At 34.1% G+C, this 72,089-nt stretch overlaps 3 protein-coding genes across 3 annotated transcripts; 1 reads left to right on the forward strand and 2 right to left on the reverse strand.

Moving 5' to 3' along the window:
- Nucleotides 1-1,991: 1,991 nt before the first annotated feature.
- On the reverse strand, nucleotides 1,992-7,336 carry LOC113391840 (E3 ubiquitin-protein ligase RNF113A). The gene is made up of 7 exons (XM_026627940.2): nucleotides 7,132-7,336; nucleotides 6,739-6,884; nucleotides 5,839-5,991; nucleotides 4,996-5,123; nucleotides 3,527-3,588; nucleotides 2,731-2,902; nucleotides 1,992-2,194 (listed from the first exon to the last, which is right to left on the reverse strand). Exons 1-7 carry the CDS (start codon nucleotides 7,328-7,330, stop codon nucleotides 2,002-2,004), a joined length of 1,053 nt encoding a protein of 350 aa, XP_026483725.2. The 5' UTR covers nucleotides 7,331-7,336; the 3' UTR covers nucleotides 1,992-2,001.
- A 13,469-nt stretch (nucleotides 7,337-20,805) lies between these two features.
- Nucleotides 20,806-38,501, forward strand: LOC113391841 (cysteine dioxygenase 1). The gene is made up of 7 exons (XM_026627943.2): nucleotides 20,806-20,980; nucleotides 28,367-28,465; nucleotides 29,534-29,683; nucleotides 34,369-34,515; nucleotides 35,824-36,089; nucleotides 36,596-36,765; nucleotides 37,065-38,501. The coding sequence occupies exons 2-7, from the start codon at nucleotides 28,374-28,376 to the stop codon at nucleotides 37,098-37,100; spliced, it is 861 nt and encodes a 286-aa protein (XP_026483728.2). The 5' UTR covers nucleotides 20,806-20,980; nucleotides 28,367-28,373; the 3' UTR covers nucleotides 37,101-38,501.
- Nucleotides 38,502-39,855: 1,354 nt separating this feature from the next.
- LOC113391897 (uncharacterized PE-PGRS family protein PE_PGRS54-like) lies at nucleotides 39,856-51,613 on the reverse strand. The gene is made up of 8 exons (XM_064219551.1): nucleotides 51,588-51,613; nucleotides 47,301-47,535; nucleotides 44,206-44,940; nucleotides 43,333-43,623; nucleotides 42,802-42,922; nucleotides 42,521-42,750; nucleotides 41,080-42,225; nucleotides 39,856-40,875 (listed from the first exon to the last, which is right to left on the reverse strand). The coding sequence occupies exons 1-8, from the start codon at nucleotides 51,596-51,598 to the stop codon at nucleotides 39,928-39,930; spliced, it is 3,717 nt and encodes a 1,238-aa protein (XP_064075621.1). The 5' UTR covers nucleotides 51,599-51,613; the 3' UTR covers nucleotides 39,856-39,927.
- Nucleotides 51,614-72,089: the final 20,476 nt, after the last annotated feature.

Raw genomic sequence — 72,089 nt, forward strand, 5'->3', positions numbered from 1 at the left:
TAGCTACTAGAAAAAGACGCCACTGTTCTCCTTCTAATTGTAAGAATATATTAATATATCTTTGTCAAAATTGTAAATAAATTAATATAAAAGTTCTAGTCATTAAAAACTATATTATTACGCAACAGATTAATGTTCGAATGATAATCCCGCCTTTTCTAAAGATCACAAACACATTTGCAATCAAATGATCATTGCACATATTAAATACATTGTTATTATGACGTGGGGTCACGTGACCCCTGACCGTCTTTCTTGGTAAGTGAAATTGTGTTGTATTTTAAATAAAGATATATTAATCATAAACTCTTAGTAGTGCACAATATAGCCGAGCCATTAGCGAATCGCATGGAACACGTAAATCTAAGGTTTGTTTATCTTTTTTCCTACTTCTATTGGAATAGGGTACAGACGAGTTTTAACAATTTATAACGACGCAATATCCCGGACATAAACCTAAACTAGTAACACGTTGTTTGTGGATGATAATCTTCGACCATGCTTCGTCGGACTCAAGTAAATTTGAGCAGTAAATACATCTCGGATTCAAATCAAATCAAATCAAAAATCTTTATTCAATATAGAAGTGTTTACACTTGCTTATTGATTGTCAAAAATCTACCACCGGTTCGGAATTTAGCACCTCGGACCTGAGAAGAACCGGCGAAAGAAACTCAGCGGGATATATATATATATATATTTTTTAACCATTATTATATACAATGATAATTATATTTTAGTTATTTGAAGCAGCCTGGAGGCGATCATTACATTCCCAAGGTGTGCAGTCAACTAAAAATTCAATGCGAATTGCTAAGATTTTTGTTAAATATCGCACATCAAACTGTTCTCGGTTAAAATAAATGATTTATAACGCAAAGCTACTCCACTTCGTAAATTATGCACCACTTTAGTTTTACTTCCAAAGTTCCGATAAAAACTTCAGTTTTTCGCCAATGAATAAAGTACCCAATTGGTCTTTATATTTCTAATACTTGTATCCTGGGTTACCTGTCATATTTGACTATCTGTAATTGTTGTGGGTATACTGTGCATGTCGTGTTGGGTAACCTCTCACTCATCTCAGTTTCTACTGTCAAACGCCAATACGTAGTATAGTTGAAGGGTCCGGTCTAACTACAGGTACAAGAGACATAACATCATAGTTACAGAGGTTGGTATTTTTGATGGTTAGTATTTTTTACAGTGACCACTTACCACTAGGTCGCCATTTTCCGGTCTTTGTAATAGTTCTCTTCACATGTATCTTCAATAGCAATGAAATAATCTCTTTTGAAATGGTTTCATCAATGAACTGGCGTTGCGGAAGGTTTTTTTTTTATTGCATTGGTTGGCGTACGAGCAGCTCATATGCCACCTGATGGTAAGTGGTCACCACCGCCCATAGACAAAGGCGCTGTAAGATGTATTAACCATTCCTTACATCAACTATGCGCCACCAACCTTGGGAACTAAGATGTTATGCCCCTTGTGCCTGTGATAACACTGGCTCACTCACCCTTCTAACCGGAACACAAAAATACTAAGTACTGTTATTTGGCGGTAGAATATCTGATGAGTGGGTGCTACCTACCCAGACGGGCTTGCACATAGCCCTACCACCAAGTTGACCTCTGGTTTCGGGAAACCCAGACCTTCCCCCCGGTCGTTAATATTATGTATATTCAGTAATACGGTTCATGATTGTCTGGAACCGTAGACTTCCTAACTTAAAGATATACTAATATTCCTATTTACCCCTCCTTTTATCACTTGTGTAAGGAGTGAGTCCATAGCCCAAGGGGTCAGGGCTATTAACGACTAAATTAGTACATATTATATAATTACATAAATATTTGATCGCATGGAGACAGTTTAAAAAGTATCTACATTGACTACACTGTTTAAATATTTAATTTTGATTATATACTACAATTACAAGTCTGTTTCAATCATCATTGAAATCAAACCAATATTATTACATAACAGAACATTTATTTATCAGTCATCACCATCGTCATCACCATCGCCATCACCATCACCATCATCATCATCCATAGCACGTGCTTTCATTTTAGCTTCGAGGTCCTTCGCCGGATTAAAGACACCACTCGTTTGGGCGTTGCAAATAAAACACCGCGTTGATTTCTTATAGTTTTGAAGCGCACATTTCTCACAAAAATAGTGTTTACATCTACAAAAAAAAAAAAAAAAACAATATTTATTCAATAACAACAAACTCCAAGCAGTATAAATTTAACAGTTTAGAAGATTGACTTGTTTAAATATACCCAAGCGACTAGTATTTCTGTAATCTAGGTAGATTAGGTAAATAAGATCAACTGATGGTAAACAGTCACCGCTGCCCTGGATGGATTTACCTATATGGGCTCGTTCAAAGCTCTACTAAGTTCCAATTAACAAAACTGAAGCTAACAAAAAGAGCCGAGATGGCCCAGTGGTTAAAACGCGTGCATCTTAACCTATGATTGCGGGTTAAAACCAGGCAAGCACCACTGAATTTTCATGTGCTTAATTTGTGTTTATAATTCATCTCGTGCTCGAGAGGAGGCCTTAGCCCAGCAGTGGGAAATTTACAAGGTGTTAAATAAAATATTTCTTTATAAATATATAATGTTATAATAAGCAATAAGAAAACATAACATATATAAAAACAGAATCAAAATATATATATAGAGGGGGGGGGGGGTCCCCTTCCAATGAACTGACCTCGTCACAATGGGATCTTCGAAGCTACCCCTACATATAAAACATTTGAACGGCAGATCATCGTCACTGTCTATTTCATAGTCGGACTCCCCTTCTTTCGGTTTGGTTTCCTCCAACTCCAATTGCCATCCGTGCTTGTAATCTGATCTGTCGTGTAAGAACTTACAAGAATCTGTAAGAAATAATTATAAACATAGTATTAGATTTACTTAGTGGTAGGACTATGTAGGTTTATTTTTAATTCATCCCTTAAGGGCATGGATAACTACGGGATGAAATATTTTATGGAAGTTATGTTAGAAATACGAAAATCGGTATTTAGATTTCAAATTACGAGTAAAATCAAACTGTTAAAGTGTTTCTGAATATTCACTTAAGAGGGCAAAGTTGGGGATGAAAGCTTGTATGATAGTTCGTAATTTTACAAGTTAACTTCTCTTAATGGGACAAAATTATGCATAACAGCGCTCTTGAAAATTCATCACCCAAGAGGATGAAATCGGGGATGAAATTTAGTATCGAATTTCGACATTATCATTGTTTGAAGTATAGAAATAACAATTTATTTTAATATTTAGAATTGCTTTAATGGTATAGAATATTCATCCCTTAAGTAGATAAAATTGGGGATGATATTTTTATGGAAGATCATCATTTTTTAAGTTAGAATTATGGAAATTGGTGTTTAGGATAATATTTGTAAAAAAAGTCTAATATTACAGTATTAACCATTAAGATATCCCTATTCCCAAACGGTGACATACCTTAAAGACTTCATTACAAAGACCGTACATACCTCCGAAACCACAGAAACCCGTCTCCTTATAATCTTTGCATATATCCGGTTGATAATCCCATCTGAAAGGTACATAAGAGTCGTTAAAATTCAGAAAAACTTACTTATAGAATAGAACAGAATTGCCGGTTCTTCTCTGTAGAATCTACTTTCAAAACCGGTGTCGCTTGACATTGAATTCAACACTGTAACATAACGTTACAAGAGTGGTTTTATGTCTACTCGAATTAAGACTATTTTAAGATTTTGATTTTATAACTTTATTAATGAGAACCACAGACTCATAATTTAAAAATAGTTTTTAATAGCATGTAATTATTTAATCACAATTAAATAATAACACCTTCTTATCTATAATAATATTCCTTTTTATTACATATGGGCTACCTGATGGTAAGTGGTCACCGCTGCCCATAGACAATGGGCCACCAAGCTTGGGAACTAAGATGTTATCTCCCTTGCGCCCGCAATAACACTGGCTCATTTACCCTTCAAACCAGACCACAACAATACTGACTACTGTTGTTTGGGAGAAGAATATCTGATGAGTGGGTGGTACCTACCCAGACGGGCTTGCATAAAGCGCAAGTAAAGAGGTAAAACTTTTAGGGGTTAATCTCTGGAACTAATAATTTAAAAGAAAAAAAAAACACATGTGGACTACAGAGCTATTTCCGAGTGATATAAATTAAATTAATTCAAATTAAATTAAATTAATTAAATATATATCATAACTTTTTCTTTATTAATAAATTGAACCTGTCCGAAGCCAGGGTGGGTCGGGTACAAACAAAATTATTATTATTATTATGACAAATGTATGTGAGAACGTTAGGTGTGATCGAGACGTACAATGAATGAGGCAGAGTATAATATTGTAATGATGACAGAGACAGCATGAGCTAATTCATTATTATTTTTTGTTCTTTCACATTTTTGTTGTTATTTTAAATATATTATGTAGGAGTGTAGTGTTTTGTTTTTTTTTTTTGTTATTTAAAATGTATAACGTAAACGCCTGTAGTGGTGTATCACACCGTACATGAATTTATTTCCTACTTTTTCTTAATAATTTGTGAATTTCGAAAATCTATAAATAAAAAAATAAAAAAAAATAAAAAATGAGAGAGAATTATGAAGGTGTAAGCGAGAGGGGGGGGGGAAGGAGACAAGATGGCGGTACGACGTATTTAAGTATAACGTACTCTTTTGTAAAATCTAAACAAAAATATACAAATTAGAACAATCACAAATTTAAACATCTACACGTGACAGACATTGCGAAATAAAATAAGATGTGAGCTCTGAGAATTTGACACGTAATTCGCGTTCTAGTTGGCAACTTCATTGTATAGTTTCAACGTCACCTGTACACGCATCATTAGAACTCTCATCATTTTTCCATAACATGCTTAAAGAAGTATAACTTCAAAAAGTTATCATTATTAGAAAGTAGGAGATGTTATCACCTGACAGTAGATCTTAAATTGGCCGGAGCCCTAATAGGACCCTTCCTCACAAAACCGGAACTTGCGTTGCCGACCGCTGTATCTTGTTTTTTATAATATTGGGCATAATTATTAATACCTCGGTATACCTAGAATAAAAAAAAATGTGTAAATTAATGATGTAAACAGTTGTAGGTATGATCCTGACCCCTTGGACTGTTGTCGTCCCCACTCCCAGCACAGTCTGCAAGCTTAAATAGTGGGGTAACCACAAATATTACTAATTAATTATTTACCATGGGCCATTGATGGTATCCTTTTAAAAAAAAAAATATATATATTTAAAATTGTTGGGCAGACTGGCTCATAGGCACTGTTACATGTATTAACTATTCTTTACAATCATCAATACACTGCTAATATCAAACAATTACACTGGCTCAATCCCTATTATCTGTGTTTACTTTGTGGTAGGGCTTTGTGCAAGCCCGTCTGGGTAGGTACCACCCACTCATCAGATACTCTACCGCCAAACAGCATTACTCTGTACTGTTGTGTTGCGGTTTGAAGGGTGAGTGAGCCAGTGTAGCTACAGGCACAAGGGACAAACATCATAGTTCCCAAGGTTAGTGGCGCATTGGGGGTGTATGGAATAGTTAATATTTTTTACAGTGCCATTGTCTATGGGCAGTGGTAACCACTTACCATCCATATGCTCCATGGCCCATACGCTCGTCCGCCAACCTATACCATAAAAAAAAAAAAAAGTGTGTGATATGAAACTTTCACAGATGGGCTTCAAAAAACCCTACAAGTAAATTGTTAGTTTTTATGTGATGCTGTAACAGTTGTACCATTAAATACCTTATCATCAGCTTGGCCTTGTAACTCTTCGTTTATTTTCTGTGATTTCTCGAATATCGCTTGAGCATCTTTGTCTTTCTCTGTGTCCATTTCATATGTAGCCGTAGCATTTTCCCGTTGTTGTAACACTGACAGTGTTGTTGTTGGTTTATGCTGAAATCATTATTATTAATACATTTATTTGTTTGTACTTATATAAATAAATAAAAGAGGTGTTATGGAAAACTGATATATTTATCAACCAACCGCTTTGGAGTAGTGATGGAGATAAGCTCTAAATCTATACATATAATAAATTGTCTGTCTGTCTGTCTGTTTGTTCCGGCTAATCTCTGGAACGGCTGGACCGATTTTAATGGGACTTTCACTGGCAGACAGCTGATGTAATAAGGAGTAACTTAGGCTACTTTTTAGAATGATATGTAAAAAAATAATAAAGTCATGCTTTTTTATTAAATTCAAACACGCACGAAGTCGCGGGCACAACTAGTATATAATATAAATAATGTTGTAGCCCTGCAGTGAGACGTTTACAAGCTGTTATTTCAAGCTGTTGACATCATCAACTGTGTTGATGCTTTACATCAGGACAATGGTTAAACACTAGCTTATTTAGGGTAAAACTAAAACCTTACCTTACCTTACCTTTGGATGCTAACACCTTAAAATTAAATAAGAGATTATTATATATCTCGGACAAATATTTGTGGAAACTTAATTAATTAATTTCATGGATTGTCTTTTATGTAATTTCATGTCATTGGTTTATAAGATATATGTTATTAAAAATATATACAATTCGAAGCTTTCTATTTTGTATTTATACGAGAATTTGTATAATTATATTTTAAAAGTTTCTATAATTGATTATTAATAAATTGTTTAACAAATTATGCTTACGGATTCTTCATCATTACTGTTAGCATCATCTAATATTATTCGTTGTTTCTTCTCTCCTCCGGTTGTTTGAACATTTGGATTTGCTTTCTGAGGCCTCTTAGTTGGTAAAACAACGGTTGGTTCATCGGAATCTGAGCTGTTTTTTTCTATAAGTTTATTAAGTAACACTATTAATGTATCTTTTTTTATGGTATACGTTATTAAATTTCGTCTGTTCTACGTCAAATACGAAACTGATTTTTTTTTTAATTTTATGTTTAGAAAAGCTCTTAGGCCTTTAGCATTAGTACTTTTTGCCAAATTTAAGAATACATTTACTGAATTACTTTTAGTACTTAATGACTAATAATTATTTATAGACTTGTTAAAGTTGAATTGTTTTGTATAGTTTACCCTCTGAACTAGAAGTTTTTCGTTTTCTGCCACCTCTTTTCTTTAAATTTCGTTTCTTAAACGTTGTCGGTACCTCAACTTCGATATCAGACATTTTTATCACAGAATATTTTGTCTTAGTTATAAACAATTCAATTATGTACCTACTTCTATTTCTGTTTGTAAATAAAATAATTTGTAAGGTTATGTTCGGATTCATGTAATGAATTATTATTATACAAGTGTTAAATCAATGTCACTGAAAATGATAAATCGATTTTGTAACATATCGATTTCTATTCGAAATAAGATTAAAGTTTTAAGGCATAGATGAAACATAATAATTTATATGTTACTTAAAAGTTTACAAGTAGATATTTTATTGAAAGCCTAGTACTTGAAATGTCACATAGGAAAATTAAAATTCTGAGTTCCCAGTTAATATCAGTACATATTTTGTTATTGAGTAGCGTAAAACTGAAAATCAGGAAGGTGAAAAAGTTAACACAATGATAGGTAATAATAGACAATAAATATTATCTTTATAGCACAAATAAAAAAAAACTACAGAAAAGAAAACTAAAAACATTATAAAAATGGTGGAATTATTGTAATGGTTACAAAGGAGTAATATCTCCCAGACAATTTAACAACTTTTATTTAGTTTACAGTGTACATTATGTTTTTGATAATAGTCTCATATTCTACAGCTACTATCCGATCTGACAATATTCAATAGTGACAGCAAACGTCAGTTACGTTAATATTTTCATGCGGCTTCTATTTACTTGGTAGAATAAAAACAGTAAAAGTGCAATTTATTTATTTGAAATAACAAATATTTAATATATTCTCTAACAATATAATTTAGCAAATATACACTTTAGGCAATAACATAATATTGGTTTACTACGTTTTATGTAGTGGCTGTAAAGCCGCAAATCCTAAGCTTCTTATATCCGGGCCGGGCTATGAAAAAGTCATTTTGTTTTTCTGTCGAGTAATATTGTCAGTGATAGCCCGATATCCGGAAATGAGTGTGTCCCCGGTGCCTCGGAAGGTCAAGAGCCAAGGTGGCCAATATACTTTAACTTATGTTATGTACCACATATGACGTTTTTATTTCTATATACAAATTAAAACATTTAAATAAACAATTCATCGATTTATGATAGTTAAAATCAAAATTAAAAAAAAGGCCTTATTTAAGTAGGCTCATAAATTTTTTAGTGGTAGGGCTTTGTACAAGCCCATCTCGGTAGGTATCATCCACTCATCCGATATTCTACCGCCAAACAACAGTGCTCAGTTTTTTTGTGTTCCGGTTTGAAGGGTGAGTGAGCCAGTGTAACTACAGGCACAATGAACATAACATCTTAGTTCCCAAGGTTGATGGCGCATTGGCCTTGTAGGGAATGGTTAATATTTTTTACAGCGCACATTGTGTATGGGCGGTGGTGACCATCACGTGACCGATTTGCTCGTCCGGCAACATACATCATACTAAAAAATATTGAAGTACCTTCGAATAGTCATGTAAATGTTGAATTAAATGAAAAGCTACCACCGGTTCGGAAATTAGATTCTACCGAGAAGAATCGATGAGAATCTCAGTAGTTATTCTTTTTCACAATTTGAATTATATAGCATGTCGGTTAATTACAATAAATTTGTATATATCCTACCTTCTAGGTATCAATAAATACCAAGGCTACGCTTTTTTATCTTCAATATGATCTTGTATTGAATATTATTTATCAATGTTTTATTTCACCGTAGCTTTAAAATTTTTAATACATAAAAAGACAATGAGTCTATTTTTATACTAACTAGTGGCAATCGATTCAATTAACTTTAATAAGTGATTTTGTGACTTTTGTAGATAAAATAATATGGGGTAAGAACTATATCTGATTCGAGCCTATTCTTATTGATTTCGTTCTTAAGACAAGCTAATGAAATTGCGTCTATTGACTGGAAACAAGCTACAATATTAATTCACAAGAATATACCGTATAAAAGGCCGAAATAGACGATCCGATCACTACGATTTTACCCCTTTGCCGATCATGCTCTAAATCACCTTAATAAAATTATATTGACGTTATGGTTTTTTAATCATATCAACGTATAATAATATTTATTTCATATTTTTATAAATATTACAAACTAGTTGTCCCCTGCGGTCGCTTCCCCTCGCTCGTGTTTTAGGGGATTGGTCATATTTTAAGTAAAAAAAAATGTCTTGTCCTAGGGATTCAAGTTTACTTCACACCAAATTTCACGAAATTTGGTTCAAAAGTGGTTTGCCCGTGAAAGAGCAATATACAGACAGAGTTACTTTGCATTTATAATATCAGTATAGATAAATATTTTGATCCCAATTCCTTCAGTGATAAAACACAAGAGTTCGCTTACTTCAGCCAGTGCCTTAACAAAGTGGCTACGCCAATATGCTTTTCTAAATTCCTTTGCGTTAAATTAACCCATATTATTTAAATACTAAGGTCATTAATCCTATCCATCCTAATCTACATTGCAACTCATAATGTTCCAAAAAATTTTCTATCCCATGGCATTTATTTTCATAATGCTGCTTAAGAGGATCATGTCCGACTCTTTCTTCAAGATATCATAGTAATTAGGGCAAAAAGTCTTTTGACAGGTCGAAGAAATGCCGTTAACCGAAATCCGTTCTCTTGGACTTTTAAATATTTATAGTATATTGGCCCGTCCTGACTTTAAAATCGGTCAACTGTTTAGGAGGGGTTTAGTTAGATACACACATACTTTTATTTATTTGGGAAACAAACAATTTTAAAAACACTGTAATATAAAACAAAAATATAACATAAAACACAAATCAATCAAGTTTCCACTTAAAGCTAATACACAAAAAAAATATATATTTACAATTAAAATTAAAACAAAAATAAAAACAGCATATAAGTACATTATCAATTTAGAAACAGTTAACATTTTAAGATATCACGAACTGCTCTTTTATATACACCAATTTTTGGGCAAAATATGTCTAATTTTTGGAAGTTATTACTATGATTTAAGCAAAAACGGTACAAAAACACATTTTTTACTTATAGAAGATTTATTATTATTAGGTATACAATAAATCACTTTCGTCAATTTAACTAATTAAAATATTCTTTATTCAAGTAAGCTCATTAAAGCACTTTTGAATCTTCATGATACAGTGTTTGAATTAAATGTAAATCTACCACCGGTTCGGAAAGTAGATTCTACCGAGAAAAATCGGCAAGAAACTCAGTAGAATACTCTTTACCACCACTTTAATTACATAGTATTAAAAAATAACAGTGTGCGGTCTTATTTATAAAAATACTTAGAGGATTTTTAGTTACACTAATATCTCTTTCAGTCATTGTTGATTTTACATTTGAAAGAAAAAGGCAGAATGATTTTTTAACTAGTCACATCTAATTCGACATTTTGGGCATCATCTGAGACAGTACCTATAGTTTCTTTTTTTATTATTTATTTAACATTTTTTTATTGCTATAATAGTATATAGAATCGGGTTTATATATCCACACATAATGGATTGGAGAGCGAGCGGAGACACATGACGTCATAAGAGTTTGTTATGACGTTTGCCGTCACGGCACACGAGTCGATCTAACCCCCGAAGTGCATCAAAAGATGTTTCACATGAATTATTAATTTCTTTGCATAATTCATCAAGAAATTAAATTCCACTTCATTTTTAATATAAGAACGTTAGAAACTTTATTCATGCGTATGCTCTATTCCAACCACAAGAGCACAAAAGTCAAATAAACATAATTTGACAGCCAATTGACGCGATATCATTGGTCGAGAGTTTGATTAATCTATGATATTCATTACGGAGTTGTGGAAAAAAAGCGTTGAACGTCGACGAAATTGTTATCGGAATTTTTGAAGTAAAATAAAATTTATATAAGTCCTTACTACTATAGGTTATAAGCCTAACAATTATTTACATCGACAATGAGGCACCAACCTTGGGAACTGAGAGTAATGTCCCTTGTGCATATAGTTACTCTGTCAATAACCCTTCAATCCGGAACACAATAATACCATACTCTATTCCAACCACAAGAGCACAAAAGCCAAATAAACAATATTAGACAGCGAATTGAAGCGATATCACTGGTCGAGAGCTCATTTTGAAAGTCGATGAAACTATTATCGGAATTTTGGAAGTATAATTAAAGTATATACAAGTACTTTAGTGTAATAGTGGTGTATTATAAATAAAGATATATTAATCTTAAACTCTTAGTAGTGCACAATATACTTGAATTATTTGCAAATCATTAAATACGTAAATCTAAGGTTTGTTTATCTTTTTTCCTACTTCCATTGGAATAGGCTAAGTCTCCATTGGAATAGAATAAGTATTGCTGCTTGGCGGTACAATATATTATGATGAAGTCCCGACTACCCCAGACAGGCACAAACCCCCTCCGAGTGCAATACAATAAGTACAATTTTAAATATATAAAGAATTTGTAAGCTAAAATTTTATGTAAATATATTCTGTAAGGTAACCGTATTCACCTATATTGGAATACAAGTGATGAATATCTAAGTGATCGACACCTTGTTAAACAATACAAGTTAAAATGTCTGTCTGTATGTGGAGATGTTTACGTGTTGGTACGCGTATTCTTAGATGAAAGCAGTGTGATTAAAATTAAAGGAAATATATTGCTTTAGATCCTAGAATTGCCGGCTCGTTGATTTTTTAATAGGTTAATCAAATAGCGTAAAATAGCGAGTTTGCTAATTTAAAAAATATACATATATGTATATATAAATTACTTTTCTAGTTAAATAAAAGATAAACTTTACAAAGTCTGCTATATTGTATTTTATCCAAAGGAATCGTATTCAAAACTTTCATTATCCTGCATAACATATTCTAAGGACAATGGTTTAATAATATTAGTCTAGTAAACGTCAAAAATATTATATATTACAAAATAATTAATCGTCATTTAAAACAAACGCATAAAAAATAAAAATTCAAAATTAATAATATTTGTACTAATATAAAATGTATTTTTAATACTTACTTATGGAGTAATGTTGATATTATATATTTATTAAATACAGATTTCGTTACTGTATCCGAACTAATAAATATATATATAATCGATTTTCGAAAGTTATTCGTGATTATGATTAACGATTTTCCCGCGTTTAATTAGGAATGGTGACTGTCACAACTGTCATTCCTGTCAATTTATACATTCCGACCTCAGAATTATAAAGTATTACAATTTTGATAAAAATTAACAATTATTAAAAAAATATCCTCATTTATTATCAGTCGGCAAATCTATTTGTTTAGAGTATTTCAATTCAGAAAGTAATTTATTTGATGTATGTGCAATGATTTCACTTACTTGAAAATCTGTTAATATAATATAAAATTAAATTATATAAACAAAGACGCGATAAAAACCAAGAGTCAGACGGTTTTGCACATACGACGTTTCAAAGATAACACGTTAAAAATAGTATACTACTTTTACGAAGACAACGCTCAGCTACAAAACGTAATAAGTTATATTAAAATAAACGTAAGGATACGTCGTTTTAAATATTTACGCTATCTTGTCCTGGTTTTAAAATGGTATACCACTTCTTTTTAAACAGAAGACAAACGACGTATGTTGCACGAAAATCTTTGCGAATATGTCATTTTTGCAATTTGTTTAATTTTTGGAAAGTTTTTAAATAATTCGCTTTCTTTACGAGTGTTTAATTTGTAATTTAACATCCTTTCGTTACGATTTCTGAATACTTCGATGTTTTCGAATAGTTTTCGAAAACAACGAAGGAATGAACGAAGGAATTTCCTGAAATTCAAAGATTTAACCGTTAAAATTGTTTGTTTTGCTGTTTTGGATCGAATGGTAAGTCTAAACCGATTGACTTATTGGCAGAAGGGGAACTGCCTGATGGTAAGTATACTTATACAGTATAGATAGGTACAGATTTCATATTATATATCTTATAGCTTCTTAATACATAAGTACACAGTAACGTAACGTAGAGGCGTTGAATTGAACTATTCTGATATCTTATAAACTTGCCACAGAACCTGTACAAAGTCAAAAAGTGATAAGCGACATTTGACTAACATTCATGATGTTTCACGAGAATAAGTATCAAAATAGCGTATCTACGTAAGTACTTTTTATAACCCTTTATGAGTGATATACAATGTGAGTTATTTTTATGGTCTGTAAATATTTACAACAGATAAAAAATATGTCATCAGGGCTTCCACTATGAAACGATAAATCTAATAATATTTTAGATTTGCGAGATATTGAGAATTCTTTTTTAAATTCGTGTTAAGAATATGTTACGTTGTGGTCGATTTTTTTTTGTTTTAAAATGGCAGACGAGCTAATAGGCCACCTGATTGGCTAAGTAAAAATAAAATAACCATTCCTTAGGTTGCTAATGCGCCACCATTTTAGGAACTGAGATGCTATTGAAACCCTTGTGACGGGCAAATGTGTCACTTGATGGTAAGTGGTCACCACTGCTCATAGACAATGACACTGTCGGAAATATTTATCATTCTTTTCATCGCCAATGCGCCACCAACCTTGGGAACTAAGATATTATGTTCCTTGTGTAATACTAGTTTTCTCACCCTTCAAATTGGAACACAGCAATATTGAATACTGTTGTTTGGCGGTAAAATATCTGATGGGTGGGTAGTACCAACCCAGACGGGCTTGCACAAAGCCCTACCACCAATTAAATTTCTTATTGACCGTCGAAAATCTACCACAGGTTCGGAAAGAATTACCTCAGACTGAGAGGAAAGTAACTCAACTGGATAATTTTCTTTTTTTCGGTCAGATATTCGTGTTTAGACTCTTTTCTTTTTAAATTAACTGGAGGCGATGGTTTATTCCCAAGGCGAGCTATAATCAATTAAATGTTATAATAACCTTTAGCAACAAACTTTCTTTGACGATCATTTTGCACCTTACAATTGAAAAGTTTTGAACGTTTTCTGGGATACTGTTTTAAAAGCATATAGTCTATACAATGCCCCACAAAAGAATCGGCTATGTGTAGTCGGGTAAAGATCTGAGAGGCCAGAGGCTGAATACCAACGGATCTTCGTGCCATTATTTAGAATACACACTAACGAGTATAAAACATTGTGCAATTATGTTTTAAGGCGTATATGTTCCCTTAATTACAGGAGACTTACAGATTTAAGTATTGACTTAATCTAAAATGAATATTACACAGTAGTTAATAAAATAATAAGGACTACATTTAAGAAAAATAATAAGTATTTAAAACGAAGTTATGAAATTTTTCATTGTAACTATATATTGAAAAATATTTTAAGGCACAGTAGTGGTAATACTATCTTTCGGGGTTGGATTTACGAAATTGGGCAACTGCTCTGGGGCAGTCACAATCGAGATTAAAAAAAAAAAGAAATTCCAACGAGTTAACAAAATTTTAAGGGAATACATGTGTAGATATAGTGAAAAGCAATTAAGGCGGACATGTTGACGTTTATTAATTACTTTTTAAAAGTGACATTTACAAAAAAAAGGAGGAATGAAAAAAAGGTCTTATATATTGAAAAACCTGACCGACAGAGAGGAAATTGTTCAAATAACTTAACTAAGGGTCTCACTCCTCGATTGGCACGGGACCTCTGGGCATTTAAATCCAGGCCAGTATTTATATTGGCAGCCTATCAAAATTCCGGAATTTTACTGACGATTGCTTTGGCAAAAAAACATAATAGCTTTTATTGAACCGGAATTTAGATCTTTTTAGAATTAGACTTTCGAATCTTACTCTGGACCATACGGTCAATGTACTGTTATTAGAGGTTAACTAAGTAGGTAGGAAAAATAATTTTGTTTTTCATAGAACAATCTCACTCGGCAGGAGGATGATGATAGAAGAATCTTAGTCAACCCATATATTTTTTTGTAAGAAAAAACAAACTTAAACTGGTTATATTAGAATTATTTTCATAACTACGTAAAATCAATGGAAACGTTATAAGCACATATATATTTTATATTAAACATTAATCATATATATATTCTCACGCAATAAATAACTGGATTGATAGTTATAAAGTTTTGTTTTGATCGTCTGTTTTTCGTTACGAGGAAAACAACAGATAAGTCGACACTCGTGTTGTGAGATATCGAAACGATTTGAGGCGTAAATATTTTCTTCAATAACATATTACAATAGTAAATCAATTTACTAAAATATGCACTACAAAAAACAAAAGACAACACTATTCGACTAAACTACATATATTTTTAATTTTACTTCCAAAGCTTCGATGAGAACTAAGTGCCTAAAACCTTATGGACCTCAACCCATGTAGTCATATCCATTCTAGGTCAAACATGTCTTACAATCTTTACCCCCTTCTCCTTGAATAACCACTCGTTCCCAAGACACCGTTACCCCGGGGCCCATGCGGGCATACGTGGACATCTCTCTGAACAAACTGTCTTTGTCTTGGAAACGAGTGTTTTATTCAAGGTGAAGGGGGTTAATTTGTATTACTAGTCGTATATAATTTCCTTTGACAAAGGATAGCGTGATCCAGAAACACGAATAAAATGATCCACGACATCTATTGATACATAATAAGGAATAAATAAATGTTTAAAAAATATACACTCCTGTAATTGAAAAAGGATAAGGACCACACGCTTTCAATACGAATATTATATTAATGATGATTATATGTTTCGGCCGATGTCAGTCACGGCAATGTCACGGGAGACTAAACAACTACGCAGGATATGTTGGACACAGGTGCATTTTCTATCCCGTCACTCTTATAATCAGATGAGACGACAAATCGGACGGCAAGTCGGATTACAATCCGACACGACAATGCGTCTCGAATTATAATAATTCTGCCCAGGGCCGGATTTAGAGGAGGGCAACCGGGGCAACTGCCTTGGGGTCTCCACAACAGAGATTCCGATGAGCTAAATAGGAGTGAAAATAGTCAAATTATAATAATGTTATTAATTACTGTTTTAAAAGTTACCGCTATAGATAAATAAATATAGCTAATTTTAATATAATTATTAGGGTCCTCCACTCCTTTGCGGCTCCAGGACTTCCAGACCTTTAAATCCGACTTTGTTTCTGCCTCTAAGCAGCGATTAGTAATTTTGTGTTCCGGTTTGAAGGTTTAGCCATTTTGTAACAGGCACAAGGGACATAATCCGTTGGAGCAGACGAATCCTAGATACCTGGGATCAGCAAACAGCGTAAAGCGAACCAGCCGGGAGACCGATGATCTGAAGATGGTGGCGGAACCTAACTGGATGCCTAGCGCGAGAACCGGAAGCTTTGGCGATCACGTGAGAAGCTTAAATCTAGCAGTGGATGATTGACAGACGAAGATGTAAGTATATTAGAATAATAATAGAAGTATTTATATATGTATATATATATATCTGTTTCCTGGTGCTAAAAGGATCAATATCAATAACCTTTAGCTTTGGTGATATATAATATATAGAATAGATACAATGAACTGTCTGTCTGTTGTTTCACATATGCCTTTTTGTCGGAATTAGTAATGTTAAACGTACTGTCTCCACTGGTGACAGGAAGGCTGGTTTATTTTTTATCCAGAGGATCGGAATTGCGATTCAAATGGGAAATGCAGCAGCAACAGCTAGCATTGCCACCATTGCACGCGGTCATGATTTGTACAGTAACTATTTTTAATTCTTATTTGTATATAGTGTAGGTCTAAATGTTAATAATTCTTATGTAAATAAAGTTTAGAAAATGCCAATATGAGGTTTACATTATATCAAAATAATATTCTTTGTCCCGTTAGTTAGTTTCAGGTCACAGGTTTGTACGTGAAAGCCACGGAAACGTTTTTTTATTTTTATTTGAATAGAACACGTTTGATTTATTAATACTTACAACTCCAGCACTGAGCGGTTATTCCCCGGCTACCCGTTACATATTTTCGTCCCTTTACAAGAAATAACTCACACAGATTGTAGGAAAGCACGAGGAAAGATGTGAAATGAAATATGTCTATAAAGTGCTTTGGCCAACATATATTCATTATTTCACGTTAAAATTAAAGGATAAAAAATGGTTATTGTGGGTTATCCCTAAGAGATATACCTATATTTTTAAGCTGTACAGCTTAATACTGTAGTACAATATTTTGATCTATCTCGTAGGGTTCAGCCAGCGTTTGCAATGCAAGCGCAAAAAAAATGTTTTTATTTACCTCACATCAATAGAAACCTCTGAAATTAATTTAAGCCCGTCCAGGTGCTGTCCACTCATTTTATATTCTATGGCCAAACAGCAATATTGAGTACTCTTGTGTTGCGGTTTGAAGGGTGAGTGAGCCAGCCCAGGGACAAGGGCCGTGAGTTTCCAAGATTGATGGCGTATTGGCGCTACAGTGCCAATACTAGTGACAACTTTTCATCAGCTGCCTATTTGCCTACCATTCAAAGTCTAAAACATAAAAATAAAAAATAAACTATTTTGTTTTGCAGCCTCTGAGAATACTCGCTTATAAATGAAACTATATAAATATGGCAGCTATAAAGATAAATACTCAATAATGGTAGGCTCGCCCCCCCGCGCTAAATATGGCGTGCATTTGTCAAAAGTTCAACGTACATAGAGAGGCGCGCTTCTTGAGTGAACAGTGATATTATGTTTTGTCCCTTTCTCTCAAATTAAATTTGATTTAAACGTCATTTCATTAAGAAGAACACTTCTAATGATATTACTTAAAATAGGTCGTTATTGGAAAATTGTCTATTATTTATACGAATCACAGTAACATTGATCACTTTGATAAAAACAGTGATAATCATTGTATGTGCACGAGACGTAAGGGTAAGCTTATAACGCCAAGATTCCGACTCCGCAAAGTCTATAAATCATTCTCGGGGCAAGGTATCCGTTTCTATAATAAAATTCTGCAGACATTTTTAACTTTGCCGTTTCATAGATTCAAGTCATTTGTAAAAAATAGATTAGTAAAGAAGGCATATTATTCGATACAAGATTATATAGATGATAAAAAAGCGTGGAGTTAATGCTTGTTGACTTCCAGGCAGGAGACATGACATACATATATATAATTGTATTTAACTAACATGACTGTATTTTTAGATGTTGAAAAAGAGTAACTACCGAGTTTCTTGCCGGTTCTTCTCGGTAGAATCTACATGCCGAACCGGTGGTAGCTTTACTTAATACAGTGCATGTAAAAGCCTACTTGAATAAAGTATATTTTGATTTTGATTTTGAATAACAATTATATCTAAATGCTTGAATTATTCTATCTAACAAATACAATCGATAACATTATGTGTAGGGAGCTTGTTTTAAAATAATTGGAATTAATTAAAAAAAAAAAAATACTAAAATGTCTCGGTATCAATTTATGTAGATTTATATATATATATATGTTATATTATATATATAGATTCGTAATTTTATTCTTAAACGGAAACATTCAACGGTTTAAATGAAATTTGTTTGATCTTAACCGCCAAGGTCATTTTTTTGTTACAGTTATCCGATCTATTTCGAAGCGAATTTTCGCAGGGATGCACGTAATTTGGAATTGTTTTAAAAGGTATTTCTTTCTTTTTAGATAAAGTCTTGCCGTTTCTTCTCTCTAGAGGCAGTTATACGGTGGTAGCGTTTAAATATTAACGTTTCAAAAACGCTTTATTGTAAAGTATACTTGGAAATATTTACAATATTACAGAGTTTAGATACATTTGATTTTTTATTTAAAAAACGTGATAGCTCGATTAATATACGTGATATAAATATAATTGTGTTCAAGAATAATGTAGTTTATTATCAATGAAAATAAATTAGGACAGGCTGTTTGACTGGTTTTTAAAATGCATTTTATATTATTTAGTAGAGGTTAAGGAACCCAGTAAAAGTTTTTCTTTTTTAAATTTAGTACATATTTGCTGAAAAATATCAAAATAAAAATTCCATATTTAAATAGCGCGCGAAAACGCTACTTTGACAAAATGGCGCTGCAATGGGGTCGGTGACGTCACTTGCCTGTATTTTAATCTGTGGCACATATAATCTACATACAGTAGGCAAACGAGGTTAATAAGCAATTGACGTCACCATAAGCCCGACCAATCAGGAGCGTTTTGTGTCACGTGCCAAACGTTTAAAAAAATGCATTTTTATTTATGGATTTTTGAATAAATTAATTATTATTTTCAACTTTCGTTGATAAATAACCATTTTTAAACTCACAATATATACTGATTACAATCATTGACACTTTATTTTTCGCATTGTCAAATAGTCTATTGGAGTGTTCGTTCCAAAATTTACGCCCTAAGTTCGTTATAATATTGTTATTGATATAGCATGTCGCTTCATCGAGTCGCTAAGTCTTTCTCAATTCGTCGTTTAATCTGATATCGTTTTCTATGATTGCATCTTTAAAGTAATAGAGCTAACAGTAAAGACAACTCGGAATTGATTATGTTATTTAATGTTCAATATGCGGATAGCTCGTTACGAATATTCGCTGCGGGCAGGACATATGTAATGGCAAAGGTAGAATAGAATAGAGCCATCCCTCCCTAATTAAAGACAATTTAAACTTTTTTAAATTATAAACATATAAATCTCACTTATCGACAATCACACTTAAAAACTGTATCATTTGAAAATTTTAAATTTGTCAATTTATAAAAATAACGAATACAGATATTTTAACATATTTGTTTTTTTAATATTTTTCATTCATTCATTTGCACAAATATCCAAATCCATAATGCCACAAGGCATCTTACAGACAAGACGAAGTTAACAAGAACATTATTATATAAATCAATTAAAAAAAACTGTTTTAATTTATTTATCTGTATATCTACATACAAACTTTATAAAACTATAACTATATAACTTATTATGTTCTTGTTGGAAGTATTCGTATTATTCCATTAACACCTTTGTGGGTGAGGTCACTCCTACAAGCAAAATTATCTTGAAGGTATTTAAATGCAATGTTTAAATTGATATTCGTATACTAATTATTGTACTTAAAAAAACATGTCAATAATAATAGATCGTTTATAAATAAGGTTTATTCGTAAAAATATCTAATACGTCATTGTAAACAAACTTATTAGGAACGATAGAAACAATATTTATTATCTGTGAAATGCGTATGCGTAGAAAACGGGATGATGACAGCAAATGTTGGAATAAAATGGAAATGACACGCGTGCATTGAACGAGATGAATACCGGACATTAGTGCGATTCTGTACGAATTCACTTTGAATCGCACTCGTGAAAGTTGATGACCTACGATGACACGCCATTTTGTATCCTAGAAATGTATTTATTATAAACAAAGTCAAGTTATCTGCGGTAATATGTATTTTTTATTTTTTTTATTACTTAAAGGAAAAAAAAATACAGGTAAAGAAATCTATTCGTCGAATCGTTTTTTAGGATAAATATTTTAGTGTCATTTCTAGTTTCTCTTATTCTATGATAAAAAAAGTTATCGCTATCCCTTTCTATCGACTACAGTTTACGGATGTATCGTAAAATAAAAGTAATTGCGCGGGAAAATAACTGTCATTTGACATTTAACAGCGCGCCAAGATAGACCTTTCGTTTTTTTTTTTAAAGTATTCTACCAAGGATCCAAGTTACCGTGTACATAGTTTGTGATTAAAGAGTTCGTATATCTAAAATAGTAATACATTGTTGGTGATCGTGCTTGTACGTGTCGAGAAAGTTCGCCGGTGAGTATTATTTAATGCAATGGATGCAAGAACCTTTGGAACAGGTTTTTTATAGTGATAATATCGGTGTTCATGTTCAATTCGCGTAATAAATATTAACTGCAAACAGATCAACGGACATTCGCGATAATATATACATCGTTAAAATTAATTAATTCTGAAACATATTACGTTGATATAAAATTACTAGAACGAAAAAGATATTCCTTTGCCTAAAAAATTTAAAATGTAAATTGTCTTTGAAAATGTTTAGATATAACTATTTCTCTCGGGACTCATATAGTTGACGATATAAATTTTTTACTCTGCGATTTGTTGATTTTATAAATTTTAAAAAGCGAAAATTTTAGAAACTTCCAGACCATCTTTGACATTTCGTTTTATGATAACGTTTGACCTTACTTACCCTACTTTTATTACGTATCTATGAACGATTGTTACACATACTTGAGATGAATTCCATCTCTGTTTATTGTACGGAACACTAGCTAACATTATAAATTAAAAAGTCTGTTTGTTGCGTTAAACATCTTGACTAATCAACACGATTATTTTGCATACAACGCATTGCATACGGTTGGGGCTTTAGGGGCTACAGAAAAGTTTTATTCATAAACACTAGTTCTCGCCCACGGCTTTGCTCTCGTTTTAGGAATTGGTTATTAAGTTCGGTTCAGTGTTTTGACCTTGAAAGAGCAACAGACGGACAGAAAGACAAAGTTACTTTCGCATTTGTAATGTTTTGTAAATTATATTTTAATAATTCGCATTCATGCGAAACCGGGGAGGATTGCTAGTTTGAAATAATCTTGTAAAGTGACGATTCACAAGCTCGTAACAGCGTACTCGTATTAAGCATAATATTTTGACGTTGATATCTATTTAGATCAAAGATTATCTAAATATTGATAGGGATTCTTTTACATAAAATTTAATATATAACTAAAATTATTGCTGTCTTTTTCTCGCGTATGGAGTTAAAAAAGGACACGACATTCGTCGTATTTAATATATTTTAGGCTGTACATCAAGCAACAATACAAGTATGTTTTAATGAATACATAAATTCATATAAAAAAAAAGAAAATGTGACAAAATTTAATACATACCTGAAACTATTAATATAAATATGATGTTTTATGAAATTTTTTAAAATAAATCAAAAATAAACGTACGAAAACCGCCTTTCATTATTTATAAAAAAAAAAAAATCTATGTACTATACAGGTAGGATACTATCCATCACACCTTAACTATACATATATAGGAACAAAATGCGTAATTAATTAATTTATTTATTTTCATTAGAACAACCAACAGTAGATACAATATTACATCGAAATAAAAAAAAAATACATTTCAAAATTATCTATGCAAAATTTCTACTTCTTACAGGTAGTCTCACCGTGGACTGTCATATTGCACAATACGTATTAAAAGTATAAAATATATATAAGCAATAATTAGAGATGAGAAGTTATAATACATTTTTTTTTAAACTATTATATAATAAATAATAATTAATAAAACCAATAGAATATTCCATAAAATTCGAAATGAGCAGAAATAAAATTCTTTATTTTTCGATTGAACTGAGGGCGACTATCGTGACGTATGTCTGAATATTTTACTTATATACTGGTTATATAGTATTATATATCTTAGACGGCATAAGGTGAGATAGGCCAATGGTTGGAACACGGGAATCGTAACCAAATATACCAGATTGAAATCCGGACGAGCGTCTATGAATCATGTGTTGAATTTCTGTTCATCAAATATATATTTTTAATTAATTAAAATTCACTTATTAAATATAGCGTTCACTTACTTATTGATTGTCAAAATAAAAACTACCACCGGTTCGCAGAAGAAAATACTCTGATCTGAGAAAAACCGGCGAAAGAAACTCAACGTGATTTTCTTGAAATTTTTAGATTATTTAAATAATTCTATTAAATATCGAAAATAAATAGTCAGGAGTTCGTTTCATTCCCAAGGTGTATCAATCATGAACTCACTAATTGTAAAATAACCTTTTCAACACAAGCGTTGAGTGAAGACATCGTAAAACTCCATGACATTTAAATTTGCAACATTTATATCTAACCAGCGTTAAAACAGTTGCTGTATCTACTGAGATATATAAACAGCATATATTTCGTTGCTAAGATGCAGCAGAATGAGATGGGCGCAAGGGGGGGGGGGGGTGGTAGCGTTGCCCCAAGTTTCACAAAGCTACAATAAATGGTTATATTAACTTGAACTTAATTAATGGTAGGGCAAACATAATATATATCTGCAATATATGTGACTATTCACTCGCAACATACTGCCATAAATAGTATGTTATAATGATTCCGAAGTAATGAAACATTGCGTATGACGGAAATAGCCGCATTCTACGATATCCTTTCTAAATTTTAGGGTTCCGCGGTCTTATTAACTTCTTACTTGGTGGGGCTTTGCGCAAGATCGTCTAGGTACCCATATTCTACCACCAAAATACCGAAATACTTAGTACTGTTGTGTTCTGGAGAAGGGTATGTCAGTGTGTCTGAAGGCGCAAGAAACATAACATCATAGTTTCCGGCGTTGGTGGCGCATGGATGATGTAAGTGATGATAAATTTTTCCTAGAGCGCCATTGTCTATGGGCGATGTTGACAATTTATTCGCCCGTCCGACTGTGTACACCATAAAGAACTACTTGATCTAAATTTTCTCAACAAAAGCTGAACTTAGGTAAAGGTAAAGTCCCAATAGTTACATATAAAATATATTTTATTTATTTACTTTGATATCATACGATAAAGCCTACCGCAACAGTGACGTCGTATCTTCGAGATTGACGTATTTACATTAAATTATCCGGGTGATTTTCTTATCTGAATATATTAAACTCTAACCCCTAATGGAAGGTTTACAAGAGCATTTGATTGCTGGTCAAAGGCCTTAAATGATCAAGGAATCGGAAGTAACAAGGCTATATTATATATAATACTGACAGACTTGTTTGGTGATAGGGCTTTATGCAAGCCCACCTGAGTACCTAACTCATTACATATTTTTTTTTACATTAGCAGCCTGTAAATTTCCTACTGCTGGACTAAGGCGTCCTCTCCTTTTGCGGAGAAGGTTTGGAGCATATTCCACCTTGCTCCAATCCGGGTTGGTGGAATACACATGTGGCAGAATTTCGTTGAAATTAGACACATGCAGGTTTCCTCACGATGTTTTCCTTCACCGCCGAGCACGAGATGAATTATAAACACAAATTAAGCACATGAAAATTCAGTGGTGCCTGTCTGGGTTTGAACCCGAAATCATCGTTTAAGATGCACGCGTTCTAACCACTGGGCCATCTCGGCTGGGTAGGTACACACCCATCATATGCCAAGCAGCAATAATTATTGTTATGTTCCGGTTCGAAGGGTGCGTTGCCAGCGTAAGTACAGGCACAAGAGACATCTTAGTTAAGATTGGTGGGGTATTGATTATGTAAGGAATGACAAATGACGCTAATATCAAGTGGTATCCACTTAACATGAGGTTGCCCATTATCGCAAAAGCCTACTGAAGACATAAAAAGAAGTTTCTACTTGTCGATGAATCTAAAGCTGCCTTGGAATTTAGGGTCCGTCCTCACCAAGACGGTAGTACAATTTATTTGAAACTGTTCACATTTAAACGGTTTGGAAACGAAGAACATATCAGAGTTTTTTACCATTGTGAAGAGCCGTCTAAAAGTCCAGATCTGATATAATGTGAACGGATCAGCCTAGACGGCACTGATGTGCCTGCCTCCTACCCTATGGTTCTTACAAAATACCTCTTAAACGTAATTTCCACTTTTGTACTCGTGCAAAATGAAGGTCTGGTGCTTTGATATCGCCTGTCGAAAATAAATTTAAAGAATAAGAAGTAAAAAGTTAAGTATAGAAATGTTGCGCGAAATATGTATGATTAATCCTGATAATTAATACTTCTCCTTAAATACGACCCAGCATCGTTGCCTTGCATCGCGCACGAAACCCAAACTGATCGGATCCGGCCGTGTGAAAACGCACGATCGCCGACTTCTATTTTTCAGTTTGAAGGGTGAGTGAACCAGTGTAACTACAGGCACAAGGGAGTGAAAAGAAATCTAATTTCCAAAATATCTCTACATGCCAGTGCACGAAATCCACGAATATTTCATATTTTCTTTAAAGTACATATTCTAAAAGTATGTACTCTAAAGTATTTAAATCGTATTATAGAATATAATATATCCTAAAATTATCTTGAAAGTCTTAAAATTGATTTATTTTTAAAACGCTGCTATTAAGGGCCCCTTATCTCAGGGCCTGGTGGCCACCACCGATCTCAACGATAGTTCCGCGACTGTGGATAACACTTAAGTTACAAACAAAACATACAAGTGTTTGCACAACTTTTACTAAACTTTTTCTTTGCTATTTACTTAATGTCACGCAAGTTTTCGATATTAGTGCACAAAGGGCCCGTATTTTGAAGATTCTTTTTAATATATCCATCGTTACTAGAGATATTATTCTCAACGTATTTAACCGCTGTTTTTATGGCATATGTCTCTACATATACCATAAAGAACGGCATGCATCTGGCCTGTTCACCAAAACGGGTAAACAGGCCATCAGGTGGAATGTTATCATTACCCATAGAGATTAGAGTTGTAAAATTAACCATTCCTTACATCGCAAAAGCGCCACCAGATTTTGGGCATTGAGATTTGTCCTCCTGACGCACCGGCTCACTGACCCTTCAAATCAGAACACTTCAATACTAAGTATATTGACGCTTGGCTTGTGTACGTTTGACAGATCGGCATTCTTACGATCTGGAATACCGACGCAGGTGCGAACTCGTTCGTAAAATAACATAAAATATCATCGAAAAAAATTGATCTACGATTAAACGAACTGCTATGTAATGTAGTTTTACATTACATATTTCGTTTATTAGATGTACATACATCTTGTTACTATATAATGTACTCAAAGACAATGTCAAAAGTCAAAACACTATTCAATAATATATAGAATCATTACAATTACTTATCAACTATCAAGAAAAATCTATCACCGAATCATTCTTCAACCGCTTCTCAGATCTGAGCCTAAGAAGAACAGGCGACGATAAGCGGGACTTTTTTATGGTATAGACCGACGAGCAAATGGGCCACCTGATGTTAAGTAGTCACCACCGTTCATGGACATTTGCGCTGTAAGAAATATTAACCATTCCTTTCATCGCCAATGCGCTTACAAACTATTTCGTCATTGTAACTATTCGTTGCTGAGTCAAATGTTTTTTTTTTAAAAAATCGTTTAGTAACTTTTGTCTTTAATAGGATATTATAAAACTAATGACTTCTTAGATGATAACACACTTTGGGAAGAGACCGATCGCCATCATGCCGTTTCAAATAATATGGAAAATTACATTGTAAATACATTTGTTAAAAGAAACACAATAATCCCAATATCGTGGTAGGGCTTTGTGCAAGCGCGTCTGGGTATGTACCAAACCCTACACGATCTAACTTAGTATTGTTGTGTTCCGGTTTGATGTGAATATGCACGAAACAAATAAGATCATGTATCTTAAATCTTTAGTTCAAATTTTGATTACTGCTCTGCAAAATCTTCCTGAAAATATAATATATAATATATCTTTATATTTAACAACGTTAATGAGAATCGATCAACCGTTATCGAAGACTTAATCTCAAATCAATATCAATTCAAAAACAAATTTAAAATGAACTTCATTTAAGCCGACTCTTACAAGCACTTTAAAATCGTTAATTTAATAAATAATATCACACAACCACCGGTTCAGAATGTTGATTCTACCGAGAAGAATCGAGAAACTCGGTAGTTACTATTTTACACGTAATGATCATATAAAATTAGGTATATTTATGTATATATATAATATTAACACCAAGCACTTATATTTTTTATATAATCCTGTATGTCATCTGTGCACTGACAGTGAACTGGCAGATATCGTCACGTGAGCAAAACCGTCATGCCCTTCAAGCGACACGACGTTCCCCTCTCTATCTTTTTGTCTCTGTCTCTTTCCATGGTATACGGTTTCATATAAAATTATTTAAACTTTTTTTTTTTTGTTGGTTTCACACGGAATTTTAATAAAAAAATATTTTATTGGGTCTCTTATTTAGAGCAACTTCGTTGCAACTAATCCCAAAACACCTCTTGTTTTTTCTTTAAAATGAATTTAAATTTAACCGTATACATTTTACAGCGTTAAATATTGTTGTAATTTTTTTCAATAAACGAAAGCATGACAGTCACGACGATAGTCGAAATCTCAAACGAGTGAAACTGCGAAGCGCAATTACTTATAAAATATAGATGTCAAACGCAGATCCGCTTGCGTTTTAGGAGTTGGTCGACGGGCGTTACGGATAAAAAAGTAGCCTATGTCCTTTCTCGGTGTTCATGGTTCATAGCAGATTCCATCAAATTCAGTTCAGTGGTTTGGTTAAAGAACAACAGAGAAACAGATGAAGTTACTAACGCATTTATTATTTTATATATAAAGTAACTGTGCCCGCGACTTCGTGCGCGTTTGAATTGAAAGTTATTGTTCAGTTCGCAGATTTTACTATAACTTATTAGTTTTGTATTAGGCAGCTTTTGTGATATTAAGCCGTAGGTGGGAGCAGGGCCGGATCTACCATACGGCTTTTTCGGCTTCAGCCCAGGGCCCCTTGGATTCAAGGGGGCCCCAGCCAAGTCAAGTCAAAGTAAAAAATAGATGATAGTGCGAAAGAATCCATACATTTATTAAATTAAACAGATCGTATGGTTTGCAGCCCTGCGAGTCCTGCAATTAATCAAATCCATTCAATTACGTTCTGCGTTCAGATATGTCTTAGGTGGGCCCCTTAAGTAGTGTTAGCCCAGGTCCCCCTAAACTTACGGTCCGGAAACCCGACGTGACGGCAGCGCGAGAGCTGTGCGCGGTACTGGACATTGCAGCGTGACTTTATTATTATTTTATATATAATTCTAAAATAAAAGTAGCCGAAGTCACTTACATTACATCAGCTATCTGCCAGTGAAATTCCCGTCTAAATCGGTCCAGCCATTCCAGAGATTAGCCGGAACAGACAGACGGACAAAAATTGTAAAGAATGTTATTTTGGTATATGTAAAAATAAATTAGTAAAAACATTTAGTAAAAAGCGGTTATTTTAATATTACAAACAGACACTCCAATTTTATTTGATAAATTGATAAATAATCAGTCAATAAATCAAAGTTAAAAATGTCTACGTGTCTTCATTTATGAGTATATATATTGTTTAGTATTAATTTGCTTGTTTCAGATAAAATATGGATTTCGAGAGCGCTAATTGTAAGCATCGTGTGTCCGAATGCACGGACATCGAACAGCTCTCCGTTGAACGACCTCTGAAAATTGGACGGTATACATTACGTCATTTTTTTTACAATATTATGTATGTTCCAGATGAAAACCCGTATTCCATCGGATAAGATTAATAAGACTAGTATATATACTAGCTGCACGAAGTTATTACTTCGAACACACTTTCTGAACGCAACCCGTAAACGTCAAACATGTCATTGAATTTCATGGATTTATCGTCGAAATATCTCGTTTATACGAGTTTTGCGGATGTATGTTGTCGACTGAAAAATCATTTTTCTTTTTAAATGTTTCGATTGGGTCTATTTTAGACCTGGATGAAATTGTTAATATAGAGATGTATCCGTGGTCAAGTAGTGTGTACACCGGTTTTCATGGGTACGCCACTCCGAGGTCCCGGGTTCGATTCGCCGACGAATCGATGTAGAAAAAGTTCATTAGTTTTATATGTTGTCTTGGGTTTGGGTGTTTGTGGTACCGTCGTTACTTCTGATTTTCCATAACACAAGTGCTTTAGTTACTTACGTTGGGAACAGAGTAATGTATGTGATGTTGTCCAATATTTATTTATTTACGTATATATGTATTATGATGATGGTGGATAATTCTCATTGCTGACTTGTCGGCTATTTATAATAGTTAGGTGAACTTGCAAATGGGCCACCATAGATCCCCCATCCTCACACCTTGGGAACTAAGATGTTATGTCCCTGTCCCTTCAAACGAGATCACAATACTAAATATTGCTGTTTGACAGTGGAATGTCTGACAAATCTAGTACCTACTCTGACTGGTTTGCACAAATCCCTACATCCAACGTATTATAGTGGACCAAGAGTACTTGTACTCATAATCTGATTGGACGGCATTCTGACCTGACTGGACAAAGTTCTGACACAAGACTATTTGATTTACGTGCTTCCCGAGGTCCGGGATGCGAACATTCCAACGATGTGTTATGAGCTTAACATTTGTTTATCTTTTTGTGTATCTGCCTGTGTCATCATATCTCATAAACGGATATATCAATTTTCGCATATATTAAATAAATTTAAAATGATTTATGACACAGAAACAAAATAATAGTTTTCTTTTCATTTTATAGAGAAATCGATGGCTTGGAAAACCTCGTCTCCGAGTTACACAGGGTGTTCTCCCAGGATCACGTCAATATACAGGAGGTGCAGAACATGATGTCTGGTTATAAGTCTAATCCGAAGCACTGGAGGAAGTACGCAAAGTTTGATCGTTTCCGGTAAGTCGATAACTTTTAATTTTTCGTCAATTAACTTCTTTTTATAAGTAGTTTTTGTCCGTGACTTTTCTTGTAGCTTATATTCTTCCTTGGAGTTCAAGCTTCCTTCATACCAATTTTCATCTAAATCGGTTCAGATTGGCAAATGTGCAATTGTTTTGAAATTACAAGTGAATCGAACAGAATTTTGTATCGATATATGGATGGAAGGCCTCCCGATACTCGGGTCAAAAAGGTTGCTCTCAGAAAGTTAATATTGCATCACTATCGACAATATTATAAACAATAACAATTTACATCACTTAAATCAATTTTTGTTTTTTTTTATGAGATAACTTTATCAAAAAATTTGTTTATTGGCAACGTTGCTAACCTAAAATGTTATATATGCAAAGGTTTAAGATCATTGATTTAACGTGAACGTTTATACAAATATTTATATTATGGAGGTTTTTTTATATGATTCTTTGTCGTGACATGCCACCAGGACGTCAACTGTCATGACAATTTGTACATATACCTAACCTATTCCAATGGCAGTAGGAAAAAATATAAACCAAAGATTTACGGATTTCATGCGATATGCTCAGCTATATTGCGCACTACTGAGAGTTTATCATTAATATATCTTTATTTGTAATACAACACTATTGCCCTTAACCACTTATTTCCACTTTAATTTTACTTACAAAATTCCGATAACAGTTTCGTCGACGTTCAAAACGCCATTTTTTTCCAAAACCATAGTGAATATCATAGATTAAACACGCTCTCGACCAAAAACATCGCGTCAATTTGCTGTCAAATGTTGTTTATTTGACTTTTCTCCTGTTATGGTTGGAATAGAGTATACACTTGGATACTTGGACTTTGAGATTTGTGTAAGAGTAGAGATCGATCCAGTTTGAGGTGTGAAGTGTTACTATACAAGGGACACAACATCCTAGTTCCCCAGGTCGCTGACTCCTTTTAACAATTATCCCATTTGCCATACTGTCTACCGATTTTAAATAACATAAAAATACAGAGATATTCCATAATGTCCTTTTACAAAAATGTATTGTGTTCTCTGAACATATTTTTTTTCTCCCACATGAAGTCGGGGGGAGGGGGGTATATGGGACTCGCTGGTGCCCAGAACGCCTAGTGCACTCTAGTACACCGGAATACCCCACAAAATAACAGCGGTATCCTCTCAGGTTTTTCGGTGGGCGCCACAGGATCTCTTTCGCATGATACCGTGACGTTGCTCTCTGAGCCCGTTGTAAGATAATTGACCAACAAAATGTTCATGTTCGTAGTTTAGTTTCTTGTATCGATCATACGCAACGTCAAAATTTCTAGAAATATAATTTACATAGTCGACAGTCAATACTTTTATTATATAAAAGTCGAAACTTAAAGCGGTTACTTATATATAAATACAAGTAGTCGCCTGCGGTTTCACTCGCGTGTTAGAGCTGCTCGTCAGGTCTTCCTTGGGGTTCAAGTTCGATACTAAATTTCATCAAATTCAGCTAAGTGGTTTGACCGAGAAATAGCAACAGACAGACAGAGTTACTTTCGCATTTATAGTAATAAATCTTTATCGTGAAATAATAATTTAAAAACATACGACAAATATTCATATCTATATTTAATATATAACGTATGGAACATTCTAGATAATTTTATTGTTTGACTGATTGGTCGATGGTTGACCCTATTGACAACAATTTGTAAACGTTTGAAATGTTTTTTTTGTTGTTTTAATGTGATGTCTGTTGCGATCTCTGTTTTTTATTTACAAGCTATGTTACCCGACTTCGCATGCGTACAATAAGGCTGTATAGCCTATTCCAATGGAAATAGGAAAAATGATAAACAAAGCGTAGATTTACGTATTTAATATTTAATGTTGAAAAAGAGTAACTACTGAGTTTCTCGCCGGTTCTTCACGGAAGTATCTACATTCCGAGCCGGCGATAACTTCACTAAATATAGTTTGTAAAATGACGATTCAATATTTCTTATAAAAGTCTACTTGAATAAAGTATACTTTGATTTTGATTTAATACAAGAAGGTTGAATATCTAAGTAAAAAAAACATAAAAAGAAAATTTCTGTGACTTTTTTCCGGATAGTCGACATAATAAAATATGCATGATTTCTTTGTCGCGCCGCCATAAAATGGACTTCTCTGCCACCACACGTGTTCTCTTACAACCTTGGTTCCTTCAAACGAGGAATGAAGAGGCATCTTGCGTCTTGGCGAGCGTGGCTAGTGCATTTCATTCTACCTGACTGTACTGTCTTCGCGTTTGGACTCCACCACCATCAGGTGGAGTGGAGTCATAGCCTACCCGGTAGTGACATGAGTTACATACATCTTCTTCATGCTGGGGAAAAGGCGTAAATGCATATTTCCAGCGAAAAATAAGCTCAGTTACGCCATTAGTGTAAAATATGGACAGTATTTTTATCAAAAAAAAAAAATCGAGACAAATGCGTCATACGTCCACGAGTCCACGAACTATAATTTAATCTTATCTTCGAGAATTTCGTCAAAACATTGTCATGTGCAAATATTTAGCGCCTGTTTATAATATTGCGTATTAATAATAGAGCCGTCATTACCAAGCTTTACCCGATATTTGATGAGAAACGGGAGGATTCCCATGGAATTTCAAAAATTAATAGCCTTTCTGTTGATTGGTCATAGTCAACCGTTACGTTCAGTAGTTCACATGAGCTTCATACCCCATATAATATATATATATAGTCTATGCTAATATTATAAATGCGAAAGTAACTCTGTCTGTCTGTAGTATTCGACGAAAATCGGTACGAACCAAGAACTCCAAAAAAGGCTTCTAACTACTGACGATCAAGCCTTTAAACGCAAGCGAAGCCACGAACAACAGCTGTGTATTTTATTCCAATTGATGTCAATTGATTTTTTAAACTTTTTATCATTTATTGTATACTAGTGGGTCTCCCGCGAAACTTCGCGTTTATTCAAAAGAGTTTTTAGGAATTTAGTTGTAAACTGCAAGTCACTCGTCTAAATTTGGCGCCAAAATTATGACACTTTTAAATGAAAATTTTAATTTTTAGTTCAGTTCAGATTTTTTTTTAAATTTCGTTTACGGATTTCATTTTTTTTCTTTTCTTATACATCCATAGCGCTGCTCTTTAACATGCCAGTTATTTTTTTCAAAATAAATTATTCGTTAATTCGTGACAATTTGGTAAAATGCCATCAAGAATCCTCTTCAATTTTCTTGCACATCTTCGGCCGGAGGTCTTCGAAATGAGACCATAAACGTTTTTATTTATGTGCAGCCGTCCCATAAACACTGAGACAAAAATCAGCTTACGCTATTAATATATAAAATTCTACCATCAAACGACAATACTTAGTACAGTGGTTTCAAGGTCGAGTTTTATTACAGGCACAAGAGATAAAACATCTTAGTTCCTAAGGGATGGCGCGTTTAGTATGGAATTGTTAATATTTCTTACAGTGGCAATATGGGTGCTCACTTACCATGAGGTGGTCTATTTGCCAGTCTGCCTAACTATTTTAATTTAAATTAAAATGTATGTAATGATAAGGTTGGGATATTTCCAAAAACTGTACAGCTATAACAAATATTGACTATTATTATGTTATCAGTTGTTGTTATCAGGCTGGAGATGTGAAGGTTCAAGGTTCAAACCCATAAAAGGGCAAGAAAAAGCTGTTAATTTAGTAGAAGTCCATAGTTAATTGGTACTTTTTATAATCATTAAATATCTTTACTTAAAAAAACAATATTGGGCTCAAATGTCTAAACTAGAGAATCCAATTGGATTTGAGGGGTTAAGGTCGTTTTTGTTTTAATTATGTATATATATATATATATATATATATATATACACTTTTAAATAATACATAAAACTAAGTAAATTTTAACTAATTTATTATTTTTAAAAATAATTCTATCAAGAGATGCTAATCAAAATCAAAATATACTTTATTCCAGTATGCTTTTACAAGCACTTTTGAATAGTCATTTAACCAACTATTTTAAGTAAAGCTACCACCGGTTCGGAATGTAGATTCTACCGAGAAGAACCGGTAACTCGGTAGTTACTCTTTTTCAACATCTAAAAATACAGTCATGTTAGTTGAATACAATTATATATGTATGTTATGTCTCCTGCCTGGAAGTCAACAAGCATTAACTCCACGCTTTTTTATCATCAATATAATCTTGTATCGAATAATATGCCTTCTTTACCAATGTATTTTTTACAAATGACTTGAATCTATGAAACGGCAAAGTTAAAAATGTCTGCGGAATTTTATTATAGAAACGGATACCTTGCCCCAAGTAGGATTTATTGACTTTGCGGGGTCGGAAACTTGGCGTTATAATGACCTTCATGAAATTGATAACAAACTGCGCGTAGGTTAATCCCCGGAATCGTGGCGTGGGGGATCCTAACGCACACAACTGTATGTTAAAAACTGAAAACAAAATTATTTTCCATACAAATTCTATAGAAAACTATATTATGCTACGTAATATGTTGTTAAATCACATATTAATGAGGCGCTGCTGTGGGGGGGGGGGGGGGGATGATAAATAATCAGTTCCTCGTCTGATCCCATTTAGTTAATACCAAATAGGATGTTAATACCTCATCTCAATTTACAGATACACTCGTAATCTCGTGGATGCTGGGAATGGAGCGTTCAATATAATGATATTGTGCTGGGGCCCCGGCCACGCGTCCGCTATACACGATCATGCGGATTCTCATTGTTTCATGAAACTGCTCAGTGGTAACCTGGACGAAGTTAGGTAAGAATACATATGTACTTTTGAAGTTATTTTTTGGCCACGAATGGGCCACCTGATGATAAATGGTCACCACCGCTCATAGACAATGGCGCTGTAAGAAACATTAACCATTCCTTACATCACCAATGCGCCACCAACCTTGGGAACTAAGATGTTATGTCCCTTGTGCCTGTAGACACTGGCTCACCATTCAAATTGGAACACAACAATACTGAGTACTGCTGTTTGGCGGTTGAATATCTGATGGTACCTACCCAGACGGTTTTGCACAAAGTCCTACCACCAAGTAATTATACTACAAGTTATATTATGTTATATCTTATTGTATGTCTTTTACGCGCGACAGGGATATGAAATGTACACGATGAAGTTGCTCGCTTAACCGCCAATTAAGTTTCGAGTTGCTCGAAATAGACAACTTCACGCCTATCTTGTTTTACAATGTTCTTTTTTAATTACAAATTTAAATTGTTTTCAATAGTAATAATCTTTTCATTACTAATAAGTAGATTATTATTATTTTATTCTGCATGCGATTAAAAATATTTTTAACTGCGACGAAAATATGAAATTTCTAACGCGCGTACATACGTATAAGCAAAGATTTCTTAGTAAATAAAAATGAATGTAAATTTGTTCTCAATACATTCCTACCATACAATACGAAAAAAAAAAATATGTCGAGAAGAAAAAAAAATTCTCGTCGAATGTTTGTAACCCCTCGCGACATATTTATTGCAAATATATTATTAACATTGAGTAGGTGGGTCTGGAGGATATTCTATCATAGTTTAAATCAATAAAAAATATATATTGGAAATTACCTAAAATAATATAAAATATTATGCTATATTAACTTTAATACAAAGGCGATAATTGGAATTGATTGTGTTAATTTGGTCGGCGAGACTTAACATAGAGTTGTTATAAATAAAAAATATGGTGTGTCGTTTATTTTTATAATTAAGTTAGTGATTGACAATCTTATTGTATTTGAGCGGCAGTATCTTTACGATTTTTGCCTCATCTCTAATTTAAAAAACTATTTTTTTTTTAAATTAAGACTCATGCACATTTGAATTTAAATTTCATAATATTACATTAAATTAAATTCCCGCTCGTAAACATTATATCAAGAATAACTGTCAAGTAACTCAGTAGTTACTGTTTTGCGACAGTTGTAGTATTTTTTATTATCTATATAATCTTAAGCAGTTATACTCACTACATACGTCTTAATTTATCAATGTTTTTTTTTCAACATGACATTTAAAATGTCTATCATAAACAATAACATATTTTTTTCAGATACGACTGGCCGAAAAACATCGAACCGGAAGTGATAAAAAGGATTAAAAAGAGACAATCGAGACGCTGCTGCTCTGAAAGTAATGATATAAATGAAAATTTAGCACAATTAAATATAAATTGTGACGAGACCTGTCCTAATTACCGCCAAAATAACTGTCAAGAAAATGAAAATGGCGATTCAGAAAATGGCGAATACGATACGAATAGTATGGTCGAAATCGGTCGAACACGTTTAGAAGTTGACGATGTTTGTTATATAAATGGTTTGTACATTATTTATAATTAGATTATCTATATTAATATTATATAGAGGTAATATTTGTTTGTTTGTATGTACGAGAATAATCTCCGAAACAAATACACCAATTCTTAGAACTGTTTAACTGGTGCAAAGCTACAAAATATCTGCTATAGGTAAAAAAAATATATTTATATAAAAACATTTTCTTTATTAATAAATAGCACCAATGCGAAGCCAGGGCGAGTCGTTAGTTTTTAATAAAAATATGGATTTTTTCGAACTATTTTAAAACAATATATGATAAAAAAAACGGGCGCACCCATGGGTTCAATAGATATAAAAATGGCTTGAACCATACATTACTGTGGTACTAAATATTCGTTAGAATTTCATACGACAGATTCAGGTTTCACCACGATTCATTCACAGAATTCGAAAACTAAGCACAGAAAACTTCATTTAGCAATCTTTGTTTTAGATTCACTCTTAAAATTTATACTAATCAATGTATTCATTCATACATTTCAGATGCCCTCGGCCTCCACAGGATGGAGAATCCATCACACGTGGATGGCGCCGTATCTTTACATCTGTACTGCCCCCCCTTCGACAGTTGTAGGGTGTTCGATTCTCGTACGGGGAAAGCGACGAATGTCAATGTTACTTTCTGGTCGATGTATGGAAAGAAAATACGAAGGGTAAGCATAATATAATATTGACTTTGAATATAATATTGTTTAAGGGATGAATTCGCCTTGACGTATTTCGAATGTGTACCTCGTGACTTGTTTAATTTTTTGTGCCCCTGTGCTAAGTGGGGTTTTTGTGGGACTCACTAGAACTTACTAAAACTCTCTCCGTCTGTTTGAGCACCAAGGGACAGCTTGCGCTACCGTAACACTCCGACGCCTTATGACTTGATTATAAAATTTAAATACCATTTTTTTGTGTTTATCGAGACAGTATTCTATAAATGTTTTATTTTTCGTTTTTACAGGTCATAGAGGCAAATCCCGCTGACAGCCAAGAGTGAATGGTAAATCCTTGGTGATTTAATATTTGCTAAAAATGTTTCAAGCAGATATGTTATGTGTACAGTAGAGTTATACTGGAAGAACGAACTCCGAACTCACTCCTAAATACGATGGAAAAAAAGTCGAGTCAAAGTTCAAATGCTTATTCGATGTGTTAAGAAGTATTTATTTTAATAAGTGTAATTGTATTGGCAACAATTACTGTCAGTGACCTACTACTGTTTCGGAAATAAGCACTTAAGAGCTGAGATGAACCGGCAGAAGATAGTTTTATTTTTGTTATTTCAGCGGGATTTCCGTATATTTATATATGTTTGAAATGAGCTGATTTTTCCGCAACACAAAAGTTGTATTTATATCGGCTTCATTTCCCCAAAGCTTGGAACTTACCCAATGCGTTCAGCTTTGGTTCAGCTTAGCATCAAGCATATCTATGAAATTGTGCAAAAAAAGTTGTAATTTCAGTAAGTTTCAACCCTTATCCGAACTATTGGCTTGAGTTTTTAACATTTGGAATAATAAACTTGATACATTTCGTCTCTTTACTATGTAAAAGTAAGTTACTAAACCAATGTACTATTTGCTAGATATATTAATTGATGATTGATTTATAATGAAAATCAAAGAAGTTCTATCAGTACATAATACTATCTTGTGCTTGTCATCTAAAACATAGGGTGGGTCATTTATGCAAATGAGAAAGAAAAACGGTCCAAGAATAGATCCTTGAGAGACCCCAAAAATGTTTTCAGTAAATTATGTAATAATTATTATATTTAAAGGCAATTTTAATGTATAAAATTATCCTATCAAAAAGGGGTTTTGGACATTTCACGACGATCGAAATTAGTTCTTTCAGAATAGCACTGTTGTTTCGATATAGAGTACTACATATACAAATCGTATAATACTCGTATTTAAAACTGGACTACAGAAATAGTAGTTAAATATCATTGCTCATTAGGTAATAATTATTTTAATACATTACTAACGAGACTTCTCGTGAACAAGACTACACCAAATAAAAATAAAGAACATGGTAAATATCCCGTTTTAAATACTGTTAGTAATAAAAATAACCATGTCAATTTAAAATCTTATATTTTAATACATTGTTTTAAAACCTTTTTTTAGATTGGAATTCAAAAATAAGTTATATATATATATACTAATAATATAAAGCAGAAGATTGTTTGACTGTTTTAACGCACTTAACTTAATATCTATCGATCTGATTTAAAATAATCTTAGATGAAAATTTATTAAGAAAGTTTGTAACATCAAACTGTGACCCATGGGGCTGAAAGAGTTACATTAAACGTGGATCAGGTGCACCATTTAGTTTATGATTATATCCGTCATATTATCTATGTTTGTTATTTAGATATTAAATATATTTTTATGAGAGTTTTTTTTTTATTTTATCATTCGTTTGTCTATTTTTAAGTTATGCGTTATCTCTGATCCAACAAACAACCTTTACATGGTGGCAGGGCTTTGTGCAAGCCCAGCTGGGTGGGTATCATTCAGACATAAGATATTCTACCGCCAAACAGTAATGCTTAGTATTGTTGTGTTCCGGTTAAGAAACAACATCTTAGTTGTCAAGGTTGGTGGTGCATTGGCGATGTGAATGGTTAATGTTTTTACGGCGCCATTGTCTATGGAAGGTGGTGTCCATTTACAACCAGGTGGAAAATTTGCCCGCAAAAGAAAACCAACTATGTCAAGCCTCCACTTCTTCATGTTTTTTTTTTGCTATTTGTAAAACATATGCTATAAATATTATTGTATACGTAATTAATGTACGTATATATTTCAACTTATGAATACTAGATGGCGTTATGTCAAATTGTAGACAATTCTAAATCGCGATGGCAAGATTCGCTAATTGTTTGCATATAGCACTTTGGAAAGATTCGAATAAATATGGTTACCAGGGGCACCTAATAGTTATATTAGTAAAACATTAGTGTGGTCGAGCATCCTTAGGATCGACTTGAGCTAGTTGTTTAGTTATAACTTTTTCTAATCGTATAGCAATCCATATTATTAAATCCAAAGGGCTTATTTGCGGTCCTATCGTTCTTTTTTTTAATGATTTTTTTTTAATGGCACCCCTGTATGTTATGTTCAATGCTGTTTTCAATTCTTTTAGTACCATAGACAGCGGCAATTTGTTACGGTGGTAGCTGATTAATAAAAAAAAGGTGATGTGGACCATTTTAGCGTTTAACTAATTTATAACTTGCATTAAATTTACTAATAAAAACAATAAATGACTTAATTAGCTGATAAATATTTTTGTTTATCAAATGCCTCATATAAGTCTGCAATAGTTGTTTAAAGTTTTTGAATATTATGGCGATTTTGGGGCTTAAAGATAGATTGTAATTATACTATTGACTGTTATTTCTTATTATAAAGACGGACAGTTATGAGCCTAATATTTTAAAAAGTCAATTTCAGTTATGGTCTTTAAGAATATCAACATGAAACTATATTATAAATCTATGTGCTATTCTAGGCTATACTTTAAGATCCATTCAGCCATGATTGAGTATTAATAATATTCGAAGATTATACGAACAAAAACAAAGTAAATTTAATTAATGCTTTATTAATGAAGACATTTTAAAAATAAATACATTATAAATAAAATTCTTGACGAAAATCTGTCTCAGGTTAAAGTTAAAAAAAAAATGTTAAATTAGATGTTTTTTTTTTTTAATTAAACACGTAATGTTTGATTATAAATAAAAGATCGATATAATTGAAATCACCCAAGATACGAAGTTTTTGTCGCTAATTAAATCTATCACATCTTTAAAACATATCAAAAGTAATTTCTGCGATTTCCTTTCGTTTACTCAGCTGGATGAGCCGATCTACTTTTTCCCAGGGCAGGAATACTTTGAGTCCGTCTCTTAGAGCGGTAGTTTGGACTATTTCTCTCACACAGTTAACGTTACACATGAAGTCACAAGTTTGAGTGTTTGGGTTAAAGTGTAAGCCTTCAGAACAAATGCCTAAGACTTGTTGATTGCCTTCACAACGCCAGAATTTGTCACAGTCCGTTTCATGTGCCCAGTGTGATACGTGACATTCATCTTTGCATTTTTCTGATTCAGGTTGAGTACCTCCGCCGCCGCCTCCACCGCCGCCGCCTCCACCGCCTCCACCTCCACCACCGCCGGCTCCACCATCGCCTCCATCACCTCCACTTCCACCATCGCCTCCATCGCCTCCATCTCCACCATCGCCTCCACCTCCACCGCCGCCGCCTCCACCCCCTCCACCTCCACCACCGCCGGCTCCACCATCGCCTCCATCTCCGCCATCGCCTCCATCTCCACCATCGCCTCCATCTCCACCATCGCCTCCACCTCCACCGCCGCCGCCTCCACCCCCTCCACCTCCACCACCACCGGCTCCACCATCGCCTCCATCTCCGCCATCGCCTCCATCTCCACCATCGCCTCCATCTCCACCCTCGCCTCCACCTCCACCGCCGCCGCCTCCACCGCCTCCACCTCCACCGCCGCCGCCTCCACCGCCTCCACCTCCACCACCGCCGGCTCCACCATCTCCACCATCGCCTCCATCGCCTCCATCTCCACCATCGCCTCCACCTCCACCGCCGCCGCCTCCACCTCCACCACCGCCAGCTCCACCATCTCCACCATCGCCTCCATCGCCTCCGCCTCCGCCTCCACCTCCGCCTCCGCCGCCACTGCCGGCTTCGCATCCAGCCTCTTCCGGCCATGTGCAATGCTAAAAGATACTTTAGTTGTAATAACACACAGAACATTGTTTTTATATAATACATGTAATTTATAAATGAAATCTTACACAATTATGACATTTGAAATAAGCATGAGCTTTTTCTGTATGTTTTATTAAATTTCAAATATTCATTGGCTAAACACATTTTTCGCTATATAAGTAATTCAAATATATGTTTATAAATTAACGTACCTGAAGAGTGGGGCTGAAATGCGTTCCCCGGGCACAACGGGTCTCTACTTTATTCCCATGTACACAATAGTAGAACTTCGAGCAATCCGTTTCATGTGGCAATAGTAAATCAATACTGAAGTCGGCGGGACAACCGTTGGGTAGAGTACCGCCTCCACCGCCGCCGCCTCCACCGCCTCCACCTCCACCGCCTCCACCGCCTCCACCTCCACCACCGCCGGCTCCTCCATCTCCACCATCGCCTCCATCGCCTCCATCACCTCCGCCTCCGCCGCCTCCGCCGCCGCCTCCACCACCTCCACTTCCTCCATCTCCACCATCGCCTCCATCACCTCCATCACCTCCGCCTCCACCACCGCCAGCTCCACCATCTCCACCATCGCCTCCATCGCCTCCATCTCCACCATCGCCTCCACCTCCACCGCCGCCACCTTCACCTCCTCCACCTCCACCACCGCCGGCTCCGCCATCTCCACCATCGCCTCCATCACTTCCATCACCTCCGCCTCCACCGCCTCCGCCGCCGCCTCCACCACCTCCACTTCCTCCATCTCCACCATCTCCACCATCGCCTCCATCGCCTCCATCTCCACCATCGCCTCCACCTCCACCGCCGCCGCCTCCACCGCCGCCGCCTCCACCGCCTCCACCTCCGCCTCCGCCTCCACCACCTCCACCACCGCCAGCTCCACCATCTCCACCATCGCCTCCATCACCACCATCTCCACCATCGCCTCCACCTACACCGCCGCCGCCTCCACCGCCTCCACCTCCACCACCGCCAGTTCCACCATCTCCACCATCGCCTCCATCGCCTCCATCTCCACCGCCGCCGCCTCCACCTCCTCCACCTCCACCACCGCCGGCTCCACCATCTCCACCATCGCCTCCATCGCCTCCATCACCTCCGCCTCCGCCTCCACCTCCTCCACCTCCACCACCGCCGGCTCCACCATCTCCACCATCGCCTCCATCTCCACCGCCGCCGCCTCCACCTCCTCCACCTCCACCACCGCCGGCTCCACCATCTCCACCATCGCCTCCATCGCCTCCATCTCCACCATCACCACCGCCTCCGCCTCCGCCTCCACCACCTCCGCCTCCACCATTTCCTTCACAGCCAACATTTGCTGGCCAATCGCATACCTAAAGAACAAGTTTATTCATGGATTTCGTTGTCGATGTTATTTATTGTTAATTTATTTAATATTATTTCTACATTTGTCGAGAAATAAACTCCTTACAATACAGAACAACAACCTATTTTGCATTCAATTTTCCATTACAATTTGTTTTCAATGAATAGTAATTTTGCATATTATTGAATGAGGTAAAGATACTATTTAGAACAATTACCGCAAAAAAAGAAATACTCAAGTTAGTTAATTTATTAGTTTGTACTAGCAAAATAATTAATAAGAATATTTACTAATTAATTTACCTGGATAGCTGGATTGAAATGCGTTCCTGGTGCACAGTTACTTTCTACTTTATTTCCATGAACACATTGGTAGAACTTGGCGCAGTCGCTTTCATGTGGCAATAGTTTATGGATATGAAAGTCGGCGGGACAGCCATTTGGTAGTGTAACTCCTTCACCGCCTCCACCTCCACCACCTCCACCTCCACCACCTCCGCCATCACCACCTCCTCCACCGCCTCCGCCTCCGCCTCCGTCACCTCCGCCTCCGCCTCCACCGCCTCCACTTCCTCCATCTCCACCATCGCCTCCATCACCTCCATCACCTCCGCCGCCGCCTCCTCCACCTCCACCGCCTCCGCCTCCACCACCTCCGCCTCCACCATTTCCTTCACAGCCAACATTTGCTGGCCAATCGCATACCTAAAGAACAAATTTATTCATAGATTTCGTTGTCGATGTTGTTTATTGTTAATTTATTGAATATTATTTCTACATTTGTCGAGAAATAAACTCCTTACAATACAGAAACATAATAAAAAAACATAGAGCCGAGATGGCCCAGTGGTTAGAACGCGTGCATCTGAACCGATGATTTCGGGTTCAAACCCAGGCAGGCACCACTGAATTTTCATGTGCTTAATTTGTGTTTACAATACAGAACAACAACCTATTTTGCATTCAATTTTCCATTACAATTTGTTTTCAATGAATAGTAATTTTGCATATTATTGAATGAGGTAAAGATACTATTTAGAACAATTACCGCAAAATAATATTTATTAGTTTGTACTAGCAAAATAATTAATAAGAATATTTACTAATTAATGTACCTGGATAGCTGGATTGAAATGCGTTCCTGGTGCACAGTTACTCTCTACTTTATTTCCATGAACACATTGGTAGAACTTGGCGCAGTCGCTTTCGTGTGGCAATAGTTTGTGGATATGAAAGTCGGCGGGACAGCCATTTGGTAGTGTAACTCCTTCACCGCCTCCACCTCCACCACCTCCACCTCCACCACCTCCGCCATCACCACCTCCTCCACCGCCTCCGCCTCCACCACCTCCACCGCCGCCACCGCCTCCTCCTGCGCAATCTACGTTATGCGGCCAATCGCATACCTGTAAAACAAAACTTATTATACAATTCTGTGGTGGTTGTACCATCGTATACCTATCTCGTGTTCATTTTATTACGAGATATAAGAGTACTGTACCAACTTTTTAATGGTAACGTGACGTAAACCTTACATCGAACGTCGTCTCAAATGTAATATTTTTATGAATAAGTGTGATTCGAGTGTGTGTGCACGTATGTACTCTCTATTCCCTCAGTCTCATAACTAGATGGGAGGAGAAATCTGACAAGACCGGAAAGATACAAGTGCAGGGCCAACAGGCTTACGTGATTTCCAAAGCAGTGTAAACACTCCCAAACTCCAGATTCCGGATTGCTATTGGGAATTTCGAGAAACAAAATGCCAATGCCTTTTTTGATGGCCATAGCTCTATGGCTATAAGCCTTATAGTTAGACACTTAATCAACTAATAATAATCGCAGAAATATTGAATGTCAACAATTTTTCTTGTAATTAGTTATTCCTTTGAAGGCCAAATTATTTATTTTGTTATATTTATTGTGTTGTACAGTATGTTTTTATAAAATTTAATAAAACTGGTGATCAGTAAAGAAGTGATACTTACTTGAATCTTATAATTGAAGTATGTGCCTGGTGCGCATTGTCTTTCAACTTTTTCGCCAAAGACGCAGTAGTAAAACTTATCGCAGTCCGTCTCATGTGGTAATAGCTTGTGAACATCGAACTCAGCGGGACAACCATTGGGTAAAGTAATGCCGGGGCTTGAAGTTGTCGATGTTGTTGTAGTTGGTGCTGCAGTAGTTGTTGTTGTAGTTGGTGCTGCAGTAGTTGTTGGGGTAGTTGGTGCTGCAGTAGTTGTTGTGGTAGTTGGTGCTGCAGTAGTTGTTGTTGTAGTTGGTGCTGCAGTAGTTGTTGGGGTAGTTGGTGCTGCAGTAGTTGTTGGGGTAGTTGGTGCTGCAGTAGTTGTTGTTGTAGTTGGTGCTGCAGTAGTTGTTGTGGTAGTTGGTGCTGCAGTAGTTGTTGTGGTAGTTGGCGCTGCAGTAGTTGTTGTGGTAGTTGGTGCTGCAGTAGTTGTTGTGGTAGTTGGTGCTGCAGTAGTTGTTGTGGTAGTTGGTGCTGCAGTAGTTGTTGTGGTAGTTGGTGCTGCAGTAGTTGTTGTTGTAGTTGGTGCTGCAGTTGTTGTTGTTGTAGTTGGTGCTGCAGTAGTTGTTGTGGTAGTTGGTGCTGCAGTAGTTGTCGTGGTAGTTGGTGCTGCAGTAGTTGTTGTACTTGTTACTACAGTTGTTGATGTCGGACGTCCTGGTAGATTACAGTTTGCTTGTAGGGGATGCACGCAAACCTATAAAAAATGTGAAAAGAATGAAGAAATATTCAACAACTAGTAAGTGTAGTTAAGGTTTGCTTTAATTAAAAAAATATATATAAAACCGACATTGAAAACCATTTTATATTATTATACATTTATCATCGAGCAAGTTGTATAATTCATCGAAATGTATATCGTAATTATAATCATTTTAAATTAATTTTTTTGTATGCATCAAACATTGCTATCGTATAGCTAAAGAAATATAGGGGTAGATGCCAATCACATAGGACTAATTTCTGCGGCACTAAACATCTAAGATCTAAACAACCCAATATTTGTGAAGTACAATTGTTTTTTGGCAAATCACTTGAAATATGCACTTTGAATACTCGAAAGTAAATTGATGATGAATAAGATTGAGATTGTGACCTAACTCAACCGGTTCATAGTCCGGTTCTTCTCGATAGAATCTACATTACATTAAAAATTGATCGAAAAACGCAGATTTCAAATTGTTTTTGCTGTTGATGCCACGTTGTTTGTATGTAAATCATTGAGAAACCAGAAATAATTTGGAAAAAAATGTTATTCTATAATTATAAGTCTTTACTCTATTTTAGAGTTAGATCTTAAATCTCATGGAGTGGTGATGACTCCTAAATCTATCTAAGCTTTGCGCAACAGGATAATTTTAATCATGTTTATTTTTAATTCGTCATCGAAATAGAAAGATACGTTTTGGAATAGAGATACGCATGGAACTCTTGGCAGAGTTGAAAATAACGTTGATCTTTGCGAGATTTTATTACTTGTTTGTTAAAATAATTATATCAGTTGGATATAATAACACTCTAGTATTGTTACTATATCTAACTAAGCCAAAACCTCCCTTGTTGAGTTGCCAGACTCTGCTGCTGCTTCTTCGCTCAATAATTGAATTTCGGTTCGGAAAGTTCGGAATGTTGAATTTTACCGAGGACAACTGGCAAGAAACTCAGTAGTTTAAATGAAATTGAATCATTATTTATCCTGTATGGAAATCAATGAAAAACTTCACAATTCTTTAACAATCAACATTTTCTTGACATTTGGTTTTAATTTAACTATCGAAGCGAACACAGGTAGAATGAATTGATTTTAATAAAGATGGAAGCCTAAATAATAAATAAATAAATAAATAAATATTGGACAACATCACATACATTACTCTGATCCCAATGTAAGTAGCTAAAGCACTTGTGTTATGGAAATCAGAAGTAACGACGGTACCACATACACCCAGACCCAAGACAACATAGAAAACTAATTAACTTTTTTCTACATCGACTCGGCCGGGAATCGAACCCGGGACCTCAGAGTGGCGTACCCATGAAAACCGGTGTACACACTACTCGACCACGGAGGTCGTCAAAATATATGATATTGATGATATTATTTAGGACAGTAAGCCAATTAAAATAAAAATCATCCAAAAGATTTAAGATTGAATATAGCCCTAACAGTTTGATGAATGACTACAGTTCCTACGTCTGCAGCATTATTCCAAAGTAATATACATCAGGATGTTATACTATGAGAATATCCAAAAAAACTAAGCAGTATCAAGGTGTAAATAATATCATAACACTATCATTAAAATTAAAATTAATTCATTTAATATCTTAACATTACACATACTTACTAACAGACAGAGTTAAAACATTTATTGGCCCTGAGAAACCCACCCCGGGAGTAACAGGCATTAAAGACATTGAACTGTTTTTTGTTAAGCTATTGCCCAAAACAACATTTACTTGCGTTCTCTTCCATTTCAAAATTTGATTGATTTTTTTCCTCGTCATCCTTTACTCTATAACCATCGAAACGAATAAACTCTTCTTGTGATATAACAAAATATTTAATTTTATAAATTGGGATTGTGTTTATATATGGTCTTTAAGCGACGAACGAATGTTTAATACATTTAATTGTGTTTTTGAAATCAATCCATTAATAAAATTTAACGCATCATGGTACAATGATCCAGAGATGTACATAGCGATCAATACTGACCTATGGGCTACTGTTGTACCTACTCCTAGTACAAGCTCAAGGCTTAATTGGAGGGGTAAATAGGAAGATTTGTAATCCCTAAAAAGGGCCATAACCTAAAAAAGACGCTTAGAGGAAAATTTCTAGTTTAATGCAATGAACGTAAAAAAAGATTTTTTACAAGCGTTTATTCGATTATCGATGTTTGTTTGTTTAGACCAAATGTAGCTGAGTTAAAGCAGCTTCCTCTTAAATCATTTGGAGTTGAATTTGAACATGTTTGACAATGCAAAATTATTAATCAATCATAGCCTAATTCTGCACCCAAGAACTCTATGTGGTTAGATTTGTTAACATACCTGTTTCTCGTAGGAGAATTCCGTTCCAGGAGCACAGTCTCTAGGTGTTTCGTATCTAAGTCCATATTCACAGTAGTAAAACTTTGTGCAATCGTATTCGTGAGGTAGCAAATGATGTATTTGACTTGGGGGGCATCTCTCGTCAATTACTAAATCATAAGCGTCGACACCGCGTTCTTCGTCGAAATCCTTGGGTCTGCCGTAGACGAGAGCTACGACGCCCAGAATGAGAAAGCTTACTGTAATAATAAAAAATAGGAAATATTAGTTTCTTTGTTTCTTACGCTTTAACTACTCGATTTATTTATTTTGAAATATTTTCATATACGTTGTCAGAGTTATAGAGGAAGATTTAGGGTACCTGATAGAATAGAATAGAAATAGAAAGCCTTTTATTCCTCGCATAAATTAAAGTTAATTATAATTATATTATTAGGTAATAAAGTGCATAAATGCCTGAGGCCATGAGCCGAGATGGCCCAGTGGTTAGAACGCGTTCATCTTAACCGATGATGTTCAAACCCAGGCAGGCACCACTGAATTTTCATGTGCTTAATTTGTGTTTATAATTCATCTCGTGCTCGGCGGTGAAGGAAAACATCGTGAGGTAACTTACATGTGTCTAATTGCAACGAAATTCTGCCACATGTATATTCAACGCATTGGTGCAACGTGGTGGAATATGCTCCAAACTCTCCTCAAAGGGAGAGGAGGCCTTAGCCCAGCAATCAGAAATTTACAGGTTACCAATACTTGAATAAATAATCTAGTTATGGTTATAATGTTATTGGATTGATAAATTATATAATATAAGATTTAAAAATAATATTTTAAAAGGTTCCAATAATTTATCATGCAAGCATGCAAGAACCTCACTTAAGTGAGGGGTGGAGGTTAGGCTCCTCGAGACTATTCCATTTGTTTGAATATTCGGCATTTGTCAATCAATTTTACCATCTATTTTAATAATATCGTTGTCCCAACGAGTTATATGCCTTCCTCTCTTTCTAGGGTACCTAATAACAGCCTTAAACTTGGCGAAACCTCGATCGGAAACCAGTAGTACAATAATCGCAAATATTTAATATTAAAATATAATTTAAAAAACATTTAATTATCATAAACAAATGTAAATTCAACATGGGCACATGTCCGTATCAGATTCATCGACACGATACAGATCTAAGAAACACACAAATTATTAAAATACATCTGGTCATTACAGAATGTTATCTATACGAATACCTAATCAAACGGTAAAATCTGTCAAGTATTAATTAAATATATCATTGATTTCATATAAAATCACAAGAACAAACTTGCCGGATCTTATCTTATATTAATCTAGAGTTCGTAACATTCGTATATCTATATAGCATGAAATAAAGTCGCTTTCCGCTCTGTACGCTTATCTTTTAAACTACGCGATTGATTTTAATGCGGTTTTCGTCAATAAGTGATTCAAGAGAAAGATTTTTATACATGAATATTATGGTATCGAAATTCAAATTTCCTAGCCGGAAAAGTTTGTTCTTTAATTTAAAAGCTGAATATAGACCCTTATGGTCCCGTGAAGCGGGGATGGCGAGCTAGTTTTTTAATAAAGTATATTTTCAAACTTAAACAAATAAGACTCCGTCTGCTTGCCTCCACTTGTGGCTGTTATGTTTGCAACAGTAGATCTTTACAATTTCAATTTATAAATACTTATTTAGACCATCAATATGAATTGATAATTTCTATATTCTATTTAAATTAACAGTGATTTTTATTTATTATAATACCTATCTATTGTGAAGTCACAATTGCGTATCAAATAATTGTTTATTTGATTAATCATTATTTTGTTGTTTTAATGATCAATATTTTTGATAACATATATATTATATGTTGTTTCGTACATTAAAAACGTTCAGTAGATAATATTGATAAACAATATACATTTTACGTATGTAAAACGATCATTGTTACATTATTATTGATAAAAATAATAATTATATAATTACAACTGTATTAACAGAGTAAAGGCAGAACTGAAATAATACTATAGTATTTTTATTGTCCGTTCTAAATGTTCTTAAATCTTTGTCAATTCAATGCAAATTCTCGTTACTAGCTTGGAGCTTTAGAGTTAATAATTCTGTGCCTTATGCTGTTTCTGTACATGAAGTTCTGGATCTCATCTGGTTGTAACAGATTTCATATTCTATCGGATTGAGATTAAGGAATGAAGTGCACTTATTTTTTCGTTACACTTATTAACATCATTATTCTTTGGACATTGTCCGCCATTTTTTATAATAAATGTAGGCGAACGGGTAAACGGGCTACCATTGTAAGTGGGTGGTGACCCCTTACACCACATATGTTATTATTCCTTACACCGCAAATGCTACAACAACCTTTGCGTCTAAGATATTATGGTAATTGTATCTGTAGTTACACTTAAAACCGTAATACAACAATACTACGTATTATTATTCTACCAAATATTTGATGAATGGGTGGTACCTACCCAGAAATACAATCGTACAAAGCTCTACCACCAAATAAGCCGAAATTGTTCAGTTAGAAATTATATATATTTAAAGACACGTAACCTAAAGATAAAGCTAAGTGATTAATTAATTATTATTGCCCGTTCTAATTGTTTTAAAGTCACTTTTGTATCTATAATCATTATGAAGCTAAAGATTTTGTTTGTTTGGCTAATCTCAGGAACTATTAGCTCGATTTGAAAAATTATTTCCGTGTTTGATAGTGAATTTATCAAAGAAGGTTTTAGACTAAATACTACTATGACTAATAGGAGCGGAGTATTCACGAAAAATGTGGCAAAAACGGAGGATTTTTTTTTCCTTTTGAGCGTTTCCCTTTGGGTACGTTGCGTAAACGGTTGAAGTTTCACAAAAATCATGTATGACAGAATTGATCCCCTTCAAAGGTATTAAAAAATGTCTGATATCTATCTTTTAAGGTTGGCTCACTATATAACCTTTTTTTATAGTAATCAATTGTGTTCTTAAGTAAATTATTTGCGTAAATTATTTTATAAACATAATTTAATCCTTATCCAAATTTCTACAATATTCATTAAATACATAATTTGATTTCAATCTATCTTAAAGATATCATAGTTTTGAAATAGCTCCGCAACAAAATAACTACCAAGGTCTACTAAATTAAAGTTACCCACATAATAAGGTTATAATACTTTTACCTAAAATTCTGAAGTTTCACTCTTACTGATAACAGCGTCATGTACCTAAAACAGCTCCTTTTCAATATCTACACGAACGAAGTCGCGTTCACTCCAATTTAACACATTAACACAACTAAACCATTAAAAATTGTATTTATATTTATTTTTAAGTCATTTGCATTAAAACCAAACTTTAAAACAACTCATTAGAATAATAAGAAGCATTGTTTATAAAAATATCAAACAATATTGGACCCAGACAGGAGTCTTGTGGAACTCCAGGTGTTGCCACAAATATTTTGACACAAATCCCAGGGGGTTCTCTTTGGTTTCTCTATGGTGAAAATAGGTGTCCAAAAGTTTCAGAAAGTTCCCATCAAACCCATAGCTAAGAAGTTTATTTTTTAGAACACTGATCAAGGAGGTCAAATGAACAAAAAAAATTTAACAAAGAATAAGTGATTTCAAATTTAAATAGGACTAAATTGGACGCCTCCATAAAAATAAATTCCAAATTGGTTCTTTAGCGATAAATTTTTGAGAAGAACCTGCTCCTCTTTGAAGATGTTTCTTTGTTTAAAGTCGGTTCAAAATAAGTACATATGCCATTTCTGCATTTTTGATTATATCAAGATCTACAAATTATTTATACAAAGTTTGTTGAGACATATTTTGTTATAGTTGGGACAGCATTTGTTTTAAAAGCTGAACTGAGTCTGAACCGTTAAAAATTAATAGACAGACTTAATCGCATTTATGATATTAGTATAGACTGAAAAATATTTATTAATAGTAATTACTAGATAAATTAGAATTTCCTTTTGGGTGGTGGAGCATTGTATCCAATTGGGGTAGATACCTAAATTTTCTATTGCCAAACAGTAATGCTTAGTACTGTTGAGTTCCAGTTTAAAGGGCAAAGTTGAAAGACGCATCTTAGATCTCAAGTTTAACGGCGCATTAAAAAGGGATGTTTAACATTTGTAATAGTACCAAAGTCTATGGGCAGTGGCTACCATCAGGTAGGCCAGTCCCAATCCACTTACAATAAACATATCATAAAAACATATTACATAAATTCTTACATACCTTTCATTTAAAATGTGTCTGCTCTGACGCTTAGTTATACACACACCTCTTAGTCTGGATCAGTCACGATCTACTGTTTTGAATTCAATCCAAACTTATTATATATAATTCCAAAACGATGTAAGATATAACTGATAACTATGATAGCTACTTCCAATCAAATTTTATCAAAAAATGTTAGACTAAGATAAATTAAATATTAGTAAAGCTATTAAAATTTATCTATCGATCTGTGGATTAAGATTTTTCCTTCCAAGAATTACATATTAAATAAATCCATTGTTGTATATAAATTAAAATAAAAGATTATTTTATAAATAATTATAATAAATTCTAAAAATAACTTATCCCATCTCCTCAAAGGGAGAGAAGCCCTTAGCCCAGCAGTGGGAAATTTACAGGCTGTTAATGTAAAAAAAAATGTAAAACGTATTCAAGTGTATAATTAATTTATTGTTTAAAGTTAACGAATAATTAAATTAATAGTACCATCGGTTCATAATGTAAATTCTACCGAAAATAATCTACAAGATACTCAGTAGTTATTTTTCTCGAAATAGGTATCTAGTCAATTTATATTAAATAAAAATATATATTTAATTCTGTTTTATTGTGTATTGTTATCTATTAATATTAGATTTGAATTTATAATTAGGCAAAGTTAAAAATATCTGCGTAAACATATAACACGAAAATGAAACGGTAAAGACTGTATTCAAAACAAAATAAGTCTTAGTTTACAAAAAGAAAACAATTTAAATATCTGCGTTAGCGTTTCTTTAAATGAACCTTTCACAATAAAATTAAGATTTTTACTTTATGCTGTTTGCTACAGGTAAAAAAACAGGAAGGTCATTGATACAAACCAAAAATAAAAAAGGACCTAAAATGAATCCTTGTGTAACAAAGATTCTTATAATCATACTCATTCTAATACAGATTGAGGAGACTTTATTCCATAAATATTATATCCATACATGCCCATTTCTTTGGGGTCAGTTTTAAAATATTATATCAAATACACAATTATTTAAATATAATTATATGGTGGAAGCAATAGCGAATAACACGTAAATTATATATATAATAGTTAGAAATTTTGCAGTGGATCGTTTTTTGAGCGAGGTATAAATTTTTTTAATAAAAATGTTGGAACATTTGCACTTACTATTAAGACAAGTGATAACAAACTATTATATTAACAGTCTTGTGAAGGTTTCGCAAAATTATTAAAAAATATAAAAAACTAATTTTTGAAGTTATATAAAATATTTTACCCAAAAATTTTGCTTAACATTAACAAATAATGAATTAGAATATTTTTACAGTACTATGTATTATAAATACTTATGTATATATGTGTTTATACATATATCAATATTCATCATCCTCCTGCCCTTATCCCAATTTTACTTGGGGTCGGCGCAGCATGTCTTCTTCTTCTATACTTCTCTGTCGGACGTCACCAATATTTTATGTTTTCGACATACATATATCAACATTTAACTCTTAGCTTTCGAAGCAACCAAAGGAAAAAAACTATTACCTAAACACCAAAAAAAGATACACGGAATCTCAAAAATATTTAGTCCTACCTATCTCTGGGTATGTTCTACCCACTCATCAGATCGCCTGCAATAATTACTATAGTTGTCTTCCGGTTTGAAGGACGCGTGAGACAGTGTTGTTACAGGCATAAGAGGCATAATATTTCTTCCCAATGTTGGTGGCGCATCAATAAATAGTATAAAACAAAGTCGCTTCCCGCTGTCTGTCTGTCCCTGTGTATGCTTAGATCTTTAAAATTACACAACGGAGTTTGATGCGGTTTTTTTAAATAGATAGAGGGTTTTAAAAGGAAGGTTTATATATATAATACACGCATAATATAGTAGAAAAACACTCATAATTTTAAAGGTTTCTAATGTGATGTACTAAATAAACACTTTTTTTTGTGCTTACAGTGCTAAAAAACGAGATAGATAAAAATAATGTACTATAGTATTGTAGACCTTAATAAGGTCTAAAAAAATTTTTCATTCCCTATCAAACCATGAATTCACTAATCGTATAATATTTTTTTGCATACAGCTTCCATACCATTTTTTTTTCTAATTTGACAACAGAAGCATTTTGAATGCTCTATGTAGATCCTGTTGTAAAATCGAATATATTGCTCGACAAAAAAATACTCGTCTGCAAGGAGTCAGTAACGACTTGTTTAACGTCATGTTTGTTTCTTACAAGAAAGGACTCGTCAGTTATGTTATATAAGGAATAAAAAAGGCTTAAAAATTGGTCCTCGAGTTACTCCAATACCAAGTTAGATCCTTTTTGCTTTAATGTCAATATTCTGAATTCTATTGTTAAAAAGTCAAAAGCTCGAGCGCACGTCCTCTAATTCTAAAGTAAAATAGATTCCTGACCAAGCTTATGTTGAACACAATCAAAGGCTTTGGAAAAGACACAGAATCCTGCGGCTTCTCCAGTCTTTATAGATATTCTTTATTAGTACGATATCTACGTCTCATGTCAAGTGACTCTTCGTAAATCCACATTATTTGTCAAAGTATACCTATATTAGGTCCTTACATACGAAATTAGCGTTTTGTCGTACTGACCATTTTGATCTGAAATATCTCCTCTTTGGTTAAGACTTCCAAATTCAAATTTATAAATTCATTTAGCTGGTACATTTGAGTTTTGAAAATAGTCATTCCTTTGTTTTATTCCTCATTATTTTTCCTTTGGCGTCGCTTATTACCGCATAATGGAAAACATGAAATATTGGTATATTTACGAGTACGAGTTCTACCGTGGCACCAGTGCTGCAGAAACAGCTCGAAGGATTAATGATGTGTCCGGCGCTGGTGTCGCAAAAGAAAACACGGTACGCTTTTGGTTCCAACGTTTTCGTTCTGGAAATTTCGACTTTAGAACCAACCCCGTGGACAGCCGGAAACCAAAGTGGAAAATCAACTCCGATGCGGCAGTCCAAACCGCCTCCAAAGAGTTTATTGATTCTCGCACTCATGTTTATTCTAGTAATCATTGAACCACCTATGAGATGGCAAAAGTGCATATATAACAACGGTGCATACTTTGATTAAATAAATATGATTGACAAAAAAAAAATTGACTTTATATTCCTTCCGTAAAAAACGCCAATTTTATATGGGCTATACCTAATATATAGATTTATTTTTTTTCAAATATATTGACGACCAATTTTAAATGTTGGAATGACATTCAGATCATGTAACATATCACGTTGAACACCACTATTAATTGCAAGATAAGGTATATAAGCAATCACATCAATAATTGAATATCACCTCTACAGAAATACACCACAGATAAGAAGTTCTCTTATTATCGAATGACTTAATCGTACGTATAATGTTGTTGGTATCTTTAATGTTAAAATTTAAGTTTGTTTTACATTCTCTAACATTGTTCAATGATCAAACAACCATTGAAAAGAAGTAAGTAACTGTGGACTATTACCTGTTGGCTATTTACCTGGCGGAATGGAAATCAAGGCAATTTTTAGGGTTTGTTTTAAAGGTACGTTGCGGTATATAGTTCCCATTTGAAGTCAACATTAACACTCTAAGAAATTTTATATAGTATGCAATAATGTAATCTTAGAACTTCCTTGAAGTTGTTTTAAATACAATAGGAATACTTACGGTAGCGTCATAATATATTTACAACAAAATCATATCGTAACGATATCCGTAACGACTTGACAACTTGTTACACAATGATTTCGACATAACAAAGTTTGCACAACATTTGAACGTAGTGCATAATTTTATCTACAGCTAAATTTTAAACTTACGTTAAAATAAATTAGGCATATTACTGTACAGTTATATAAATGATAAAAGAGCTTGGTGTTGATTTTCGTTGATGGTCATATTCTATTGTTTTTGTTCGAACTAGTGAGTTTCTTGCAGGTTGTCCTCGGTAGAATCAACATTCCGAACCGGTAGTTTGATATTAAGATTAATTTGATAAAATTACGATTCAAAAGTGCTTGCAAGAGATTACATAAAGACAGAGATACTACTTGTGCCTACCTCTTCAAAGCAGAACACAATCATACTAAGTATTGCTGCCTAGTAGGTAGGTAACGGTTAACTAGGAGGAACTTGCACAAACCTCCATTATTATGATGAACAATGGAAATTTAATTAATATTTTTGAATTAGTGATTTTGAGGCGATATATTGATTAAATCTCTCTTTGTTTCTTGGCAAAACATAATCTATAATCGTTTTAAATGACGATATTACTTTTTATAATTAAACGATTCGTATCAATTAAATTTCTGTAGAAATCGTTCGATGGTAAATTTTTAATGGAATTTGCCACTTTCTTCACTTCTAAATTGTACACCGACTTAGTCTTTGCTCAATAGCGGTATAATTTAATTGTATTATTATTTTAATTGTAATTGTATAATTAAACTAATAAATAAATCGATTCAACTTAAACCAAATGTGAATATTTCTTAACATGCTAAGGAGATGAGAATGCTGAGAGGAATGTGTGGTGTTACGCGATGGATAGAGTAAGGAATGAGTACATAAGAGGAAGTTTGAAAGTGGCACCGGTAACCGAGAAGCTATCTGGAAACTGGCTGTCTTGGTATGGGCATGTTATGCGGAGGAATGAGGACCATGTTGTGAGAAAGGTTTTGAGAATGGATGTGGATGGATATAGAGGTAGGGGACGACCCAAGAAACGATGGATGGATTGTGTGAAAGACGATATGGTTAGAAAGAATGTTACTTATGAGATGACGTCCGACAGAGAAGTATGGAAGAAGAAGACATGTTGCGTAGACCCCAAGAAAAAATTGGGATAAGGGCAGGAGGATGATGACGTTCTGACGTAGAGCGATATATGATCCCGAATAATTTCGGGATTGCCTGATCGACGAGTCCTCGTGAGCAGAATTAAGTTTTCAAAATTAATTGTAAATTAATATTAATTATTCAATATCTGAACTTAACATTGTTCAGTATTGTCTCAAGTTTAGTTTTATTAAAGTAATTATGAAAACTTTGGTTTGTTAAAGTCCTACGGCTGTAGAATCAATGTACAAACTTTTCTTTAATTTTATTTTTTAAAAAATAATCAATTTGGTCGTAATTTTAAAATGCTGTTTAATTCGCACCAACGACGCGAATACTTTTAATTCCAACCTATATTCTTGGACCTTGGACTGAGTAAAGTTTGCAAATGTCAAGTATTATTGCTTTTCTATCATGATCTCTATTCCATTTAAATTTTTTGCACGATTCTCTTCAAAACATCTTAAAAGATCTACACACTCGAAGGCACAACCATCTTCGTTATTTTTTGAATATGAGCCGAGATGACCCAGTGGTTAGAACGCGTGCATTTTAACCGATGATTTCGCATTCAAACCCAGGCAGCCACCACTAAATTTTCATGTGCTTAATTTGTGTTTATAAATCATCTCATGCTCGGCGGTGAAGGAAAACATCACGAGGAAACCTGCATGTGTCTAATTTCAACGAAATTCTGCCATATGTGTATTCCAATGCGTGTTGCATTGGAGCAGCGTGGTGGAATCTAAGATAATCTCTAAGATATCTTGTAAACACGAACGTCATTCACTCATATTGACGCGAGCCGATAATTATTTAATGTGGAAGGCAAAGTTTCGTGGATGGATGAAGATTCGTGGTGGAGTGCGCCAATTTTATTATTTTATATCAAATCAAATCAAAATATTCTCAATTTTGAATCATGTTAGTGTTGGATTCAATTTAAAGCTATCACTGGAACGGAATGTAGATTGTATTGAGAAGAACCGGCAAGAAGCTCAGTAGTTACTCATTTCTGCCATTTTAATTACAGATGAAATATATATCCTGCCTAGAAATCAACAAATATTACGTACACGCTTTAATATAAACTTTTATTCATAAATATGCATTTGTCAGATTAAGTACGAAATAAATAAATATTTAGACAATTACAAACAAGGCTTACACTGTGTATTGTATGTTTTAATCAATTCTGTAATAACAATAATTTAATTTAAGTTATTTTTGAATTGTGTTGATAACATTGATATTAAATAAGAGGGTACTTTGACTTTTCTGTTCATTATTGTGAGTCACGTGATTTGTAGAGAGGCTTATATAAGTGATGGAAGCTGGTAGCTTTACTTTAAATAGTTTGTTAAAGGATTCAAAAGTGCTTGTAAAAGCCTACTTGTATAAAGTATATTTTGATTAAGGTAATTGGTTTTATTGTAATTATTAATTGATACAATATTACGTTTACTACAGCTATTATAATGGCTAAATAAATATCTGTGTTTCATATATAATCTTTTATTGTTTTATAACCTTAAAATATAATAAAATAATATAAATTATTCTTAAAATATCCTGACATAATGTATTAAGTCTCTATAAAAAATCTAACACATTGTTTATCAATATATTTTGACATGAGCTCTAAATTTTTTAATAGGTCAAGTTATGAATGACGTTTGAATTGTATTATAGAAACGAATACCGTGCCTAAGCAAGGATCTATTGATTCTGCGAAGTCGAAAACTAGAAGTTATTACTTTACCTTTCCTCCTCGTGTCTATGCTGATTGTCACCGTTTATTTCAAAAATAAAACTGTGAATATACATTATATTGTTGTAAACTTACTTTGAAGCAATTGTAAATAGGTATACTCAAATTAAAAACATCCCGAAGGAAGCTTCGATCTCCAAGATTATAAATAGACCAGATAGTTATTTTTTTAAGGGTGAAAACAGTTTAAATATCTGCAATGTTACCCCAAAGCAAAACGCCGTAAGATGTAATACTATGAAACTAACCAAAATATACTAATCAAGCAGTATCAACATTAGTTAGTTGTCTAACTGTTCTAACCGCGTATGTTGCTGAGTTGTCTCTCTCTCAGGGAGGATAATGAGGATTCCACTGAAACTTTGAATCTAAAGTGATTCTTAGACACACTGTAGTATGAGTTATATTTAGATCACTATTGTTTATAGTTAAAATTTTGCTTCCTTACATTGGGTAAGGCAGTACAGTATGCATTTTGACTTTTTCGTGTAATGGTTATATCGTTCCTGATTCTGTTGCTCACAAGAATAATTCTATATACAGGTTTATTGGTATTTCGACATATTCCCGTTAGGAGGTGATACGGGGTGACTATTTGCGATAATTTTAACCTCCATATGTATGATACGAAATTGAACCATTTTTGAGTTATCATGTTTTTTATTTTTTGATATTCATTATTTTTTTTGCTATATTGATTGATATTATTGTTTGATATTTTTCCACAAAATTGCCTTAAAAAAGTAGTTATGAAACTTGTCCTGTAGATTATTTTAAAAACATAACCGTTTTCTTAGCTTTCCAAAAAGCTTTCTTAGCTTCAAAAAAATAAAAAAAATATTGGGATAATATAGTTTTCCGTCTCGCATTTTTAAATTAGAACCGATAATTGTTGTTTTAATATTGACAAATAACCTGTGTTTATTCGTTTTTATAAATCAGAAGAAAAAAATTGATTTTAATCGATACATTTTTTTAAATAAATATTTGAAGTTGCACTTTTGACTTATTTTAAAAAAAAATCTAAAAAACGTGATAACTCAATAATGATTCACTTTTGTATCATGCACATGGGGGTTAAAATAATCGCAAATAGTCACCCCTATCACCTCCTAACAGGAATACGTCGAATCACCAATAACCCTGTAAATAATTTATAGTATTTTTATCGGTTACTATATGATCCCAATAATATTCCGATCCAATTTCGACTGAATAGCAACTGGATAGTCGTGGAAGTAGACTAGGAAAACGAATATACGATTGTAACAATTTGTTAGAAGAATTTACGCCTTGTACTGGTGACATTATAATTAAATTTTGCAAAAAAAATTAGGCAACAATACTTTACTTTACTAAATCAAAATTTTGATGTCTTTTCAAAGAAACATTTTTGATCAATTAAAATTTAATGGTAATAATAACACGGGAAATACTTTTCAGTCCTTAAGGGACGACTGCTTTGTTCTGCTTATAAACTATTGGAATCATCTTGAAATGTCAACTTAATAAAATCAGACGAATTGTTAGCAACCCAGTTATAGAATACAGTGTCCTACAAGGTAGCGTTTTAGGATTTATTTTGATTTTGATTTACATCATTGACATATTCTTCTCTTTCCTTCTACTTTAGCTCTCTGAGGAGAGTTCCGCCAAGCCACGAGCGGAACGCACCTCGAGAGGGGTCGTGGATACGTTATATTTCGATCCCACAGCCTTTCCGATCCTTGACAAAGACAGATTTTTACCTGAAGAAAAAAAATAGTCTTAGTATGGCTAGTAGACTCAAACTAAAACTATGGGGGAAGGGTGCCCTAGGCAGCTATAAAACTGCTGGATAATCCAGTCCTAGTTGTTTCTTGTTCTTCCATTGATAAACAATTTGCGGATTGCGGAAGTTAATTGACAATTGTCGATTTTTTAGTTACAACATTAATTTAACGTATAATAATTGTGTTATCATTTTAATTTAGGCTTGCAATTTATTTGATCTTATCTATGAATCTTATCTTAGAATCTATTCTAGAAATCCTTATCTCTGAGCGTGGATTGAGATTTAATAATAAATTGATAATCTGTATGTTAGATTTGCATGAGTTTTTATGATATAGATAGGACAGGCTAATGGGCCACCTGTTGGAAATTGTTACCACTGACAGTAAACATTGTTGCTGTAAGAAATATTAACCATTCCCTACATTGCCAATGCGCCACCATCCTTGGGGGCTAAGATGTTATGTCAATTGTGCTTATAGTTACACTAAGTATTGCTGTTTGGCGCTAAAATATATGATGGTACCACGATCCATTTCCCATGTGGTGGTACTGTCCGCTTCCTATATATATACAACGAGACGCGGTTACTTTGGTTGTTGATTTGGATAATTAATGAATCGAGTAGTTGGCAATAATGTTTGATGGCTGATTTACTTTTAAGAGCGGGTCACCCCGAATGGAGTTGTAAGTGTCATGGCAACGCGAGCCGTTATGTTTTGACAAGCGCCTCGAATGCGACGGTTGCTTGCAAACCCATTTGCTCTTAATCGAGATTAATCATTGTGATCCTTTGATATTTTTGTGGTGTACGATTATTGAATCAATTAATACAGTGAGTAGACGATATTAAATACGTTTTATTTTGTGAATATGTCCATTTCACGCCTACATAGTTTTCCAAATGTCGGATCAATCCCGGAACCCAACTGTTCGGTAGTTGTTCCTGCTCCTCCGACATATATACAGGGTTATTGGTAATTCGACGTATTCCCGTTAGGAGGTGATAGGGGTGACTATTTGCGATAATTTTAACCCCCATATGCATGATGCAAAAGTGAACCATTTTTGAGTTATCGCGTTTGTTAGATTTTTTCGAAATAAGTCAAAAATGCAACTTCAAAAATTTATTTAAAAAATAGTATCAATTAAAATCTACTTTTTTCTTCTGATTTATAAAAACGATTAAACACTGGATATTTTTCAATATTTAAACAATAATTATCGGTCCAAATTTAAGAATGCGAGACTGAAAACGATACTATTTCAATATTTTTTTTATTTTTTTTTCCATCAAATATGCCTAAAACAAAAAAAAATCATAATGAAACTTGTTCTGCAGATTATTTTAAAAACATAATCGTTTACTTAGCTTTCCGAAAATGTATAAAAACTAGGAATTTATTTCAAAGCAACTGAAACAAAATGATCAGAAAGGACGCTGGTGGAAATTCGTATTCGAACATGACCGAATTCGTACTAAAGGTCGTTCTTTAAAATTCCTACAAAATTGATTTAAAATAATAACCAATCTATAAATGACTTACTTATTTACTTAACTTTCTTACTTAATACAAATTTAAAATAAAATTTTGATACATAAACAGTTCAGTAGCTAAGTTACAATTAAGATATTTTGTATTATCATTTTAATCCTGTGCACGTTATTTACGAAGAGGATGCTGAAAGAAGAGTTGCTTTCTGTAGATTCATGCTTAATGAGGATTTAGAAGATGCATCTTTTTTGAAAAAAATCATCTGGACCGACGAATTCAAATTTGATCGAGATGGTATTACTAACTACCACAATAAACATTATTGGAGTGAAAAAGTGAGGATGCGACATAAATATATATATATATATATATATATTTATTTATTTAATTTAACAACATCCACGGGCTCACAGTTGCCCGTGCCTTTTTAAACATTCTATTTTAATACATTTTGGCGTTTTATATTTTATATTTTTACTGAGCACAGCAAGAGTAGTATCATATATTTTACCGCCTACCTATATATTTAAAAGAAATGGACCAATGAATCGCTTTACTTTAATGTCAAAGTTGTATATTTTTACATACATGTACATGTATTAAGCAGGCGTCCAAGTGCAAGCGGATAAATCAAATCAAAATATACTTTATTCAAGTAGGATTTTACAAGCACTTCTGAATCCTCATTATACGTAACTATTGTTGTGTAATGTAGATTACATTGCCAATCGGCGGTGGCATTACATTTAACTCTAACGAAAATAACTGAGAAGAAAAGTAGTATTCTGGCAATCGCACGACCACAAAAAATATTTTTAAGAGATCTTCTGGGGCGCCAGACTTGACTTGTTCTTGCGCCCTCATCGCGTGACTCTAGGCTCTGATCATACCTTTATACATACACAGCCCTATCTTAATCCAGGGTGAAGGGAACTCCTGACTGATTTTAGCTGCGATGTTTATTCCCAAAGAAGCCTAGCCCATTACGCTGGGTAAGTGCCACGAGTATGAGCCCAAATACAACTGCACTCTGTATTTCCTCACTCTCCTAATCCAATAGGACTGAAAATCCGAAACTACCAGAAGCAGTAGGTGAAGGACCAGGCTGTACATGCTTTCTAATGTCCCATGCATGCATGCAGTGTGCACACTGACAATTTTGGACTCCACGATGGTATTGAGAATTTTCGACAGAAAACTCATATAGTTTTATTATTCGGATCGGAGACTCGGTGTCTGCTGGAACGACCTCCCGTTTGTAGGTTCTGAGTTTACTGTAACACGTGTCAGAACACCCACCTCGTGCAGGTTCTCTCACGATGTTCTTCTTCACGACCAAGGACGAGATGAATCATAATCAGAAGTTCAGTCATCATCAAGTCATAGGATACGATTCACGTCTTGTAACCTCTTGGTAAATAACGGCTCTTAAAGACACAACACGAGTGACGTATATAAACCTAAAAACTTACGGTTTCTTTATAAATGTATAAGGGTAGTTAGTTAAACGACTGCGTGTCTTCTTTCAATTGTAAAATTCATGATGAGTGAAATAGAGAAATTGTTTTTTAATTAAACACCATCAATGTTAAATATAAAATCCGTTAGAAATCAAGATAATTTTATAATTGCTAGACAGCTCTATCTATTGATAGACGTTAGAACTCACATCTGAATCATAGGTTCAAAGATACCATAAATATATACTTATATATTGTAATCAAATCTGCTATTATCTAATTTAATATTGTTTAATAATTAATAAATTATACACAGATAAACATTTTCAAAATATAATTAAAAATAACATTCGTTTTTTAAACAAACCTCAACCGTCAGTTTTGTAACTAGAAGCCAATAGGTGGCGCTGATCGCCACATAACAAATTCTTACAGATATTTATTTATTTTTTAAGATACTTTATGATAAAATTACACGTTAAGCGTAATTGATTTAATTGAAAAAGCCGTTGGTTGTAATAGTTGAATCTAGATATGTTTTATCTAGTATCTGTTAGATAAATGTTACAGATAATAATTAATGTCTAACGTTAGATTTAAGAATGTATACTATAATATTTATTATCTGTATTATGATACAATAATAAATCACGACGTTTCGTTTCATTTCGAATTTAGAAAATTTCAAATTTATAACGAGTCACGGCTATTCGCCAACAGATGACACTGGTTGCAGTAAATAAGTTTATTTCAGCTATAAAATAATTTATAGTATAATAATTTCTTTTCAGTTTTTATAAGGTGACATTAAAAGTATTGCTAGTATAAAAAATAATAATGCACGAAATAATATGTTTATTTTTTTCTTTCTAATATATAAATTGCAATAAATACATGATTTTTTTTTTTTACAAAACACGCTTCAATATCGGTGTTTTTTTGTTTTAAAATTTAACAATATAATAAGCCCTGATGCTCACTTATAAATCATAATTAATGATTTTCAAAATAATTTAAATATCAGATGATGTACAGGACCATATTATTCCTCGTAACTTTAAGAAGATACTGAAATCATACTTTTTAAGTAAGTTATGATAGTTTATACAAATGTTTAACTGACATTAATGTTCTGTAGATAACGAACTTGGATTTAACTCTATGTTAGCATTTATTACAAACCTGGGTGGTTTTCTGATGTTAGCTGTATGTATTTTGTTTTGTAAGCTTTTGTGTATAAATAAATAATAATAATAATCATAATAATAATAGTCACCATCCCTCATGACGAGAATCTCGTGAAGGCTGAGAAGGATAAGCAAATAAAATATCTTGACTTAGCTCACGAGGTTGTCGACATGTGGGATGTGGATACAGCAGTTATTGTGCCGATAGTCGTTTCAGCGAATGGCCTAATGGCCAAGAGCCTCGACCAACACCTTAAGAGGCTCTCGTTAGGCAGCTGGGTCAAGGGCCTGATGCAGAAGGCAGTACTCCTCGGCACGGCGCGTATTGTGAGGAAGTTCCTCTCTCTGGGGCCCTGACCACTGGTGGCTTGGACCTTGTTCCCGCCACTGGTTGGCCTCTGTATTTTATATTTTTAAATATATTTTGTATTTTATATTTAAAAATCTATTATGCATGAGTGTAAATAAATAAAGAGAATAATAATCAAATTCTGTCGTGCTGTTAAAGTGTTTTCAGCGAATAACTGGAGCAGCTGGTGGAATAAACTCAAAGTCTGTTCAAAAAGGCAGGCGATAATTCCTTACTGGACACATTACTATAGATTCAAATCTCCAGTGAAATTTTCATGTGCAAATATTTCTTAAAATTTAAATCACATATTATGAAAACTTTTGTTTAATAAAGTTTTTTCGCTGGAACGCGTCTCAGCCCTCACAACATCCGAGGAGTTGGAGGAGATGTTTAACATGTACACATCAATCATCCATGAATCCTGCGAAAGCACGATTCCCAAAATGAAGGCGTGGAAAGGCGATCCTAGGCCACCATGGTGGTCCGCCATCCTAAACATAATCAGCCTGTAAATTTCCCACTGCTGGGCTAAGGCCTCCTCTCCCGTTGAGGAGAAGGTATGGAGCATATTCCACCACGCTGCTCCAATGCGGGTTCATCCTAGAAGATCTAAAAAAGGATGTGCTTAGGAAAAAACGCCGAATCCGGAATGCCGCACCCTGCCGAAGGCATTTCGTGATCCAAGAGTACGTACAGGCAAGGGAAAACTACAAAGGGCGAGAGAAGCTGTCACTCAAAGTTGGAAAGAGTTTTGTTCGTCCCAGGACCGCGAAAGTGTCTGGGACGGTGTATACAGGCTAATAAGGAAAACGTCGAAAAGGAGCCAAGACTAGTATCATATATACATTTGAATGAATTAACAAATTTAAAATGTATCACGATCGTTTTATGAATTGAATATATATTTTTTATACGACAAACGAATTGATCGTACGAAAAACAAAAGAAAGATCACGTGTTCCAATAACTAGGCGAGTATTATTATACTGTCAAATACAATTAAACTTTACACAAAAAAAATACAAAAAAAATTTGAAATAAAAGTATTCATTAAAATATTTTATCATTAATACTAAAGTTTTCTGTAAATAAAAAACTATTTAATGCTTGTTGACTTCCAGGCAGGAGACATGACATACATATATAATTGTATTTAACTGACATGACTGTATTTTTAGATGTTGAAAAAGATTAACTACTGAGTTTCTTGCCGGTTCTTCTCGGTAGAATCTACATTCGGAACCGGTGGTAGCTCTACTTTAAATAGTTTGTTAAATGACGATTCAAAAGTGCTTGTAAAGGCCTACTTGAATAAAGTATATTTTGATTTTAATTTTTTTTTATTTTGAGTTATTATAAAAATACGCTAACACTCGATAAAAGATTATAATTGAATCAAATCAAATCAAAATACTCTTCATTGTACACCAATAAACACATACATTAGTCACGTTCTAGAAAGATCCACAAGGGATGCCCTTACCGCTAAAACAGCGATCTTAATAATTGAATTGTTTTTAATTACCTATGTAACTCAATTGTCGGAAAACAAATTCCTTAGATTCTTGCCATTTTCGCGGTAGAATTTATATCGAACCGGTGTTAGCTTCTAATTTAATTTAATCTTGTATTAAATTTATTATAATTTAATATATCTATATTTTAGACGTCAAATATATCTTTAGTTGGTATAAGTTCTTAACGTATTGTATTGGTATATTTAGGCGGACGGACAAATGAGCCACCTGATTGTGATCTGATGATCTGATGGTAAGTGGTCACCATTGCTCATGCTTTCGACTAAAATCTGCTTTTTCTGTTATCTTAAATGGACAAAAAACTACCTTTCGTAAGTGGTATATGGTTTTTTCAATCCTAACTATATATGTGTAGTAATTATCACAGTACCAATATTCTAACCGCCAAACAGCAGTAATCAGTATTGTTGTGTTCCGGTTGGGAGGCTGAGTGAGCCATTACCAGACACGAGGGATGTAACATCTCAGTTCCCAAGTTTCGGCAGCGCTTTGGCGATGTAAGGTATCGGCAAAGTTTAAAATATTTGCTAGTATAGGAAACTAAACATCCCATTATTGGGCTAAGGTCTCCGTTCCTAAGTTAATAGGTTATTTCTCCAAGGCTAGTCGGTGGACGCACGCAGTAGATTTAAAAACTCCGTAAGCATAACGATTGCCACAGATACATTTTCAAATTTAGTTAAGCGTGCTCGGTTTTGAAGAAGAATTATCTTTCAAGCATCACATCTTCTAACCGCTGAGTACTCATATGTTGACTTTGTAAATAAATGAACAAAAAATTATACGTATTATTTCAACGCAACGTAAGTTTTACTTGTTGTCAGAACTTTGTGCAAGCCCGTCCGGGTAGGTTACCTGTCAGATATTCTACCAAACAGCAAAACTTAGTATTGCTGTGTTCCGGTTTGAACGGTGAGTGAGCCAGTGTAACTACAGGCACAAGGGACATAAAATCTTAGCTCCTAAGGTTGGTGGCGCATTGGTGTAATTTAAGAAATGGTTATTATTTCTTACAACGTCAATGTTGGGCGGTGGTGACCACTTACCATCAAGTGGCCCATTTGCCGTAAATTTGTAAATATAACCAATTGTTGAAACGTTTCAGATGCAAAATTGTTTCGTATATAGTTGACCTAGAAACTTTACTTTTATAATGTCTATTAGTTTTTATTTATAAATATTCTAATCATTAATATCCCCCCTCCCCCCTTAATTATGAATCCAAGGATGTAAACAAACGTTAACAGATGTAAACAAATAATCTATTGTGATTCAAGACGGGGCGAAGGCAGAGTACCGGAATAATATTTTAATCCAATCCGAGACAGATGTTTAAAGACGAATCTCATTATAATCTTAGGGTAAATTTTGTTATTTTTGACTCTGCTATTATATTTGTTATTTAATTTAAATTAAAAAAAGGTGTTTCAATATACGATTGCAATTATTTTATGATGAAGATAAAGTATAAATGTAATGTTTATTAGTTGAAAATATTAAAAGTGACAATTAGGTCACCGGACTGTAAGTGGTGACCACTGCTCAAGGACATTGTTACTGTGAGAGATATTAATCAATCCTCATAACGCCAATGCACCACCAAACTTTGGCACTAAGATGATATGTCTCTTAGTTCTACTCCTAGTTTTAAACGTTTACAGGCCCAATGTAGCCACATCCGGTTTTGATCTATTTTAAAATACAAATTAGTTTAATCAAAACCGGATGTTGAAAACAAATGTAAAGTGTAACAATTATTGAAATTAAATTAATTCTACTGATAATACTTTAAATAGATTAAAATAAAATCACATTAAAATAAATATGCTAACCTTATGGATGTATGTTTGTTCCTTTATAACGCCGGAACGAATCTGAATGAAATTTGTCACCGATATATATTAAATATATATGGATATATGGAATATCACACAGGGTACTTTTATATATCAGTATGAGAGAAAGGGGTCCTATCATTTGAGTACACAGCATATTTAAATAAATTAAATACTCATTAAAGGTATTGTTCATTACTTTGCTCGGTTGGAAGTAGTTTTGACCGAAGCAGGCAGTCCTGAGAGTAATTACTATCATAAACAATGCTCCAGGAGCATAATTACAGGAGCCTGTTGCGAGTAAAGTGACGCATCGAAACATTCCTTTGTTAACAATATTTGTCGATACAAGTACTATTATAATATCAAAACACTTGATATCAACATCATATCCGATTGGACTAATGTTACATCATTGAAATAATTATCATTGTTTAATCAAAACTTGGAACGATTATAAAATATATAAAGGCAATCTATTTTCGACCGCCTGAAGTAAGTAAATCGCGAAAAGTAGAATTGTCAACTATATACTCGAAGTCAAGGGACAAAACGTAGTCGTCCCTTGAGCGTAAGCCTAAGGTACAGAAAGTATACCACGCTTTAGTTCCTACATATCTAATCTGCGTTTCTGATGTCAATGGCCTCTTTGTCAATTACAGACACAGGTATTCTCCAAGAAGAAAAGCCATCAGTACAGAACACAAAAGTGTGTGCGCAAACACAATTACAAGCTTTATTCCGTCACTCTCCCAATCCTATGGAACTGTAAATTCGATACAATCAGAAAAAGTTTTTTGAGTCACAATTTTCGAGTCACGGCAGTACACTTACCGCTGATAATATTTACAGGCTTCTAATGAGAATTTTTCCACACAGTTACGAATTAACTTTATATTGAATCCAGGATCGTATCTGAGGGATTTGGTTCAAAGTGTTTACTTAATGCCTATTCAACTAGATAGCGCGTTCTTTCTGACCGTTTCTACTTCTTTCAAATCATTCTATATAACTTATTTTAATACTTAGATTGAGCAACGGTTTTATAAAATTTATGTATGTATGAATAACTTCTTAATATGTCAATGTGCTCCGAACCATGATAAGATGTAATAATATTTCAGATATTAATATTGTTTTTTATTTATATTAAGTTATTATTTTTATTTTATTTTACTATGATATAGGTAGGCAGGCTAGCAAATGAGGCATCTGATTGTAAGTCACCACCGCCCATAGACAAAGGCGCTGCAAGATATATTAACCATTCCTTACATCGCCAATGCGCCACCAACCTTGGGAACTAAGATGTTATGTCCCTTTTGCCAGTAGTAACACTGGCACAACAATACTGAGTACCACTGTTTGGAGTTAGAATACCATAGTTTACATAGCCACCACCACCAGGTTAAAGTTTTATAATAAATATTAAAAAATAGTAATCAAATATCTTCATATACTAAAAGTCTTCTGTACTTGTGTATGTATCTGAACTCCTTATAAACTATTGGAACGATTTCGATGTAATTTTTGTATATTTGATTTTGAGCTCGTATAATTTATATAAGACTTGGTAGATGGCGCTGTGATCGGGAAGTTAATACATTTAATTAATTTATTAAACCATAGGAGCTTACAGTATTTTTTTGTTGCTTAGTAATGTGAACGTGTCAGATATAGGCGCACTTGCCTTAGAATGAGACAGATTTCTGTTCTAAGAGGGGCTGGATTTCACAGCGTTATTATAATTTTAAAATCTATACATATAGATTTAGAAAAATACTAAACATTTTATTTTGTAATTATTCGTTTTCATTGTATTTAGGACAACAATATTATTCCTGGCTGTAAACAAATTTTATTTATATGATATCATTTTTTTTATTGACATACCTCAATGGGGGGGGGGGGGAACGCTCATCAATATACTACCTTAGATATTTGTTATATTAAAAGTAGTAGTTATTATATTCTGCTACTTTAACAGTCAAATTTTGATCATCATCATATCTTTTAGATAATAATTTAACAATTATAACTTTAAATATTTGATTATTAATATTTTAAAAATATTTCATTAAATATAAATTAAAATAAATAATTATGAATGACATCACCTATGTATTTATTAATCGATCAATTTCAACGTTTCGCGTGAACAGGACTTTGAGAGGCTCTAGTGTCAATAAGTGCAATGAATTCGAAACGAAATTCAGATAAAATTTAATTATTTTTAAAGCTTTGTAAGTTTCCTTTAAGCTGTGATAAAATTTATAGAAATTAGTTATCAAGGGAGTACTTTTGAGTATATTCTTACAATCGAAGTCCTATTGGTATTTAAAATTTATTTTTTTAGTAATGGCATTTGATAATCTCGCCTGACAAATTGCCTCATATACTAGACACCGTCTGAGGGGGGCAGGGGTTAGTTTGAGGTGGTGAAAAACATATAATCCCGCTGTTTAATACTGTACCAGAATGGGCAAAAGCCTCCTTTCTCAATTGAGGAGACGATCTTGGAGCTTACTCCGCCAGGTTCCAATGTGCTGTTGGATTACACGTCGCAGATTCTCATACACTACAGGATACATTACGATGTTCCGAATAAAGATACCAATTAAGCATTTAGCGCATTAAAACAGTGTTTGTATCCCGGGTCTAAACTCAAAATCATAGGTTAAGACGCACGCCATGTAACCACTGGGTCTTGAAAACAAATACAACGCCTTCACCTCGATCGAAGAATAAAACTTTGAATTTGACCAAATATTAAACACGCATGTACTTACGGTAACGTAAGTGTTGTAACATTTATCGAAACGAAATTTGTCGTTAATACCACGAAACGGAGACAAATAGAGAACAAATAGTTTTGTTTTTTTTTTATTTCAGACCCTCATGTAGTATTTTTTTGCGTAGAGCGAGCACTTTTTCGGCCCTACCCTTATTTACAAACACACATTATTTATATTCGCTCCACAATCGACGATGTTCACGCTAAATGGAATTTAAAAGCTTCAACAATTCACATCGCTGCTTTTTGGATGGTTTCATGCGGGACACTTTTTTGCAACAAAAATATTGTATACAAATATCATTGAAATCAAAAGACTCTTTTTTATGGTATAGGTTCGCGGACGAGAAAATGGGTCACCAGATGGTAAGTGGTCCCCGCCGCCCATAGACAATGACGCTGTAAGAAATAATAACCATTCCTTACATCGCCAATGCGCTTCCAACCTTGGGAACAAAGATGTTATGTCCCTTGTGCCTGTTACACTTGCTCACCATTCAAACCGGAACACAACAATACTGAGTACTGCTGATTGGCGGTAGAATATCTGATGAGTGCGTGAAACCTACCCAGACGGGCTTGCAGAAAGCCCTACCACCAATGATGCACTGCCTAGATATTCGCTACGGGATAAATATAGTGTGGAATATACAATACATCGATGACTGCTTACTGATGACACACAGACACTCTTTCATCAGAACCCGTCGGCGCAACGAGTTAACATTGACGACCTCCGTGGTTCGATTCCCGTCCAAGTCGATATAGAAAAAGTTCATTAGTTTTCTATGTTGTCTTGGGTCTGGGTGTTTGTGGTACCGTCGTTACTTCTGATGTTCCATATAACAAGTACTTTAGCTACTTACATTGTGATCAGAGTATTGTATGTGATGTTGTCCAATATTTATTTATTTAACACACTCTGTCCGGCCTCACAGGAGGCGCCCTGTGACTCTGTAGAGATCACTATAGAAAAAGCTACTGTCAATTCGAGAAAAAATAAATAAATAGATCAATTAAAACTAACAGCGGAAATAACACCCATATTTTCAATCACCATTTGATTGCCGATATTACTTCGGTGTAAAAATGAGTGTTATTTATTGACATTTAACATAGTCGTCCAGTGCAACTGTGTAATATACTAGTTGTCGCCCGCAGCATCGCTCGCGTTTTAAGGGGTTGGTTGTCATGTGCTATGCAAAAAAAGTAGCCTATGTCCTTCCCTGGACTTCATGTTTGCTTCATACCTAATTTCATCAATTTCGGTTCATCGGTTTGGCAGTGAAAGAGCGACATACAGACAGACAGACAGACAGAGTTACTTTCACATATATAATATTAGTATAGATAAGAGTTTACCTATTTTACTGGACAAGGTAGATACAATAACCAATAATAGATACTGAACAATACTAAGAATTGCT

The sequence above is a fragment of the Vanessa tameamea genome, chromosome 28, assembly GCF_037043105.1.
Source record: "Vanessa tameamea isolate UH-Manoa-2023 chromosome 28, ilVanTame1 primary haplotype, whole genome shotgun sequence".
Lineage (NCBI taxonomy): Eukaryota > Metazoa > Arthropoda > Insecta > Lepidoptera > Nymphalidae > Vanessa > Vanessa tameamea.

Bases quoted from the DNA above. Each gene is read 5' to 3' on its own strand.
- LOC113391840 (XM_026627940.2), bottom strand. From the start codon at position 7,330: ATGAATCCGAACATAACCTTACAAATTATTTTATTTACAAACAGAAAT. The intron at 2,903-3,526 runs GTATGTACGGTC...TATTTCTTACAG, and splicing joins GGGTTTCTGTGGTTTCGGAG to ATTCTTGTAAGTTCTTACAC. The intron at 2,195-2,730 runs GTCAGTTCATTG...TTTTTTTTGTAG, and splicing joins GAAGATCCCATTGTGACGAG to ATGTAAACACTATTTTTGTG.
- LOC113391841 (XM_026627943.2), top strand. From the start codon at position 28,374: ATGGATTTCGAGAGCGCTAATTGTAAGCATCGTGTGTCCGAATGCACG. The intron at 34,516-35,823 runs GTAAGAATACAT...TATTTTTTTCAG, and splicing joins GGTAACCTGGACGAAGTTAG to ATACGACTGGCCGAAAAACA. The intron at 36,766-37,064 runs GTAAGCATAATA...TCGTTTTTACAG, and splicing joins ATGGAAAGAAAATACGAAGG to GTCATAGAGGCAAATCCCGC.
- LOC113391897 (XM_064219551.1), bottom strand. The intron at 42,751-42,801 runs GTGGAGATGGAG...GAGGTGACGGAG, and splicing joins TGGAGGTGATGGAGGCGATG to GCGGAGGCGGAGGCGGTGGA. The intron at 40,876-41,079 runs GTACGTTAATTT...AGTATCTTTTAG, and splicing joins ATTTCAGCCCCACTCTTCAG to CATTGCACATGGCCGGAAGA.